The sequence below is a fragment of the Takifugu rubripes genome, chromosome 14 (assembly GCF_901000725.2).
Source record: "Takifugu rubripes chromosome 14, fTakRub1.2, whole genome shotgun sequence".
In the NCBI taxonomy this organism is placed as follows: domain Eukaryota; kingdom Metazoa; phylum Chordata; class Actinopteri; order Tetraodontiformes; family Tetraodontidae; genus Takifugu; species Takifugu rubripes.
The window spans coordinates 7,171,888-7,238,194 of record NC_042298.1 but is presented as its reverse complement, the minus strand read 5'-3'; the positions used below and the strand labels follow the sequence as shown (position 1 = coordinate 7,238,194).

The following is a 66,307-nucleotide window of genomic DNA, read 5'->3' as shown; positions in this document are numbered from 1 at the left end:
ATTATTGTCATTATCTCTGCCTGCCAGGAGGAGTCAGGTTGTTTGAGGATGGCTTTTAGCTGCCTTTACTGTTCACACATTACTGTTCTTTTTCTAATTGGCTGAATCTTCACAGCAGACCCCTCAGACACCTCAACAGGCCCTGATCGACTCAATCTGTCCTCCCGTCCCCCGTGCAAGAAAAGTGATTACACAGTGCACATCTAAGTGGTTCATTTGAGCTCCACCAGCGTTGATTGCCTCACTCCCACAGTAAAGCCATGAGCGACATTAAAACAGGCTGTAAAATGAGATTCTAGCACTAATGCTTAAAGCTGTCCTTGATGTTTGCTGCGCAGCAGCAGACTTAATATTTCCTCGTCCGTGGCCAAGCCTTATTGAAGAGCAATGGTCCAGGGAGTTTCTGAATGGACATATCTAGAATAATCTTGGGTTTGATATTAAATGTCATTAATTTATGATATAGAGAGAAAGACAGAAGAGAAAAAAATCAAACCTCACACCGAATCTTGTAGAATTATTGGTTTATTTCTTACAGTATATATTGTCATTTTGTGTGGTTTATTGATTAGAAGTCACACTTATTGTGAAGAAACATCATCTGCTGACTATAGCCTGGAACCTGTTGCCATCGACGATAGGAAATCCTTACCTGCTACATGGTTGCATGGTCTAGTAGATACAGTACAGGCTCAGAGAGCAGCAGTGGATCTAAAACAGGCCCTGCGGCAGCTCTGACTCAGGTGGCTGAGTAGCTTAGTGGGTTTTGGCTCAGCTACCGACGTAGATCCAAACTGGAAAGCCTGTTGTTAGCATAGCAGAGTCTCTGTAGCAAGAACAGGCTTCAAACCATGGGTCTGGGGCAGGATGCAAGGAGAAGGGCGAGAAGAGATCGTGCTATCTCACAGGCTTAAATAACACAGAAGGAGCACATCAGAGAAGTAACTTGGTATACTTGTTTGGAAATATAGAGTCATTAAATCATATATAAATGGACAGAAATGTTTAACGCGCAGTTGTGTAGATTGCGCACGTTGATACATCAGAATAGATTGGACAACGTCCATCTGGCTGCTGGAGGCTGCTGGTCCTCTCATTCCAGGACATTGAAGGAAGTCCTCCTGACTGCTACTGTGATGTGTTGTAGAACCTAAAAAAACAGCCCATAAGTTATCACTGACGGTAAACAAGTGGATTTAAGTTGTATAAATGTATGTAATAATCTTTTACTGACAAAATCCTATCTGTTGGTCCAGGGCCAGGAATTTCCTACCACCCTCCTCAGCTGCCAAACACAAAGACTCTATTAGTTAACACTTTGTAGTGCAATGAAACATATGTGTGCCAGTTTTACAGGGTTTGGCCAGCAGTCCTCGGGATCCAGGCTGACCAGTAAAAGTCTCAGAGTGCACAGTGGAAAGTCAATGTAGTTGGCCCATGTGTGCAATCAGACAGGCGAAGTGGAAGAGATACATCCAGAGTCTCAGCTCAGCAGCCACACAATAATGTCACAGAGTGGAGAAATGAATCCATGGAAAAGACACATAATCCTCATTACAAAGGATTTTGGCATCTCATTTTATAAGACATGTGACTGGCGAACAATTATGAATTCTCTAATCCCATCAAGCATTCAGCAGCTGGAGGATTAACTTTTACAGGAACAACAGAGTCGCCTGATCGAAACATGACGCGTTCACCTCTCAGGCGCTGCAGCTTCCACTAATTTCCCATGAACTGTCTCTATTACCTCATATATCAGGCCATCAGGTTTATGCTCATATAAATCAGTGTGGGACAAACATTGAATGAATGTGATCAGTACAACATGTGGTTTGTGGACTTCAACCTGGCTCCTGGAATCTGCAGTGAAAGACATACGTGACTTTGCAATATGCACAAGTGTATCGGCTCCCAGAGTCATTAAGCATGTGGTTCACTCAATGACCCCGTGCAGGGCTCCTCCAGCAGCCTGCTAGGGTCGCTGATTCCGTCCCAAGGATGTCTTATTCAAGTGGAAGTCAAGCTTCAAACACAGAAAGAAATAAAGAGCCCTTGGGCCCCATTTGCCACAAACCACGACAGATTTTACAGTACTGAGCGCGTACGTACACATGCATTTCAACAATTGTTTCCCACATTGTTCAATCCTGTGTACAGTTGTTTTGTTTTTCTGTTTTCCAGGTCTTGATTTCTATGGTGACAGTGGGTTTCCAAGGAATCAGGGAGGCCTGGGGATTAGAAGGCGTGAAGGCGGATGGATGGCTTTCTCATGAATAGGTAGGAAACTCCTGGAGCTGGGTGGATGGGATCAGCAGATGTGTGACATGAGCTCAAACTCTAATTGGAGGCTTTTCTATCTCCAGGAGGTGCAGACAACCAGCAAACTTTCACAGGGATCCATTCGTTTCACCTGAACCCAGTAAGATCTGCACACAGGTTGATTACCAAAGGCTGGAAATACACACAAGACTTGCAGCTGTACACTGACAGAATCCCAGCAAAGCTCCAGAACGGCACTGGAAGCATGCACACAACCACACCACACACACCCACACACACACACACACACACACACACACACACACACACACGCACGCGCGCACGCATGCACGCACGCACGCACGCAAAAACCTCAAGTCAAAACATATCAAAACATTCACCACACACACACACGGGCAGCAAAAAAGAAAAGTCACTGTTTACACTTCAATTTGACTTGTTTGGATGATGCGTTAGGTATTGATGGGCTCTCAGGAATGTTCACTCCAGCTCCAGTAAAGCTAACAGAGAGAGGCGGCTGTTTTCAACAGGCAGTTTGGTAAAAGGTTGTGCCAGCGTACGTGTTTGTGTTTCTGAGCCTTGGTGTGTTGGAGAGGCCGGGACATTCAGTAGCTGCTGTGCTCCATATTTGCCTAACCGCCATAACCGCAGGCCAGCCACAGCTTAGCCTCTAAAGCCAATTAAAATGTTATGAAGTGCAGTTCCCTTTATTTATTTATTTATCGCCCCTGGCGGGGATCCGCCAGACAGTTTCTGCGAGTACACATGACTGGCTGTGAGCATCAGGCGTCTTCCTGCTCCTGCTACATGTGGGAAACTGTGAGCAAGGGCTCCCACTGGGGCTTGGCGGGGCAGGCCAAACCCAGAAATTTCTGAATAAGCTTTCTGACAGACTGACAGCAGAGGAGAGACGGGGAGAGTCCTGGCTGCCACAGAGCAGAACTAAGACACAGGTCTCAGGAAAGGCCCCACTGTTGCGCTGGGACCAACCTACGCTCTGCATACCAAACCTATTGCACAGTGACGTGTGTTGCATTGACCACGTAACCCTGCACTGTCAATCTGTGTGTGTGTGTGTGTGTGTGGGGGGGGGACAGGAGAGGATCACCTCCCTAATAAAAACATCCTGCAGGTCCAGCTGAACACACACCGACAGCGCTGAGCTTTACATACTAGGCTCCATGGCAAACACCTCAGGAGCACACACTTCTTCAGAGTTCACACACCCTGGTCTGCCCCTCCATTCCCCCCAAACCTCCCCAAGGGACCCACAACCATGCTTTTCCCAGGCTCTGCTCCTATTGTGCCTCACAGGTGTTAAAGTAGGGAAACAGCGGCGAGGCTTCGGAAAGAAAATCGCCGTGCCACTTGCAGGCGTGAAAGAACATGCTGGATATTACCTGTTTCATCTCATCAAAATGCTTCGCACCACTGTTCAACACCAACTGCCCACATCTGTCAAGGCATCACCTGAAGTAATACTGATGTGATCCACCTGGCCTCTCAGCAGCACGAGGGTGTGTGTGTGTGTGTGTGTTTCCATATTGTGTGTGTGTGTGTGTGTGTGTGTGTGTGCGCGCATGCATTAGAGGTTGCAGCAGAAAATGGGTACATGTTCAGTAGTGATGAATGAAAATGCAATAAAATAATCCTCAACATTTCCATCCCTGCATCCACAGCTGCCTACACATAATTATACTTCTATCTTTGCGAGGACATAATGTATTCCCCAGCCCCGTACCCTAACCATCACAACTAAGTGCCTGACCTGCACCCAACCCAATTCTAACCTCAACCTCAAAACCATGTCTTAACCCTCAAACAGTCCTTTGAAGTTGTAGGGATCAGCCAAAATGTCCTCACTTCCCAAAAATATCCTTAGATTGCTAGTAGAATGAGGATTTTGGTACTCGATATGTAACAAGTACAATACAAGATCACACACACACACTAACACACACACTTTCAGCCCTTCAGGGCACTTCCACATTCAAACTGAAGAATGTTTTTCCTCGCACAACCATCATTGCAGGGGAAATTGTTTGCGCTCAAATTTATGTGCATCCCTGCGTGTGTGCAGGCATGAGAGACAGCTTGTAGAATGCCTGTGAGTAGGAAGGCAATATTTCATGTCTTAGCAGGTTGAAGACACAAAGTAAACAGAGAGTACACACCGTGGGGATATGGCAACCTCTCCCAGCCTCGGCTCAGGAACAAACGCAAGCTTTGCTTTCCATCAGCTAATCTAGATTTTGGTACTGGTAAAATCTAATTTTCAGTTATTAGCATTCACCTTGAAATGGAAGATGTACAGCACGGAAACAAGACATCTGCAAATAATATTATGGCACAACGGAAAAAGAAAAAGTTTTCCCCCCACGTGTATCGGCTAAAAGGAGATGGAGGTTGTTTAATGTTTTTTCAATCACACATTTTTCCCACTCTGGCACTAGAGGTCGCAGTTTGCCCTGAAGAACAAGTTGTCAACACTAACCCAGGATCCAGGATGAGGTGATGAGAAGGATACTATGAGAGGAATGAAGGAATGCAGATTACACATTCACAATGACAAGCAAGGAGCCTGATCTAGTCTGCTGATGAAAGCGTAATCACGAACGCTTCCCCGCTCTCCAAAAGCACTTGCCAAAATGGAAAGTTAGAGGGACAGAATGAGAGACCGATTCCACAGATCTGAGATCCAACCTTGAAGGAACACACGCACAACAGCTTTCACTTAACTGTGGAGGCCTCAGAGGTTTGCAGTGTTGTATTTACTGTCTTCTCAGGTTGGGAATCTCCAACCTCAAGAGTAGTTTTTTCTCCTGTGTGAACTTTGTCCTACCCATGAAGAGTTATGGTATGGCAAAAAACAACTCTTTTGGTTTTCCCTCATGAGGGCAGGGGCCGTAACTCACGGAGCTCCCCGTGCAGACCATCTCGTATCAATCTGCCAACTTGAAAAGAGATTTTTCCTCAGCTTGAAAAAAACAAACAGTGGCATTCCTTCCAACTGATTCTACTGTATGTGCATATTTGCTTTCACTGCCTCTTCTCTTTTTCCCCCACTTCCAATCAATTCCTGATGGAATTACTATATTATTCCATGGAAACTGCCTATGCGGGCAGGTGTTGCAGCGTCTTGCCGCTGATTGCCAGACGGAGCAGGGCTGGGGTGCAGCTGACTGTTAGTGCTAATGTGAAGTGACAGGGCCTCTGAAGCCAAGGAAACAACAGAGGACCGTTCTACTTTCCAGAGCTTCCCGAGAAGCTATCAGGTTAATCGCAGGTTAAAGACAAATCAAATTTTTTTTAAAAAAGATTCTTTGTTAACTTTTTTACTGGATAGTTTCCATATCCAAATGACGCGTTCAAGTGCTGAAAGAAATGTTACAGTTAAGAAAAACAAGGCTCCCAACAAATCCTGAACATCCGACCTAATCCGGCTCCCGGAGACCATAAGTAGCGACGTTGATTCGACATGCGCTGCAGCGCGGCAGGTGTTGCTAAGGGAGAGAGACACTCCATAAATCCACAGAAGAACATGTTCGCAGGCAAGCAAAATGTCATCAATCCCATTGTCTGCCGTGTTTTCGACCTTAAACAGAATCCGGCGGCAGCGAGGCCCACATCTGTTTCTTGTGACGTCGATGGACAAAAATCGTGAAATCACTCCTTTGATACAGAGGCGGAGAGGTATGGAAGGAGAGGCAAGGTGGTTCCAATTAGTGAGCTATAGATAACCTCTCTTTTATTTCAGTCTTGGCCCCAAAGAACAAAAATAAAGTTCACACCATCGGCTAATACGGACTTTAAAAAAAGGAAAGTGATATTTCTATTCACTCCTGGACTCAGCTGCTGTTTTTAGATTCATCTCATCATGCTAAAGGGATGAAGAGTAACCCCAGGGAGGCCCAAAGTCCTTGGTCTGAGCCTCCGACGGAGAAAAGCTGAACCGCTGCCATGACAGCCTGGACACGGAACAGAGAGCGGGCCACATCTGTTAGACTCATGACTGGACCGCTCCACATCGGGTCCACCAGGCTAAACTCTCAATTCAGAGCCACCTTATTTCACACGTCTCAGAGTCCGTGTCACACAAGCTTGCGCTCGATATTTCCACGATCTTTTGGACTTCTCGCTACTCTGCCAGAGAGCAGAGATGACGGCACCGCTGCGTCGAACGTTTGGGTCAGAATTTTTAATAATCTGAGGTGGAGCACTTCTGAGTGCAATCCTAGGAGCCAGGTGCATCCGCAGAGCGGTGCCAGATTCACTGATTGAGACACAGAGAGAGGAGGCAGACAATAGACAGGCTTTGTGAGGACAATGAAAAATCCATGTGTCCGTGTGGGCATTTCCAGAGCCCGGGGTCGCACAAGTAAGGTTTCATAATTCTAAACAAGGATTTTTTAGCATTGCTGCTCTCCAACCTCACTGGAAAAAAGACTTTTTCCTGGGCTTCGGGAATGTGTTTATAGTCGGCCGTCCACCTGACAAAGCCATTGACAGCTCTATGAACTAGTGTCAGCAGTTGCTTCAAAGGTGAGGCCCGTGTCTCTGGGAGAAGGGTCCTCCGTGTGTGTTCCCCCTCCAACACCCCCCCTGCTTCATTTAAGAGACGGAAACGTACTTCTTACCAAAGACCACAGCTGAAATTTCTCTGTTCCCCACAACATCTTGAAGTCACCACCATCAGATCCTCTCTTTGTTGCAAATTGTCTATTAATTAAATCCTTTCCCAGAGCCGTGACTCAGCTGGGAATCTGCAGCTGGAAGTGGCCACAGCAGGCCTGTGGAGCTGTGGCTTCCTTTACGTACTGAAGTAGAGTTTAGTTGATGAGAATTTATTGCAGACAGTTATTGCAAAGACACAAAGTGTTTAAAAATGTCGGTAGTTTTCCACTTAGACGAGGTTCTGGCTTGCAGAACTGTAACACCAAGAAGGAAAAGTGTCATAGCCACACATTCAACACATAACAGGTTTGAAGGAAATCAAGACATCTGCACTGATGAGAAAAATGACAAAACCGTACAAGATTGGAGTAAAAGACAAACTAACACGAATTGCGTCAATGTAAAATCACAACGTGAGGATGTTGAATCCCTCCAAACAAACCATTTAATCACAAACTACATGTGTATTTATACTTCAGCAAATCCAAATCAATACAACCCCCCTGCAAGGTGGATTGCATCATTGTATTTACCTCATTGTTATTTTTAGTGGGTTCAATCTTTCTTAGTCTGGATGTGTTACATTTACACTCAACTATCAAACTGTCATTATTATGTGTTGATGTAACCTGCTAAACTCTGGAATCCTGCATCAACTCGATCTGCACAGATAAATAATCTTGTTTTATTTGCATGAAGGCATATTTATTTGATCTGCCTCCACCAATACTGACATCTCAGCCTTTTATATCCTAACCTCACATGACTACATGGGTAGTCATGTGAACAAACATCCAAACATGTGAACAAAACATTGTTGGCAACTGTATCAGCATCCCTCAGGAGTGATTAATTATCATATTGTCTAATTTCCACTCTTGCAATCTATAACTATGTCTATAGCAGATGTAATAAAATGTGCTTTGTCGCTGGTGTCACCAGTAGGTCACATAGTTTGACGCGAGATTAGGCCTCTGGTCTCAAGCAGTCCAGTCCATCAGACTGACTGACAGTCTGATGGACTGTATCTTCAAATCCACTGGGAAATCAAAGCCTGCCTCTTGATTCCATGAATCCGGTTGGTGCATAAACAATGGCCACCTCACTACAAGAGCTCCCCCAAAAGCCGCGGCGCCTCATCGAGTTACCTTAGCTATTCATATCTTCCCCTGGAAAATTTGTGGAGAACGAATCCCATCTTTCCCCAGTACGTGTATGACCCGACCATTAGTCTGCAGTCTTTCTGCAACTGAGTCATCTCAGCCCTGCTTTGTTTACGGTAATGAAGTTCCCGTGTGTTACGCAGGGCGGAAGGGGGGGGGGGGTACATTTCTGACAAATATCGGGTCAAATGTGCCTTTAAGGCATTAATCAAAATGTCGGCAACGAGTGCAAGAGGGTTTCATCTATCATTTCTGACATGTCTTCGGCTTTATGCGGCGCTGCAGGAAAGCCGATTCCTCTGCTGTAGGAGGTTCTCGGGGTTCCTTCATTTAAGCAGATTGTTACATCCCGGTGTCCCGCAGGGCTGATGTTTCCTCCCACTCAGAAAATCTATCACCTGACTACAGCCTAGCAGCACGCTAGCGTCTCATTCAGGTTTGCAGAGACTCATATCTGCTGTAGAGTGCTTCGCACTATCGTGAGGGCGGAGACCTGATACCAAAGCATGTGCGATCAGCACAGCCAGCTCCAAAATGAACTCAGCATTTAGCATCAGGCAAACACATATAGACTGGATACAGAACGGCATTCGTGTTTGTTTGGTTGCAAGTCTACGGATTGATAAAGTTTTTCTACAAGAGTCAAACAACAGGTGTCTTTGTGCATGTAAGGCTGCAGCAGGCTGAGAGCGGCCGGCGCTTAGAGTTTCACTCTTTGAAACCGATATGGGTGAGCTGCTTTTCTCAGGCCTAACCCCAAATCTGCTGTTGATGGACAGACCACCCAACTCTCAGCTCTTATAGGCGCACAGTGGGGCCGCTCACAGCGAGGGCTGCCTCTGTCAGTCCCTTTTGGGGAGGAAATGTATCAGCCGAGTGTTTGTCAAATACTCTGTCAGAGTCTCCCTCACAATCAGAGGCCATGTTCCTGAAACAACGCCACGACACTAATGGATACCACTGGAGTGCACGCAGAGCTTTGCAAGCCCAATGCCTTTCCTCTGTTTTCACATAGCTTTGTAGTGACAGCAAAAAAAAAGTGATGAAATCGTGCACACGAAGCTATGTTGTAGGGAAGATTGAGCAGAATGCATAAATCAAATAAAGAGCGTTTGATGCTCATTTGTCATCTTGTCTGTGTGATTTTATTGTGGGTCTTTATAGGTTTCATCTGCACTCCGATCGCATTAAAAACTGGCCCCGGGATGATGCAGTATCGAAGCCCAGGAGGCTAGAATCATAGCTGAAAGGCTGTGACTTACCCGTGCTGGGATGCGTTGCTAAAAATGGACTCAGACCAAGAATGAAGTTTCACACCCATCGTGTTCTAGAAGAATCCATTCCCTTCTGATCAGTCATAAGACTGAGTCACCCTGTTTTCTGCTCCATCTTAAATTATAGCTTAGACAGTCATACTGGGGTAAATATCCACGTACTGGGCTATAGCACTGAGATGGAAATTGAGAGATGGTGTCCCTCCTCCTCATTTTTTCCCCTCAATAACGAGAGGCCAACCTTGAGAAAAGACAAATGTTGCGTCAAACCCCGGGCCAAGTGAAGCCGCTCTACCTTTGGTCTTGGCACATCACCCTCACCATCTCCTTGGACACGGCCCATGCGCGCTTCTCACTGTACTCTGGCAAAGGAACTGTTGCCCAGCTTCTCAAACGGGAGACAAGTTGTGTTTGACTGGTGATGGGGGGCAACCATGCATACTCCCAAATACTAAACATATGTTTCCCCCCCCCACCCCCCCTCGCTGGATGAGATCTGAGATACTGATCATTACTTTCATGGCTTTTGGGAGTGGGCGCTTGTGAGGGGAACCCCCTCCCCAATTAAACCGGGGGGCCCACGTGTCTCTCCAATCAATAAAACGAGAACCGGCTCGAATGGCTCGGCCGGCAAATCACCGTGGCCCTCGTGAGAAGTAAACACGCTCTTTGGCTTCCATCTAATGTCGTTCCTGTCAGGTTACAAACATTTCACGAGGAATTTCTCGCTCCAATCCATCCTTTCGCCCCTGATATACATCAGTCCGCTGCCACATAAATCACAGGCCATATTAAAAACCAGGCTGTGAAAAAATTAAGCAAGTGATTAATTTTTCTGCGGACATTTCTGCCTAAACGCTTACCGGTACTTCACCCTGCGCTTTGTTCATTACTCAAACACATCTGGCTGACAGGTGCCCCATCTGCTAAGCATTGAGTAATTTCATTCCAGCAAAGAGGAGCAAAGGAGTGGTGAATAAGGTACTCTATCTTCTATCTGCGATGACATCAGGGCTCGGGGGGGGCTTGTTAGGGACGGAGGGCTGCAGCGGCCCTGCTTAGGTTCTACCCGCAGTAATCCAGTCCGCCGCTGTCATACCCTTTAGAGCACTGATTACTCCTTTTCCAAGGGCCTAATCTCTGTAAACAATCTCTATTTTCATTATCTTTTAAACTGATTAGCCCTATGAATATAACTTTCCGGCACCGGACTTAAAAAAGAACAAAAAAAAAAGCCCTCCGCCATATTGATGCCAGCTGTAGCCGGATGACCTTACGAGGGAAGCAAACACACACAAACATAGATAGAGGTGTGGTCTACACGGCAATGTGTACGAATTAGCTTGAAAAACAGCGAGATCTCTCAAGGGCAAACCTGTTTGTGGTTTCACGCGACTCGCAGCTGACTGTTAAACTCCAAGCGCAGGCATAAACACACCATCCGCCGTTGTTTTTTGAACTAGACTGATCGTTTAGAAAGAGAAAAATGAAAACTTGGGACTTTCTATCTTGATGTCCTTCGTGCCGTTGGATGTTTAAGGCTTTCCACTGCGCTCTTTTTTCCCCCTCCCTGTTTTTTGGGGAGAGAGTGATGTAACAATTGCCAGCACATGTCTCCATCTGTTGACGAACAATTCCAACATGCCCGGAGCAACATCTTGGCCCCTGCTCTCCTCCGCCAGGATGTGCTGAAGTGTGCACCTGCCTCAGCCTCCAGCTCTAGCTCTGACAGCGGGGGAGAAAGTCCCAGACCGACAGCTCCCCAACATCAAAGCTTGAGAGGATGAAGCACGGAGGGTTTCTGCGCTTTCAATGGACCTGCTGCCCACGGTAGTTAGACCGGCAGTTTCCCGTGTGCCAAAAGTCACTCTGAGCCAATTAAAATGTGCGTTTGTTTGATATCAGCAAGCACGGAAAAGACCCAATTTCTATTACCGGTAATCCTATTTGATAAACTTTAAACATTCACATGCACGCAGCCACACTTTCACCCCAAACAGTAAATCACTCTAGACAGAAAATGATGCTCGCTAATATATCAGATCTGAGCGTTTGCTTGAGTCAACATCAGAGGCAAAACACCAGAAACTACGTCAGGAGGCGAAGCAGCCTTGATTGCAGAAAAGAGGAAAGATCTCATCCAATCACGCCAGGAGAGTCGGCGAGTTGGACTTGGCTCTGCCTTCGCAGGAATGTTTAAGAATGGAGGGAATGGCCGTCCAGCGTCACCCCACCCTGAACTCCACAGTTTAATTAACTAATGGGCCTCCATTTTTCACAGCGTGACATTGCATGATTCTGAGGCAATCTGAGACTCTGGCCGGTCTCTGAGAAGCGAAAACAACAGTACCCTCTTCTGACAGGCCAGAAAGCTTTGGGTTTGATGTCATTTCCCTTCGCACAAAAGTCGCTGGTGTAATTATCGTCTTATGATAATGATGCCGCTGACCTGCCGGCTAATGGAGATCAGGTTATTTCCAAAGCTGGAAGAAAAGTGGTGTTGGGTTTTTTTTTTGTATGTTTTTTGCATCAGTTTACAGCTACAGTTTACAAAGGATTGCAAAATGTTAGAAGAGCATTATTTGGAATCAGTTACATGAAAAACACTAATCATTAGCGGCCAACAGCATATAAACACCCCATCCCAAGTCAGGATGGGATCCATTTTTGTTGTTGCTCTTCAAATTCAACAGGTTTTGGACTCTTGAATCAAGTTCCAGAAAGTGATGATTAAATGTGGCTTCGAGGCACATTTGAACATCTGAGAAAATCTGGTTACGATCATGATAAACAGTGTTATAATTTCAGCCATTGCTGGCTTTGTAAAACTATTATTCATCATCTTTGCAGGCCTATTTTAAGCTAACTTGTGGACATCAAAGATCTTTGTTGCCGCAGCTACAGCACACGTCTATTAATGCAGGAACTTTTCTTTTTGTTGATTTATTTTTTTATATGACTGCTTTACTAGGGTAATGGATTAGCTCAACAAAAAGAAACAAACAACTTCTAAAAATGACTTTGCTTTGGGTATGCATGCATCAAAACCTAAAATAGAAGAGCCAGTGTGTTTTACACCGCATCCCATGATTAGTGAGAAAGTAAATATAAACTCTGATTCCAGTAAAGGCTATGATTACAAAAGTTTCTCCCCCACATCTGCCTGGACTGGAAGGGACCATAAGTCGGCGTAGCAGGTACAGAACTTTCAGGGTTATTTTTAGCATCTCTGTGAAAGCAAAGGGCCAAATATCAGGAGTAAAGTTTCCGGAGCGATGTTGCGGCACACGGGACGCCTGGCCTTTTTCATCTCCGTGTAACCGAGCCAACATCAGCATGTCGCCGTCTCCCCCAGCTTAGCAAATTAGTGCGTTTGATTGATCAAAGTTGATATGAGGGCGGCTATTTGATTTCAAACGGAGACAAGGGAGAGGAGTAAAGACAAAAAGAAGAAAGGGAGAGACGGAGCAGCTGGATTGCCATGTAAATAGCTGTGCAGATAGGTAGACTTGGGCTCTGTGCCAAAGGCTCTACAAAGGGCTCCTAACATCTGTTTGAGGGTAGATTCCTGCTCTGTGTTGTTGTAAGAATAATAGTCCCGCTCCTAGGGCCGCTCCGCTCATCAGACTGGATCATGATCACGCATATACCCTCTCTAACGTCGGGGCTGCAGAGGTCCCGAACTCACGTCGAAGCTGTTATTGTTGTCATTAGCCTGCCCAGCGGCTCAATCATCGGCATGGGACGGACAGGTGGAGCGCCGCTCAGTCGGCTGAGGCCTCACCCCTACTGGAGCAGGAGACAAACATGACACAGCAGCTAATTAGACTCATTAGCACCCAGAAGGTGCCTGCTGTTTGATGAATAGGTGGCTGCGTTTCAAGTTTAGACTACAAAATCAAGCACTTAGCGGCACAGTTTACATTTAATTCAGCCATCTGGTGAAAATAGCAAAAAAACACAGTTTGGGAGGATGGGATAATTGAGCACGAAACCAAAATACTGGAGACAAATTCATATTGTTGCCACTGAGGTTTTCCCAGTCAAGTAGAAATATAACAAAAAATAAAAATCAGCCTGACATCTCTGTTGGTGTGTCATGACAAGGATCCATTTCCCTCTTCCGAGCACATATGCAAGTAATTTGTACAACAAATGTTGGTTTAGACTGTGTACTCTGCATACCAGTGGCTTCTCAAAACCTGGAGGCTTCCATTCATTAGCCATTGAAAGCAAAGCTAACAAATTAATTAACACTGTCTTTACATGGGACAGCCAAGTAAAAGCAGGCCCTGAAATGTTACACCATTACTTAAATTCGCATGCATCTGTCCGTGCCCCCCTCCCCAACCACTACCAGCACCCACCCGCCCCGCACAGACTCCCAACCCTGCCCCGGCACTCGCAGCGCCCTTGAACAAGGCCGAAAAGACCACCTGCGTGAAAGAGGAGCCCCTCTCTGTTATGTCTCTGCTCGGGAATGAAATAACACGGAATCCAGCTCTGCAAATAACTCACAGTGAAGATCATTTTCCACATGCTGCTCGACAAAAGGTAAAATAAGAACAGATGATGTCCTCCCTCTCTCTCTCTCCCTCTCTCTCTCTCTCTCTGGGAGATCGTAGCTGTGCTCCGAAGCTGCGTTCAGCAGTCGCTCCAGGTCTGATCCCTGCGGCGGCCTTGTTAACCAGGTAGTGGGAGATACGAGGTCTCAATCCTAAAAGCCGCTGACATCGAGAGAGCCGCATTTTTTATGCCCCCGCTTGGCCGAGGTTAAGAGGGGTCCGAGGAACATGATCCCAGATCTGATGATTATATGTGAGCCATCAGGAGCAGCGGGAGGCCTTTTTTCTAAACTGGGCATCCATCACAGGAGAGGGAGGTGGCAACTGGCTCCACTATGTATGGGGGATTGGGGGGGGGGGCTGTTTTTAAGATTGTGACATTCTTGACTGTTTATTTTTGTTTGTTTGTTTGCATTTTGTTGTCAGCAATAATTAGTCTGCTCAAAAATAAACAAATAAATATGACCAGATAAAGAGGATGATGGGAACAGTCAGCTCACCCTATTTGTTTATTTGATGAGGTAGAAGAAAATGGAGTTTCACAGGCGGATTATGTGCCAGACAACTTCCTGCCTGGATTTGAAACTTCCTGTTACCGTACGAATCAAGAAGGTGAAGCACGAACTTGAGGCTCCATAATGCCACAAAATGGGAAAGGCAGTGAACCGAGCAGGGTGGAACTCATGAGTAACTGGCTAAAAGAGACAAAATATCAATGTCAGGCTTGTAGTACATGATTAGCATGAGAAAAAAAACACTTTACAGTGTAGGTGACAGGGTATCTGTGTAATTAAATTAACACTTTATGTGACAGATAATGGCGGTCTGTAACCCCAAACCCACTTCTGAAATGTCTGCTGAGTTGGACCGTTTCAAGCCTCCAAACTCTTTCTCTGACTTCACAAATGAATGAAACAGTGGGAGCATGCTGACGTTATTCCTCAGGGAGGACCTTTGCTCTGCCTCCCACGAGGACACACATGAAGTTTGTCTAATCCAAATAAACAGGTGAGGCTCCTATTAGCTCCCAAACTCTGCTACAAGTGTATCTTCATTTCCAATTTTGGACCCTCCTCTCGCAACTCTTGGGAGAGTGACTTCAAAGTGGCAGCCGTGCGCTTGAGGTCATTATCTCCATTTCTATATCCTCTGCAGGTTCTCAGCATATGGGAGCATTTAAGCTGTGGACCGTGTGTGTGTGTGTGTGCAGACATAAATCTGCCATGTCAGCTATAAAATATGGCTGATCAGCCACAGATGTAGCAGCTACTAAAATATAAAATCAAAATTGACCATTCTAGTTGATGAATACACCCAAGATTGATTTGAGTTCCGTGCACGGGGCCGAGGACTGTGAGTAGAAGTCAGAAGATGGGTGCTGGGCCCTCCTTTCTTCCTTTCTGTCTTTCTTCCATCACTCTCCTCCCAGCCTTTTAGCTGAGACAAATCCTCCTTTCATCCTCTCCTGGACCAAGGGCCCTGGTGTCTCTGCTCACAAAGCCTGACCATCCCTGACTTCTCCTCAACCTCTTGCCCAATTCATCAAGCGGAGGCCCATGGCATTCATCACCACCACCACCTTTCATGCACCATACCAGCTGAAAGCTACTGTCCCTCCCCTGACTTCAATGCCACCGTGACACACCCGTAAGATTTATAGTAGCATAATTAGTGACAATAAAAAAAAAACCTGCCTGCCTTGAAGGGTCAGCCGTACTGTATCGGACTCGGAGGAGCGCTGAGCGTCCATCACGTCCACCTCTAGAGAGATCAAGCCCCCACCGCAGATGTTGAAACGTTTAAGATGAATTGGCCAAAAAACAAGAGAGTCAGAAATTCATCAAGGTCTGACACTGACATCGCAACAAAAACACACACTTTGGGTCATTTTATCATACTATTTGTCACCATTCATGGAAGCGAGGTCCCGGTCATAAATTACACCTCTCTACAGGGGGGCCGCTGCCGCTGCCTCTACTGCTGCTGGAGATGAGGAGCTCCCACAATACAGAGGTTTGTTGTTGGGGGGTTTTTTTAGGATAAAAGGCCAAATCTGTTGATTTACTCATGGCCTGATTCACGCCTGACCCACCTTAACAGCACAAATAATTAAACTCTTCTTCACTTTGTTTTCATTGTGAATCTCAAGGAAATTTCCAAAAAGTGCACCAAGTACCCTCAAATTTACACTGTTACCCTTTTTTTTCCTCCGAGTTGCATAATTGCTGCCCAAGTCGGGTCAGAGCTGCTTTCCTTCCTTGCGGGTGCTGGTGGTGGCAGAGCTGCTGCCTTGCTGGAGCACATTTCAAACGTTGTGCAGAGGGGCGAGGAAGCACCTGCTTCCAACGGGGAGGTGGAGAAAATGCTCTCGTGAAAACGTCCAGCTGCAGCGGCTGGCACTTGTGTGGGATATTGGATTGCTTGGAGATTATGCGCCGTTTATTTTTGTAATCTCATGTCTGAATCGCTTGATGCTCTGTGGTTTCTCTCCCTCTCTCGGTCTCTCGCTCTCTTCCAGGGGAGCGTGACCAAAAGAACCAAAGTAAATTATGGATTGCTTTTGCGGTGCGGTGGTTGTCACAGTTTATGTTGACTTTTTGCATTTGTGTCAGTTCTTATTTGTTGTATGAGCCGTGACGATCGTCTGTAGCGCACATGCGTCGCGTTCCAAATGCTCTGAGGGGTTCCTGCCCCTGGACAGGCGATGTGGTCTGATCGCGCAGCGCCGGAGCGCAAAAAGAGGAAGGCAGGAGCTCTGCGGAGGCGCTGGCACACTCGGATTTGCAATTATTTGGGGACAGTGACAGAAAGACAAAGCCGGAGCGCGGCATCATCAGTGGCAAAAGTTGGAGTGAGAGGACGCGGTCAGCAAAGGAAACTGAAGCGCGTGAGAACAGATGCCAGCCAGGCGTGGCCTGTCTGAATATCCAATGTGAGAATGCGTGGGGAGTATGTATATAATAGTCTTTCCATCTGATAACCAAAGAATATCAAACTGATGATTACAGCGCAAGACGATCGATAAACTGAACGGACGCCTCTGATTCGGAGGAGCACCGCGCACCGGTGCTTTGCGGGCGCACGGACCGGACTTGTTTAAAGTTTTCTGGACTTGCCCCCTCATTGATTCGCCGCCGATTTTTAAATGCCTTCGCTTAATTTGACAGCTGTACACACGATGGCAGAGGTCGGGAGTTTCCTGGGGACGGCCGACTTGGATTTACAAAGTTTCCCTGCGCTCGGTACTGTGCCCGTGCCAGAGGCTCCGGTGGGCTTGAATGAGCGGCTGGGGCAGATTGAAGGGAGGCTGCAGCGGGGGACACCGACGGATTTCGGACACCTTAAGGGAATCCTGAGGCGGCGGCAGCTCTACTGCAGGATCGGCTTCCAGCTGGAGATATTCCCCAATGGGACAGTGCATGGGACAAGGCAGGACCACAGCCGATTTGGTGAGACTCGGTTTATGTGTGCCAGTGGTTTAAAATCGGCCAAGTCAAAGCCGCTCACTTTTCATTTGTTTTTTACAGTTATCGCGCATGTGGTGATGACGAGATGCACTCTTCAAAAACAGAAAATGCAAATATTAACAGATCACAGATCTGTTAGAGGTCATGTGATTCATCAGCAATTTGCTTCTTTTCCTCTGTTGAAAACAAGGTGAACTTAATTAAGAGGTTACAGCCGACCGAACGTCCCCAGCGGCTAAACTCGTGCGTCACTGTCACCTGGCGCACGAGGGGTGGGGGGGAGAAAATCACCGCACACACCTTTTTCCGGCAATCCCCGCGCGCGCGTGGGGGGCAGGTGTCTCACCTCAGCCTTGAAAGAGCTGCGCGTGCGTCCGGTGGACACGGCAACGACGAGCCCGGGACTCGCACGCGCAAGCGCGCGGCCACAACGCAAGTGGAGCGAGGCGCGGCTCGCGGCAGAACGATAAACATATGAGGTCAGGGACGAGAAACGCACGTCTCGCGCCTCGTGTCCTCAGAGTCGTCCCGCAGGTGCACGAGGTCACCAAAAGACGTAGAGACAATGTGGACAAACTTTCTTTCTTTCTTTCTTTCTTTCTTTCTTTCTTTCTTTCTTTCTTTCTTTCTTTCGTTCTTTCTTTCTTTCTTTCTTTCCTCCAGTTTACAGGGATGGGTGGTCCGGGCGTTCGCTTCTGGCTCCACTTAGTATTTAAAATGCGAAGTCTTTGTCGAAGCTACAGGGAGGACATGGCTTTGATTAGAGGGATATTAAACACACTCTTCAAGCCACAAAAAATTAGAGGGATGTTCTCTGTCATCCTCTGGCATCGGATGAGGTCGCGGAGATGGGGACCAGGTGTCTGTAAAGCTGGACCCTGCCTGGCAGCAGCAGCCAGCTGGATCCTCTCTGACTAACCTCTGCACAAGCACAGCTTTTAATTTGACCGGTTGTTTCCCAGCCTTTGAAGTGCATGTTCACAGCACTGCATCTTCCTGTGAGTCAGCAGCCCACTCCACAGAGCACCCACAGCTTCATAAAAGTAGATGAGAGATGGGAACTTCCAACGGCAGGATAAACACTTTTATAGATGCCGCAAACCTGCCATCAAATTAGTCTTGTTTTTCATTTGTGGCATAGCCTAAAGAGCTGGGAATGTGCCTTTGTCTGGGGCGTCCGATGGAAATAAAGTGTTGACTAACTTAAAGGGCACGTGGCCGCAACCAGTGTCACAACTGTGCACATTTGTCCCTGTTTGTGGGCTTTCCTAAATGATTCCCTCTGCATCTCCTCTTGTGTGTGTTGTTTGATCTCAGGCATCCTGGAGTTCATCAGTCTGGCGGTGGGTCTGGTCAGCATCAGAGGGGTGGACGCTGGCCTCTACCTCGGTATGAATGAGAAAGGAGAGCTCTATGGGTCGGTAAGTCCAAAGAGAAACGGAAGAAAAACCCACTTTCATTCACATCTTTCAGCCTCGCATCACATCATGCAGCCTGGGGTCTCATTCACATGTCAGGCATTTGATACACATGGCTGCATTTGCAGAATACAGTTTTTTTTTTCCTTTTAACAGCCGTACATTTTTGCAGAATTCACAGGAGCACCGAGTGCTCAGGAAGGAGGAGACTCGGTTGGTTATCAAGGTTCCCATAGGTGACAGATGGGAAAGCTGCAGCGAGACAAAACAAATAGGAATTTCTCTCACACGCTCGGCACACACGCGCACTTTCCTCTCCAGTAGAGTCAGTAATCAAAAGAAATGGAGATGGACTTGTGACCAAAAACAACACTGGTAGCAGTGGAGGAAGAAAAAGGACATTTTTTCCATGCAAAATGTTTCGAGGAAGAGCAGATTACACAGCTTTAGAGAGCAAACCAGGCGCTTCATTTGGTTTTGATACATGCAGAAATATTTACATTTTTCCCCAAAGTGGAGACAGGAGTGTTTGGGGTCAGGCCCGGTGTTGGAGGTGAACTTGGTCTGGATGAGGTCTCTGTGCTCAAATATGCTGCAAACATTTTATTTCCTATAAAAGCTGCAGTGGAACTTTCTTTCTTTTTTCTCTCTCCAAACTCGGAGTTTGACTTTGTGAGATTGTAATCTAGACAGAGACAGAGCGAGGGGAGAGATCGCTGAGGAAAATGAAGGGGAACTATGTGAGGGGTTACCTGTATCAGGTGTCCCAGAGCATTACCTGAGGGCCTCTCAGGGCTCAGCCCCCCCCAACCACCCCTGGATATGAAGGTTACGAACAGAGGCTACATTTAAGCGCAGCCATTATGTGGAGATATTGTTACTGCGCGTTATCACAGTCTGGCATCCCGGAGCGTCGACCCTGAGATGGGATGGGGGGGTAATTGCACACCTGACTGAGTCACCTGACTGACAGAGGGAGTGATGCAGACGTGTCTGTCTGAGGGCGAGAGGCTGTGAAGTGGAGGGGGGGTAGGGTCACAGGTAGAATCCTGCTTCCGTCCCGTGACCACCAGACCGTGACTGGCTTTTGATCCGATGAGCACTCCGTGTGTGTGTGTGTGTGTGTGTGTGTGTGTGTGTGTGTGTGTGTGTGTGTGTGTTCTTATAGTGGCTAGTGAGAACAAAAACAAGTTTATCAAAACAAAACGAGCACATTTTTAAAAATCTGAACCTCTTCGGAATGTAGTACTGATGGTAGGTGGGACAAGAGACTGGGGATCTGAATGATAGAGAGATGAGTGTGTGTGTGTGTGTGTGTGTGTGTGTGTGTGTGTGTGTGTGTGTGCCGAGCCCAGGCCCAGGCCCAGGCCCAGTCATGTGCTCCCAGGGCTGTGTTTACAGGCAACAGCTTCACTACACACCCACAGCCAAGTCGAGCCCAACAGCCGATCAACAAAATTGCTGCTGGGATAAAAAGAAGGATCCTGACAAAAAACGCTCGCTAAAACCGTGACCGTAACCGCCAGCGGTGGCGAGGAAGCGATCAGGTGCGTGGAGGAGGGAGAGCTCGGGGTCAGAAAGGGTTGCACATGGCATCCCGCCTCCAGCTGGCCCGAGGATGGAGCCCCGTGCAGAGCGGCTGCGTGACTGGGCGGTCCTGGCAGCAGAGCTCCGCTGACCCTGGCGTCTCTCATTGTTCTCATGCTCCCGCTTGGCGCCGCTTGTTCTCACCTGCTGAACTTCCAGCCATCGCTCACGCTGTGCCGTCAATGGCTCCTGAAGCTGGGCCAGCGAGCAGATAGGGGAAGGCGGCGTGACCGCTGTCCTGCATCACAGGGAGGTGAACGATTCTCCGGGCACAATGAGAGGTGAACAGGTCTGAGGAGGGCGTGTGGGGGCGCGGGGTGGAAAGCCGCTGATAATGACTTCCCTTCTTCTGTGGTAATGAGCACCTGCCTGAATGAGTTTCTCCTGGTTGAGTTCAGCCTCTGCGAACAGTCCAGGACAGTTAATGAAACACCTAAACTAGTGCGGCCGGAATCTGCAGCCTCATGCAAAGTGACCTCATCTATCTGGGTCCCAGCTGACTTTGGTGCCTTCGAATATTTTGTCCCTTTCCTTCTAGTGATCAGTGTCCACGTGACTAATGTGTTGCTTTCTGTCCTGCAGAAGAAGCTGACGGGAGAATGTGTGTTCAGGGAGCAGTTTGAGGAGAACTGGTACAACACCTACGCATCCACTCTGTACAAGCACGCGGACACGGGACGCCTCTACTACGTGGCCTTGAACAAGGACGGCTCGCCCAGGGAAGGAGGAAGGACTAAAAAACACCAGAAGCTCACCCACTTCTTACCACGCCCAGTGGAGATCGAGAAGATCCCTCAGGCATACAGGGACACGTTCCTGTACAGCTGACCAGCGCTTCCATTTGGAGAACTGGCAACAGTTGGAGCAAAGCGGTGTTGTGGATTTAACCTGGTACAGGACTGTTCCCTCCAAACTCCCTCTGAGGTTGTGGGGCTGGCATCTCGGCCCAGTGTGGGGCGAGCGTCAGCTCTGATACAGACACCGCGCACGTTCCTCAACAGGTCTCACAGAGGAGCGCGAGTGACCTTTTCGGAACCACTAAGGATACGGATCATTGAGACTGCCCAGCTGTGAGGTCATCCAATTGACCCCCCCCCCCCCCCTTCGCAAATCACCAGGGGACAGATCACGGAAGGACCTGCATGGCGTGAATTTTCATCCCTTAGCATTAGCACTAAACTGGTGTGGGCCAATTAGGACGCCAAAAAGATACTTTACAGAAATTTGAATATGAGAGAAAGTGAGGCCGACTGCCACACTAGGGACACATTCCTCGTAGAACGACGGGAGTTTGCCACAGTCGGGTATCCGAGCAGGAAAGGAGTTGCGGCGATTCGTAATCTGGAGACGCTACAATGGAGGAGTGAATGTGTGAGGTGAGCGCTTGCATCCCAGCGGCGGGTTCACGGCCTCCACTGACCAGCTGGTTCATCATGTTTGCACCACAGCGCATCAACGCCACGCCAGCGGTGGCGTTTGGGGACAAAAGCACTTCTCGTATTGTGGTTGTAACCAATAAATGATGGTTTTTGGTGACTTGTGATGTTCAGAGTGTGAGGAACATTATTAAAAATGCAAGCAGCTGAGGTGTACATATGGGTGGTCCTATTTATGAGATGTACAATATATTTATTTTCTACATATAAGATATAAATATAAATCTATATATTTATTTATTGTGAAGACTTTATTTTGTAATGAACTTGAAGTTATCTGGGCTGTAGATTCTACTGAAATTACAAAAAAGCAACAAAAAAAATGCAATGACTGACAATAAAATTGTCCTGCTATTGAAAAAAATAATTCATTGTGACCGTTTTTTTTTGTCATCTAGCAGCACCCAGATGCTGCGACCTGGAGTCTGAAAGCATATGAGCAGGGTCAGAGGCAGCAGGCCTGGGTTTTACGACACGGAGAAACATAAGCCGGGTTCTACGGGACAAAAAATGCCAGAGTCTGACAGGTCGAGTTTCTTGTGCCCATTCAAGTGTGAACCGTCTGCTAGCATGCACTCTGGGTCAGACAACACCACAAGGGTTTCCGCTATTGGGCTGGCTGAACTTAGAACCAAGACCTGGTCCAGCAGGGACTGATGCGGGCTTTATGTACGTCACAGCTGTCCTGGTCCTTCCTATGCAGTGATGCTCGGCCCGGCTTTATTTACGCGAGTGGGTCCGCAGCATTGGCCCAGCTTGCAATAACACAGCAACTGTTGCACAAACATCACCGATTCCGGAGAACGTCAGTTTCGCAACTTTCTAGCTGCAGCGTCGAGGTTTTGCCCAACTGTCCACAAGGCAGCATGGAAAAGGGAAGAGGTAATGAGATACAACTTCTTCCCAGAGAGCTCTGATACAACCCTGTGCCAGTTTGCCCCCCCCGTAAAGCCTCCAGCATGTGCACAGACGCTCTCCGTCTCCACCAGGTCTCAGCCAGCTTACATCCACCGTACATAATCAGATTCCTCATGCAACTGAATCCCGGCTTCTAATTGGCTTTACACATCCGCGTGGATTTCGAGCGGTGATTGGTCGTTGGTCGCGGGGCCTCACGGCCTCGGTCACGGTGCGGCCCGACCACAGGTCCGCTCAACGGACAGAAACAGCTGCCTGCCGCGCTCAGGAGCGGCGGGGATGTGCAGCGAACCTGGAGCGGCGGTAATCCGGGGCCAAGAGGGGATGGGATCAACATTTCAACATCTGCAATAGTTGTAATGTTTCTCCACTGGCAGATATCTGTGAGCTGCGAGAGCAAGCTTCCCTGGGGGAAGGGAATGGAAAAGTCAAAGACATGCAGGGGAAAACCCTGGCAGACTGAGAAAAGAAAACAATACCAGGAGAAGGAAACTAGATGAAAGCCTGAAAGGAGCAGGGAGCGGGACTCGAAGAGGCTCGGCATCGTGAGGGGACACCAGAGATATTCGACCAGCTTGGTTTCCGAAATGTAAAAAAATAAATAAAAAAAAGAGCGCAGAGCTCCACCAGTTGTATGTGCTCATGAGCATTTTCAAATATGAGCCGTTTTTACTATTTAAAGATAAGATAGGGGTTTTATTTTGATAGTTAGGGTAACAGGACCACTGTGGCCCAGTCCAGATGTCCATTACATACTATTCCCAGAACATCTACGAGGACGCCTTCTTCTCCACACTGATGGGTTTCTCAATGAGCTCTCACCCATTCGACAGGCAGAGAACCTGCAGTCTTCATCCCGGGGTTTGGAGCACGAGTCCAAAGGGTTTCTGTTTTTATCAAAACAAGACGGCATTAACTGGGATCCCATCCTGAGATCCTGCAGACTCTCGTCAGGAAGCAACATCACTTAAATCCATCAGATGACACAACAGCACAAAGATTTAGAGGGAAAACTGGACAACAGAGACAAGCTGGAGAGTTATTCCTTTCGTGTTCCCCAGATACCATCATGTAAAAGTCATTCACTGATCACTCCTCAATTTAACAATTTTCTTTAACCGTCTGCCTGGTCAAAATATCAGTATAATAGTGGATATGTAATAACATATGTAATAACCATTATAGCCAGCAGTCTTGGTTCTGGATTAATTATTATTCTGCAGTTTCTTTTATGATCAACATTAATTTCGCTTTATTCATGAGGATAGTGGATGTGGACATCCCAAGAAATCAAAAACAGACAATTTCACGCTTTTGGTCACTTTAATAAATGTTATATTAAATACTTATCAAGATAATAGCAGGTGAAATGCATGGCAAATGTCAATTGCTAAAATAAGAACATCCTTAAAAGAGAGCAAAAACATTTTTTCTAAATTCATGGAATTACATCTTGTGCAAACACAGGAGCCAAATTAGGAGACAACAAGCATCTTTTCATGAGGAATCCAAACATTCCTTATGATCAACAGCAACACCAGGTGAAGTATTTAAAAGCGAACATGTGCCAAAGTAGAGTACAGGTAGTCTGGAGGGGGGCTGCCTGCTGAAACTACAGTATCCAGGAGATAATCTCACAAAGCACAGCAGCAGATCAGCCCTAACCCACATTTTCGGTCTAATTTCTGAGGCTGGCTGTGCTTTGGGAGAGCCAGTCACTCGTAGGGTCAACGCGAGAGGACCATAAACGGTGGACAGGACACACAGGCTATGCTAGACGACACATGACGATGAGAATGAGGTCTTGAAAAAAGAAAAAAGAAAAAAAAAAAGGTCTTAGGAACCGGCAGGCAGCTCTGAATAACACAAGCATTCCAATATGTTCAGCGACTATTGTAAACACACTAAAAGCGTAATAGAAAAGACCCTTAACAAATGTCAGAACTTTACAGAACCTATTTTTTCAGTAAATTAAGGTAAGGCCATAACTTTTCTAAAAGACATTTTGTTTACTCAATTGTATTACCCCCTAAAAAAGCAGGACTCTGCTTTGATAGATGTAGTATCTACTGGGGAGAATAATCAGGATGAGGCCACCAATGAAACTGGTCCCACTCACTTATTGTAGGTATTTCAAACAGTATAAAAAACTGAATTTAAATAATGGGAGAAACCCTCTTTTAAGGGGGGAGGGAATAATGCTTCAAAGCATCAGGGGTTTGTTTTTTTTAGTCTTTAAATACATGAAAAAAAACCAGAATAGAACTTGAATAACATTAAGGCGGTATATACACTTTTTTTTCTCTGTTGAAATTCCTAATGGATTTCTTTTACACAGACATTTACACATTATGTCCAACCTCCTCTCGCTGAAGTAACGAGAGAAAACGGAGATTTTAACCCAGTGGAGGCCTGAGAGGACAGCAGTCTCCTACAAACGCTTCTGACCGGTTCAGAAATTCACCTCAGCTCTGAGCAGTGCACGTAGCACATTACAGAGAACCGAGTCTCGCTCGGCCGGGGCCGCTAGGGGCCAGCTAGCTTATCGGGGCTTGTAGAAGAGTCTCCCAGTCTTAAAGGCCCTTAGAGGGCCCTGGGTTCTTCCCCATGCCTTGATGGGGGCCGTGGAGTCCGTGGAGCTGCTGGTAAAGCCCCAGCAGGTCTAACTGACTCAGACCGCCGGCTCCAATTAAACCATTCTGCAGGGCCAGCTGGTTCAAGTAGACGGCCTGGTTGGCCAGGGCCATCTGCTGCTCCTGCACCTTCCTGTTGTTGATCAGCTTCTGGACAACTGTCATCAGCTGTGAGAAACCAAACAGAGAGGCAATGAAATACCAATCAAACTTAAAGATGGACAAGAGTACTTATTCCTGGGTTGCTGAGGTGGTTTTACCCCCTGCTGCCGGCTGAGAACGTCCCTGTACACGTTCTCTCTGCGCTTGATCTCCATCTCCACTGTTGCGTGACGACCCAGAGCGAAGGACTGGACCTGACTCTCCGTCAGGGACGGGTTTTCCTTCCACTGTGGTGCGAGAGGACAGCTCAGGCACGGGGCCCTTCGCCACGGTCAAAACAAAACTTGCTGAACTCACCACTTTGGCGATCACATCCTCCAGGGATTCTCGTGGCAGAGCCTTCAGCGCGTTTGTGGCCTCGATGACTTTCTGGCGTCCCTGGTTTATAAGGCTCTGAAAGTTTCAAAGCAAAGAAGGGAAATGATGTGGTAAGTGGCTTGCCTTGACAACAAAGTAGGTAAAACTCTGATCTGCCAAGTTTGCTATGAATAATCTGATTTCTAGGAACGGAATCTCACCCTCTCTTAATCCACAAACCTTTGACAAAGACAATGTCTGAATATTGACCTTTCACAGCCATGACCCCCGGGCTCCGAGGGTGTTAGCTCGGCTTGAGAAACTCGGACCGCCTTCTGGTCCCTCACTCAGATGGACCAGCACGTATTAATAGCTGCTGCCCCAGACAGGGGGTATTATGAACTGTTGGGTGGAAGAGTGGGGCAGAGCGGGCATGACGACCAGGAGACTGGTGTCACAATTAGCAGTGAGGTCCCAGGAATGTGGGGCGCCGGGCCGTGGGGGGAGAGAGGGTGGGACGAGTGCATGTGGAGCTCATTACTTACCTCCAGCTGCTGGTTGGTCATGGAGACCAAAGCGTCCACGTTGTAGGAGAAGAAGTTAGGGGAGCCCATGTCCATCGGGTTATATGAAGTCTGGTAGTTGTTCCTCATTAACAAGCCCTGAGAAATGAAGACAGAAGTAGAGGAGTGACACGTCTGATAAAAGAGGGGGACAAGTCCTCCATCACAGGGCGAGAGCTGATCTCCTGCTGGCAGTCTTTGCCACAACGCTTTAAAGTCAAAAACATGCTGCTTCTTTAATGCCATGATGGGTAACAAGTGGCTTCAAATGGTTTCCTCTTAACTATGTGTGAGCGTGAGAGAAAGACAGATGGAGAAAAGTGACCTGAAACAATCCTGTCCCTGTAAAGTAGGATGCCGATGCTTGTGTGTAATTGAGCCTCTGTTGCAGATGGTTTTCCTGTGCTCTGTAATCTGGCCATCCGGTATGTAGGGGTGGGTGGGTGCATGTGTGTGCATGTGTGTGTGTGTGTGTGGATGTGGGTGTCAGGGGCCTGTGAGGGTCTCTGGACCTGGTCAGAGACAGGTGTGCAGGCTTAAACAGTACAAAACCTCAAAACAACCACAAACCTACAGCACAGAAGGCTCCAGGAGGGAACCATTGCAGGCCCACATGTACCCAAAGATGTTTAAGATGCAACTAAAACACTTAATGCCTCATTTTTATTTTTTTTAAAAACAACATAAAACCCTGCATATTATCTCCACAGTGAATTTTAGTTTACGTGGTGACAAAAATGATCTTAAATTTGATTCCCTTTACGCTGTGTTTTGAACTACCATCAGGATTATAGAGGCTTATTATCCTCCCAGTATTGATGTGTGCTGATCTGAAGCATCTCAAAAGAAGCCTGGCTCCTGACACATGAATGTGCAGCTTGGACTTCTGTATCTTCAGATGTTTCGCAGACTTTGAGCCTCGTCAGACAGGGAGACGCAGAATCTATATTTGACCTAATTTCCAACAGTCAGCATCTGAATTCTTAATCAATTACCAGACTCAGGGCGGAGCTGAAGTCATCCCAGTGAAACCGAAGACTGGGTTCACTTTGGGTGCTCAATTGTTCTCAGTTTCTCCATTTCCTGGACTGCAAACCTGATATTCATACAAAGCCAACTGCTAACCTTTACCGAGAGAAGTGATGACATTAGCAAAGACCAAGTCCAGTTTTTCTTCCACAGAGTTCAAGAGAAGACACTGAGGCCCGGAGATACCTGAACCTTACAGGAATCGGCCATATTTTTTAGTATTTACAGCCACAATCCAGAGCTGCTTAACTTCCATATCTAGTGGCTAAACCATCATTCTCATAGTAATCCTGCTTAATAAATCCCTTCAATATGACCTGCAAATGAGTCAACGCCCACACAGAATCTAAACTGAAGGTTGATGTGACATTCATGGCCATATTTGTCCAGAATAAGCAGGACTAATCATACTTTATCGAATAATATAATTGTAAATAATTGTGAATAAAAGAATAGTGTACGGGTTAAACACTGAGCACGAGCCAATCCTTGTGCAGGTCATGTTAATTAAGGCTCAGTAAAGTACATTTCTGTCTAATTACCAAGGATGGAAATTACCAAAATAAAATCAAAAGAGGAAACTAAAAATTACAAATCTGAGCTGTCCTCCATTTTTCCCCCCGTGACTGGGAACCCTCTATTCTCTTGAAAAGCAAAGGAAACCCTTCTGGCACACACAGGGAACAGAAGAGTGAAGGAAAAATAATCATTAGAGTGAATTAGAATCTAGGATTACGTGTGTGAGAGAGAGAGACAGCGTGTATCTGCCGTTTCTCTTTTTGCAGTTATAATTAAATAAAGCTAGTAGGTTTTTCTAAATTTCTCTCGACAGCCCTCCTTAAAAAGCAGCCTGTCCTCTCCTCTGGACACCATCAACCACACCGTCGTCCTCTCCCAGTTGGAGTTGTCCCATCACATCACCTGGTTCAGGTCCTACCTCTGTGACTGACACTGATTCAGCTGCACCTCTTCCATCACTACGCTGACAATGTCCAAAGCTACAATTCCACCAAATCCATCACCATCTCCACCTACTGCCTGCCTGAAATCAAAATCCTGGAAGCAAACCAACATCCTCCAGCTAAACACTGACACAGCTGCTCCATCCTCATAAAAGGCCCAAACCCCTCAGCTGAAGCCCACCATCAACACCTCCCCGACTCCCTCCTCTTGCACCAACTTCCTTAAGACTCGTCTTTGACTCCCACTTCACCTTCAACACTACATCAAACATGTCACTAAAACAGCCTTATTTCTCCTGAAGAACACTGGTTGTGCTTGATCTTCCAATCCATTCCAAATGCATCCATCACCTTGAGACCTTGAGCTACTGACATCTACTACTGCTACTGACCGCTGATGTCCACCTCCATTCCCCACCCAGAGCCAAGAACCCTGTCCTCTTACTCCTTCTCTGCTGAAGAGGACTCACCCCTGCAGAACGGTTTGGATATGTGACTGGTTTTTCTTTATTTTCATATTTATTGGTTTTTGGGTCCGTTTTTCTCTTGCTGTTTTCAGTAGTCTGAATTTTAATTCATTTTTATTGCTGTGAAAGGGAGAGTTTGTCCTAAAACCACTGTATAATATAAATGTATTATTAGTTTATTTCTTGCCTTTTTCTCTGCTTCATATTCAGCCCAAGCAGCCTTTCGGTCCTCCTCGCTCAGCGCTTCCTCCTCCTTGTGGTCCAGCAGGGAGTCGTGCTCATGGTAACATGCAATCTGGTCCTTATTGTTCTGCAGCATCTCAGCCAGAAAAGGATCCTACCACAGAGAAAGAAGCACAAGTGAACAGGAATGATCAGGATGTGTTTAAAACCACCCAACAAAGGAAGGCAAGGCAAGTGGACTGCAGAATGATCCTGATCTGTGATGACCTCTACCAGGATTAACATTAAGTGCTTCGTGTCACCAAAACTCAAATCAAACTTCAAATCAGCTATGGCCACAAACAGTGGCCATTTAATGCTTAACAAAACACTTTTCTTTACGTCACAGTTAATGCAGGTAGTGCTTTTATAAGTCGCTTTAGACACTGACTAAATGTCCTGTGTGTGAGTGTGTTTGTGAGTTTGAGAGCGAGAGACCTACAGTGTAATACTTGAATTACATCATAATATAAACCTGAGATCTGCCTGTAAAATTATAAATACACAAATGAAGTTGGTTTTGGGACTCTGGTTTCCATGGTTACATTGTTATTGAAAACAATACCTGAGTAAAATTTAGACAGCTCGGCTAAATTCTCCTCACACAAACATGGATTACATTACTTGCTCTGATGCATGTTTGCTTTTCTTTCTGCTGACATGAATCTGGAAATAATATAATACACGTTTCATCATGGACCTTCACATGGGGCCAGTTCACAGGTGGGCTCCAGTTTCAACAGTGACAATTAGTGTGAGGTTGCAAACAGAATTAATCATATAAGTCACCAGTATTAAATTAGAAAGAGAAGCAAAACAGAAGGATCAAACGGAGAAATGTATTGAAAAAACCACCAAAAAAATACCAGACCAGATGGTAACTGGATCTCAAAAATGAGAGAATTGAGCTGCCAAAAGAACCTATTTTAAGGCCCCGCGAGTGATGAGTGTCAGATTAATGGGCGGAAGCACAAACATGGCCACGCTTTTCCAGATCCATCCGCTGAACTCTGCACCCGATGGTACACTCCCCATAGGGTCCGTGTGTGTACACGCTACATTACATCTGCCAAAGCAGCTGAGTAATACATTTCTTTAAAGGGAAAAAATGGTTAAACGTTGATGAGACGGAGGAGAACGAACGAGAACGAACATGTACCAGGTCTTCAATATCAGGCAGGAGAGAAAGTCTAGAAAATGACAAAGTATTGACTAATGATCGTATACTATCAAATAAACAACTAAATAATTAAAATATTACAACTTCAATGAATAATGATGAGCAACAGTCAGCTTAAAGTAGTATAATAAGAAGAATAGATCTTTGATTTAAATTGGGGGGGGGGGGTATCACTCAATGTGTGGCCTGTGGAAAGCTGTTTTTCTGAAAAGGTTCTGATCCATTTATCCATTCTGACAACTGCAGCTTTGACCGCAGCAAGACGAAAGCTTTGGTGTTGATATATGTGACTCATGGTGTGTTTGCCATGTGGCACGATACCGACATGCGTTTTACCACTGGACTTCAGGACTATATAGTGTCTGAATTTAACACCCTCCCCACACACTAATTGTTTGGGTTTTGCACAGGCGGAACTTTTGGCTTCGAAGTCAGATATTTTCCCAAGCTGAAACATTTTCATACATATTAAACCAATGTCCTCATCCTAAACAACTCTTACAACCTCACATGTGGCTACGCACAAACAGCACAAAGGCAGAGAAGAGGTGACTGATCTGAAGACGACGCTGGACCCAGAGGAGATAAAGCAGCAGTTTCTTTAGTATCATTTAACAGCAAAAAAAAAAAAAAAAAATCAGAAAATTCCGTAAATCTATTCAAAATATGTCTGCCAGAAGCTGCTTTGGACACACAGGTGCATTAACCTTGGCAACAGAGGGGGCGAGACGGGGTCCCGACAACAGGAATGTGAGCGGCTGGGATATTTGTAATACCTAAACATAGCCAGTCCAGCTCCTCTCCCACAGCCGCACGCCAAGCGACGGGCACAAACTGCTGTGTGACGAGCGCATAAGCAAGCGTAACAAATGTTCTGCATTCCTATAGAAACAAGCCTCCGCCTAGAGGGTGCTCTCCATGGGGGTTCATAAATCAAACGCTGAAATCGGTTCTCTGAATAAATCTGCGGCGGAGACGTGAAATCGGGGCAGACGAGGACTGAGGGGCTGTTGAGTTCTTCAACAGGTGTCTGTATTGGCCCGGGTTTCTGTCAGGGTTTCCCCAGGTGCGGCGCAGGCACGCTGTGCTGCCAGGCCTAACTGACTCACCCCCCCAGGACCCGAGCCAAGTGAAGAGGTGTGTAAACTCCAACCTTCTTGTCTTGGTCCAAAAACCCATCCCCAGACCCCCCCGCTCCCTCTCGCTGTGGTATAGGCGGACGTTCCACGCAAGCCATCGGTATCTCCACACGGTCTCAACAGAAGACAAAGCAGTGACGCATCGCTCTGGTTTGTCTTCACTTGTCACAAACGTCTCTTGTTATCGCTGTTCTCTTCACCTGTCGCCCAACAAGCTCTGGCACGTTTCATGAATGCTGGCAACAAAAAAAAGCCTTCCCCGAGATTATAGAAAAACTCCTTCCAAAGTCAGGGTTATATTGTCAAAATAGACTAAATAACTCCAAGTTATCTGCTAAACAAGACATATAGACAATGCAAAGGGGACTGTTCCTGGAAGGTCAGACTGACTTCCTTTAAGTTATGTACAAATATATTACGGTTTTCCTGTTTTAGCCTGTTGCTATCTGCTGTATGTTGTGACTTGAGCATTGCTGTACACCCTGCAAAAGCCTTAAAGCCTACTGAGATACAACGTACTACACTTTCAGAGTTTGATATAGATGCGTAAAAATATATACATCCATGAAGTCAGATGGCATATTTAAAAGATGTGAGACGAAGAGAGGAAGAAGGTGACGGCGTCTCGGAAGAGTGGGCGGGGAGTCTGGTGTCTGAAAGTCCAAGGAACTTCTTTGTCATTAGGGGGGGGCTCCTCTGTCCTTTGTCTCCAATTACCTTCACCGAAGACAACTTTAAGAGAGGGGTCCATGTAATAACCCATGTACATTAGGTCAGACAGGAGTTAAAGCAACTTTAGTGAGCTGGCTTTGAACATTGAGAGACAAAAACAGTCAGTCAGTCCAACAAATGGTTACACTGATGGTGGGGGAACATCAGAAAGGGGACAATAGAGGAGTGCAGAAACCCATGGTAAATAAGCTAGTAGATGATAGAAAATCAGGACAGATGGAGCTGAAACTAGAACTAGATGTGATGAAGAAATTCCATTATGAACGAGACATAAATCCCGTTACTTAAGAGCCTTAAAATGCTTCCAATTGTAAGACACAAAGGGAGGCAACAAGTAACATTTGAAAACTTCACAGTAGCCAATTATTTACTGACTAGATGTCAAAGTGTTACTCAAAAGACACTTGAGAAAGGCTTAAAAAGTAAGCTGGACTGAGTCAAGATGTATCCATGAATTAAAAATGTAGTGACGGTTGAGTTTTACAAAATCTACCGACAATTGTGCGACCACGTGTGATACAACAATATGATCTTTGATGCACTAGCAGCACATAGAAACTCAAGGAAAGATGATGTCAAATTACCACCCATTTCTAAACTATGCTGATCTTTTTTTTTTAACCACACCTTTTAATCTAATTGTGCACGTCATCTCTAGCTGAACAACCTAAATCTAAACAGAGCTTCTTTTGCTGAGGCTCAAATCACTTTCTCCTCTGCAGAGTGCTGTTGGCTGAACGTGATGGAGGGCGTCTGACTCATCTTCACATCATTCCAGATGGCAAATTCCTTCCGTAATACTCCAAGTACCGCTGCCACATCACCGTTAATCTCATGGCCAAAACAGGTCTGCCAGTTATGGAGCCTGTCAGCTTCTCTATCTTTAAAGCCATGTCACAGAAATGTCACTGGGCTCATAAAGGCCGCACGCATCTGACAGGCAGGGGCTCAGTGAACACATCTGTCCTCAGAACTTTAACTGCAATCTGCTCTTCTTCATAGAGCTAGAGTGGGTTAGACAAAGGTGAGGGAGGAGAACAAAGGTATGAGCGCCAGACTTTATGGATTCATGTAGGCCTCACACCTGTAATACCTTAAAGACATTTTTTAACTGCACAAATGGAAAACAGATCTTGCAGTAAGGTGCACTGAACGCCTCTTGATTCTCAGCTGTCTGGAAAAAAAGCAAATAACCTAAATACACGTTTTTTTCCCATCATTTTGTTTACAGATTTCCGTGGACTTTAACTAAAACAGAGGTGAAACCACTTGAGACGATCTGAATAAACCTGGAGACCGCAAAAAGGGAAGGGGTGGAAAGACAGGAGTAACACCAAAGAAACGAATGAGAAAAAGGCTGTCGGTTTATAGCTGGACGGCAGTGGTGTTGCAATGAGAGGAGTATTTAGTAAATAGTTGTAAACAGACAAATCTGTGCAGCTGTGCGGGGCTGGATGGTGCATGTAAGGGCGGTGTGTTCTTATTAAACCCCATGGGGTCTGAGCAGTGACACAGCACCTGCATTCAGGAAAGAAGAGGCGAGTGCAGGATTATGAAAGGAAGCTAGAAGAAACTGAAAGATCCCAGAACCACCAAACAGGATATAAGCTGGAACAGAGGGTTAAACATACAAGTCATGCAACTTTGGACAACCTTTGTCAAGTTTTTATGACAGTTTTTTGTTGTTTTTTTTTTTTTTTAGAATCTTCCATGTTTGTTTTGCACATGGCCTTTGGAAAACTATAAAGTTGCAGTCAGTGGTTTGACTGGGACGTTCAATAGGATCCATCCATCAATTAGTGACGGATGATAAAGAGTCAAAATGTCATACAGCACTAAAAGAAGCACTGTGCTGGTTTTACAAGGTGCACACTGGTCTTTGTAAGAATTAGGAGGGAAAATATTTCAAATCAGAAATGTTACATCTATAAAACACAGGCACACGAGCAATAAAGAAATATGTTGGTACGATGATTTTAGGTTTATACGCAATATGTGAAGACAGAGAGCGATTATATATTACAAAGATGCAGTTTTTACCTTGGGGAGCACGGGCGTAGCTGCTTTTCTCTTCTTCTCAGAGGGATCATCCACCATGTCTGGCTCAAAAGTGTAGAGCTCTGCTAGCTCATTTGTTGTGAAATGTCGCTCGATCTGCTGCTGGTCCACCACACGGAAGGACAAAGACTGTTTTGTTACTTGTCGATCGTAAATCTTCTCCTCCATTGTGCCCTGAAAGACAGATCAATTAATGCAAGGATGCATTTTAACAATGTATCAAGCAGCAGGCTCAGAAAGGAGCCATGTGTGAGACGACAGCGGTTTTTAGTCTCACCTGGGCGAGGAACCTGTACACAAACACAGTCTTGTGCTGTCCGAACCGGTAGACCCTGAAGATACTCTGAACATCATAGGAGGGGTTCCACGAGGCGTCGAAGATGATCACCCGGTTAGCAGCAACCAGGTTGATCCCCAGAGAGCCGGCCCGTGTTGAAATGAGAAACAAACGACCTCTGGGCAAGTGCAAGATGGCAGACACAAGTCAGATGGGATACACACAATGGAAGCTCTTGCATTAAATGGACCGCTACCTGACGTTGCTGGTGTCATTGAATTCTTCTGCCCACTTCTTCCTTGTGGTAGCGCTGGTGGAACCATCCAGGCGATAGTAGTCAATGTTCCTGAACCACTTGCCATCACCTTCACAAGCACGTCACAGTTAGAGAGTCCGCTCCGACTGTTTAATACTCCGATTTAATCTAAATAAACTTTTAAAGGCAGGCATGGTCCTGCAACAGGATCCTGGGATTAATAGACGGGGCTTGGTTTCAGCCGACAGCAGATCGATGTTTGTGTTGATAAGAAGCCAGCCATGTTGAACCTTCACAATGGCGACCTCTCTACCGCCAGCCTTCATAACCAGCACTGCAGTGTGTTTTCAATTATAGCGCTGTGATCTTTTCATTACAAATTACAAACCCTTGAGCAAACTTTTTTGTGGAATAAAAAGTCAAGGTCTAATCATTTTTAAAATCAAAGTAAAAACAGCTGCTGAAACTTAATTAGGAACATGACCTTACAGCACTGGTGCGCATTTGAGTCTGCGTGTGTTTGGGACTAATTAGCACTTCAGAGTGAACAAGAACACAAAGAACTTTGTTTGTCTTACATGTGTGAAACCTGCATTTCCATATGAAATAACCTCACTATTATCAGACTGTTAACATTTTTATAAGATGTAGAAGAATTACTTTTAAAGACTTGAGAATAAATACCACAAAAATGAACCCTGTGCAAGAAAAGTGGGCTCTTTGAGATCCATAAGAGAGCAGTTAGCTTCTAAGACAAAACATCGCTTATAACAGATAGTTCTGTGACAGATTACTGGGTAAAGTTTAACACATCATGAGCCAGAGTCCAGGCACAGTCGCATTGAACAAATGTAATTTAAGGCAGGTTTATTTGGCGCGCTTTGCGTGGAAATCAACAGGGCCATAAATGGGGAAAAAAGATAAAGGCAAAAGGCATAAAATGCCATTACCTTTATAGGGAGATATTTTGTCTTCATCTTTAGCTCTGCAGGACAGTTCCAGGAAATCCTCAATCAGGTCCAGAGAGATGAGAGATTGACTGAACACCAGCCTGGGGACAGGAGATAAACTGCCTCTTTAAATGCTTTGTCACTGTGATGTTTCCATTCGGGTAAAGCTGCAAATCACAGCGCTGTGGGCACACGGAGGACGGACACACTTACACTTTGTCCTCTACTTCCTCTGCCATGCGCAAGACTTCAAAGAGAATCATTATCTTTCCAGAGTGCTCCAGGATCTCGGCATCAGCCTCAGTGACAAACTCCTTGTGCCAGTCAGCGGAGGGACTGCCTGGTGCAGAGCCAGTGGGTGGAGCTTGAGGAGCTTGATATCAAAGGAACAGAAAATATGCTCTTATATTAGACTGCAAAAATCTAAAGTATTTTTATTACTGTGTGTTCTTTACTACCAATTACAACTTTGCTGTAGATACAAACCCTTTCCAAAGCAATGACCTTTCAGACTGTTTCATCCATTCTGTTTTTTATTACCTAAAGAGCAACGTTCTCCTGGTTTGGATTTTTCTACACACTGCAATATCCAAGCATTAGCACACCCATGCCAATATTCCAAACCAAAATAAGTGCGTGTATCTGGGTCTTCGAGACAGATTTTTTTTAGTTGCCATCATTGGTCAGGTGATTGGGAATAGTGTATTATCAGAGTGAGGTCGAGTCCGATTAATCAGGAGTCTGCAATGGTTTATGTCATCTTTAGCCTTGCAATGAAATGGCACAAAAAAGTGTTTGGTGCCAAAGTTTTCAATGGAAAACAGAAAAAGGGAGTTGCGATGAAGCAATTCTGAATGAAGCCCGTCCTTGAAAGTTATAATAAAAAAATCCAAACTTTCATATGGAAAAACCGCAATGGACTTAAAAGCACAGTTCAGCTGGAACAACGGGGCTCATGGAAATTTTCAAGTGTTTAGGAGAAACATGTTCTGCAGTAAACACAGCACGTAACATCAAAGCAACTTTGGCCTTTTAATGACTGATGGTCTGAAGTGCCCACATACAGCACAAACCCTGTACTTACCTTCCTCTACGGATGCTCGTCTGTTGCGACCCTCCCCATTTCTGCCCCGAGAGCTGGTGTTCCATTCCTTGATAACCTCCACATCATCACTATCAGAGTCATCAGATCCCTTTTTCTTTCCTTTTTCTCGTTTCTTTTTTCTGGGAGGGAAAGGGGAGTAGACAGGTTCACCGAGAGAAATGGGAACAAAGAGGTTTTTGAATCTTGAATCAAATGCGCAGTACAAGGTATAAAAAGGTGAAATAATTTACTTTTTTATCTTCTCATCTTCAGATGTCAGACTCATAGAGGATTCCTCCGTTTCTGATGCGATGAACTCATCCATGCTATCTTCGTCAAAGAAACCCTGCAAGAAAATGACCTTGTGAGTTTTGACCAGCTATTAAAAGTCCTGTGTTGGTTAACAGCAAATTAAACACCACTAAGTAGAAATGAAGAGGGGGGGAAAAGTCTCTGAAACCGATCTTTTTATCCTCAGCTCTCCTGCACAACAATATATACATCAACTGCGGTATATGCTGCTGCTGGTGAATTGTGGGTAGCACTGACATGGGTTGCTACCCGAGGTACATGGCCTGTCAACACTGCCAATTAGCCTGATGGATTCCCAGTTTTTGAACCAGCACTTGGCACAGTTTGGGCTCAGCTTCCTCCAGCCTACCCTGTTTTCTTTACTGATGTAGTCCAGCTGAAGGCACCATGGATGAGTCCATATTCTGCTTAGCATCTGGAAATCCTGGAAGAGTTTGGTCCCTGCACGGCCCCGGCCCCCCTCCAAAGCGTTCCCCACACCTGCAGATGAGCGAGAGTTTGATGATGAAGATAGATGTGTTTGCAACATGCAGTTGACGTGGCGCCCTGGTACATATAGTGTGGAAAGTTCAAATATACGGTGAAAAAAAAAAAAAAAAAGCACTTTCTACAGAAAGTGAAAGAAATGAGGTTAAAAATGAGACCAGACAAGGGTTTTCTGTTTAAATCATTAAGATTTGTGGGGGCGGGGGGTCAAAGCAATCTCCAAATAATTTTAGAATTCATTTCACATTAAATCATACCTGATTCAATGAGTAAAGAAGAAATACGTAGCTGTGGCTGGGTAAATGTTATAGCTGCTCAGTAATGGCTGCATCCACCCTGGGAGGTCACATGTTAAAATGCTATGTGACCACAGGCACCCACACTTTGATTCTACTCCACTGTGGAGGTCCAGAGATACAGTCAGAATGTCCCGTGGATAACCCAGCCTAATGAGCCACCTCCTGCTGTTGTCCTCATCTTACACACCAGCTTTCCTTTCCTTGCTTTAAACCTTGCTTAAAACACTGCTTTGGATTCTCTCTAACTTACCCTGTGGTGCCCCACGTTTGCCATTTTTACTCCCCCCACCCCTCAGTTTCCTCCATCCCAGCTCTCTAATCTAAAAGCATGGAAGAATGGTTTTGAACTAGGCCTGCAGTTCTCTGCAAACTCTCTCCCCCACATGCACACATGGATAGAGACGCTCTGTTTAACCACCTAACAATCAAGGATGGAAAAGTGAGAACAGCTTCCTACTTATAATCATCTGTTGGATTACATATTATATCTCTGTCATTGATTACGCAGACTTAATGGCTCCTAACTCAAGTTTGAAGCGCGAGAGATGAACTCAACACAACACTTAAAAAAACCCAAGAAGCTTGATCTGTGCATAACTCACCTGTGAAATGCTCCAGGTAGTATCTGTAGAGTTTACACTGTAACGGGGTTACTCTGATAGACAACACGTACTCGTGTTTGGGAGGCAAGAATTTGGTGAGCGCGGTGTAATCTTTTCTCTGTTGGGAAGAACAATATTGTTTTAAGGAAACAATATGGGGAGGTCACAGAGAACAACAACAACAGCGAAGAATCTCTGCCGACATTTAAACATTACCTGTATGCAGCCGGCCAGCATCTCGTAAAGAATGTGCGCCCTCTTTTTCATGAGACGCACATCTTGTGCTGTCGAGTCGGCACACTGGCCGTTCTGGATGGGGTTAATGAAGCGGTTCCGGAACTCTTTCAGTGACCCCAGCAGGTTCTCCTTGATGAAGTTGACCATGCAGTGGTCTGACAATAGGGACAATGATAAACAGTTTTAGGCACAATAGGAGCGCACAATATGGTGCTAAAGTAGAAATTCATACATTCAACAAGATTGTTTTGCAAAGGTGTTCCAGTCAGGACAATTCTCCTCCTCGTCTTGATGGAATTCATGGCTTTGGACACTGCCGATACTTCATTTTTCAGAATGTGGCCTTCATCACAAATCACCAAGTCAGGACCTGATGGAAGAGGAAAAAGGCTCTTTGGAGTTGGACTAGATTAAAATGTATTGATTTTTTCCTGTTGAAAATCATTTTAATAGATCAAGATGACATTTTAAGGACTGTAATTTTCCAAAATAACTAATTATTGTGTTTTTGTCCAATTATCCAAGCAGTCCATCTGTGTTTTTAGTAAGAAAATAAGCAATGTGATGCTCCTTTTGTGAAAACAGCGACCACGAAAGGAGCACAGCCTCCTGCATCTTTTTAGGGCAGTTAATATTACACACACACTTTTGACACATAAGCTATGTAGTGTTGTATAACGCTATAAATTGTAAAAAGATTTTTTTTTTAGAAATTAAACAATACTGTCTGTCCTTCTCGATCCAAATAATATAAGAAAAAATTCTGTCAGGATTAATAACATTTCTTCCATTCTATTCAAACCTGCCACCAACAAATGATGAAAGAACTGTTGCTGTTAAACGGTACTGCACCTGGATCCACCAGCGTCTTCTGAAAGGTCTCTTTGAGCTTCTTGCTTTTGATGTTCCTGCCTTGAGTCAGATTTCGGTACATCTCGTAACCCATGATCATGACGCCACCAGACTCATGCCACTGTTGAAGGGCAAATGACCTTTCCTGCGGCCTCTTCACTGTGGCCAGCTCGGTCACCTGCTCATACAGTTTAAGATTAATACAGAGAATTCAAGAATGTACAACACAAACACACACAGATTTTAGTGGCTCCTACCTCTAAACTCTCTTCATCTTTCATTCCTTCTTGCCACTTCTCAAACTCATTCAGCCAATTAAGGACAGTGTTGAGGGGGCAAACTACCAGGGCTGTGGAGAACTTCAGCTTCTCACAAAGCAGCAAAGTATGAAGAAATGTCACCACCTAAAGGACAGAAATGGAACTACAGTCACATCAGACCCCCGCACACAGCAAGTCAAAGTTGAATCTGGTTCACGTCACCTAAAAATAAGATTTATAAAGTTTTTATTGCCAGTTTGCTCAATGGCTGTAAAAAAAATAAAATAAAGCATTTACATTGATGCTAGTGATTACTGTAGCAGATGAAATTAGCCTCAAAGAGAAAACACTGGACTTTTTTTTTTTTTTTTTTTTTTTTAATCATTTTAATTCTCCACTGAGCAGCTTAAATTATTTTGCTCTTCCAGGGTTAGAATTGTGTTTGTGCTCCTTGCGTTTCTTCATACTTGCAGAGTTTTTCCCAGCCCCATGCAGTGGGCAAGGATGCAGCCCGAGCCTGCAGACTTCTTGATCTTCCGCACCGATTCACAACAGCAGTCCCACATGAACTGCACACCTGGAAAAAGACAAATAAGCAACCACCTTGGATACCAGCTCCTTTAACACAGCCCCACAGCACAGCTAAGTGTATTCATCCTTACCATCCACCTGGTGAGGTTTGAGTTTAGTGACAAGGTTCAAGTGCACCTGCACCACTGGCTCCTTGGTTTCTTCATCTTCATCCAGAACCAGTTTGGTGGTGATGGGGCACGTCACCTGTGATGACTCGTTCACCACGATTACCTGAAATGGTGAGAGGAGCCGGAAATTTAACAGTGCCTTTAACTGTGGTGGAGAACATAATACAATAAACTACAGGAAAAGAATGGTAGAGCACAGACCTCTGCCAACAGCTCATTGACCCTATTCAAAAAAGTCCTGAATCCAGCTGGTAATTCAGAACATCACCGAAATTGAATCATCTGTTCCTTGTCTCATTATCAATATTTTTTGTAAATGTCAATAAAATCCATTCATAACTTTGAGTTATTTTGCTGAGAGAGCTAAAACACTGACAGAAATGTAACCATCTAGGCAGAGATAAAACCTGCCTAAGTTAATCAGCACCAGAACTACAGTACAGGATACGCCTACGTGTACAAGGCTACACAACATAGTAAGTTACTATGTGATCAAAGCTCCTTGGCACTGAACTTTTGAAGAACAAGGGTCAACGTCCCACGGAATCCTATCACCAAACTTTACGCAGCTCTTCCTTGGCCCATGATCAACATTTCCTGAAACTTTCATTACAATCAGATCAGAACTTTTTGCACATGCCAGCTGTCACAGGACCTCCTTGGCAGAGGTAAAAACTTCCCATTTTGTTCTTACTAGATATGGAAATCAGTTCTTTTTCACATTCTTCATCACTTTATTTAAACCTTTTAACCATAATCCAGTTCATGTGAACCTGTGAAACAAGCAGATCCTGACCGGCGCAGCTGCAAAGAGTCTCTGAACAAATGCAAAACCAGCCAGCTAAAAGCTTGAACTCAAACACCCTTTTACCTCTCGGAGTTTCTTCCTGAGTTCCTCCCTCTCGGCTATGCGCTTCCTCCTGTCCTCTTCCTCCTTCAGAGCATCCCTGGTCTCTGTTCGCAACTTGTCGTCCTTCAGGATTTTGCGGATTTTTTTGCGGCCTTTGCGGTCGTCTCCGTCCTGCTGGTCGTCATCTTCCTCGCCGCTCTGTGGAAATTAAACAGCAGGTTCAGCTCTCTGATCTTCAGCCCTCAGGAAAAAAAAAAAACTTTCTATGATTAATTCTGCCCTCAATAATCCTCAGAAAATGCTTCGGGGCTGGGTTCAAACAACATTCTGTTTGTCATGCGTGACCCCAAACGTGCACTATGTGGACTCCAACGCCTACGAGAAAAGCAAACTTTTCGGAGCATTTCAGGCTGCTGCCAATGTTCAACATTTCAAACACCTTCTCGTTGCTGGAAGAGGATTCCTGAACTTTAATCCTGCGTCGCTTCTTCTTTTGCTTGTAACTCCTCTGCTTCTCCTCATCCTTTTTGGCGGCAGCTCTGCAGACAGAAAGACGGACGTGGTTAAAGCAGGCTGGTGGTTAATCCAGAGATTACCAGACTGTTTTTGGGGGGGGGGGGGGGGGGGGGGGTTCTTTCCCACCTCGTCTTCCGATGTTTCCCAGTGTTCTCCGATTCACTCAGCTCCTCGCTTATTCCGGACTCTTCGCTGGAATCGGATTTCTCATACTCGGACTCTTCTGATTTGTCACTACCCTCTGATTGAAAAAAAAAAAAAAAGATCAGCATTTTGGTGATCTCAGAATAATTCCAACTAAAACTTTAGATGCATCACTTCAATCAAATAAACCGACCTTTCTGTTTTGACTTTTTCGCCCCCTTTTTCTTCTCTTTAGCTGAAGATTTCTCTTCTCCAGACTCGCCCTCGCTCAGCGAGAGCTTATGACGGAGCAGTTTGTGGCGTCTGCCATGTTTCTTCACTTCCACATCAGAGCCTGAAGATTCCGATTGTTCCCCTTCTAAAATAGAAGCAAACCAGCTTCAGGTAACAAACAGAAGGAGGGCAACCAATGAGATGTCAGTTTATTAATAGTACCCTGCTGCTCTGCTTCTTCTTCGTTGTCGTCGCTGTCATCATCCTCATCATCATCATCTTCTTTTTTTACTTTATTGGAGGATTTGAGGTCTTCGTTCTCTGCTTCGTCATCAGAAGAGCTCTCAGCTCCAGAAGAATAATTTGATTTTATTTGGGCCAGAAGCATTTTCTTTGCAATCCTTCAGAAAAAAAAGAAAAGGAACTGATGCAGATCTGTGTCATAACATTTACAATTTCTGTAAAATGTATTAATAAAGAGCATCATGGCCCTAAATAGACATAAATGTATTAAAATTTTTAGAGTGAACAAACAGCAGGTGAGAGTTCAAATCGGAGCTTATGTTTAAGGTTTGAATGTGGCTGATGATTGACTCCGTTTCTAAAGTTCCTTTAATTCCATCTTCTCTTCTACACACCTGTTTTCAGGATCTTCATCGCCCTCGTCTTCACAAACCTTAGAGATGTCCTCTTTATCATCAGCTTCATCAGCTTCACAAAAACAAACACATTCTTGTGTGAATAACAAAACCCATATTTAACAATACACAATTAGCAATGCTACGCTAACACATGTAGGAGCCACCAACATGATCGTTCCTGAATTTACCTGAAGACTGGTGGAATGTTCCATCACCTCCCAACAGATTTTCCTCCACAATAGGTTTGATCTTCTGCACGTCGCTGTCCTCTCCAGAATCGCCTCCGTCCTGCAGCTCCTCCTCGTCCTCGCTGGAGGACGTCTGCAGCTTCGAGGCTGCTTTGGAGCTTTTTCGTCTGTGCTTCTTTTCATAAGACCTTTTCTGATCCGACGCTCTTCTTTCTGGTGAGTTCTTATCTTCCTCTTTTGATGCATCTTTTTTCTTGGTGCCCTCAGACCTCTTCTTCGCTGCGCTCGCTCTGCTCTTCGGCTTCTTCTCCAGGTCGGAGTCCGAGGGCTCCGAATCCTTCTGTTTCTTCTTCTTGGACACTTTTTTAACTTTTTGCTCCGGGTCTGAACCCGAGCTTTCAGACTTCCGTTTGCGTTTGGACGCTTTGTCTGCATCCTGTGTGGAAGTGTTGTTTGATTTGAACAAACACTTCTTAGCCTGGGTGCTCTCCTGCTCCTCGTCTGTGCTGTGACCGGCTGCAGCTTTCTCCTGAAGCGCTTGAGGAATTTCATCTGAATCAGATTCTGCCGTTTTCATCTGTGAGCCATCTTCCTTTTCTGCACTTCCAGATTTCTTGGAGGGCTTGGCCTTCCCCTTCTTTTTTTCATCGACCTCTGACTCGGAGGATTCCTCACTGGCCATATGTTCAGCCTGCTTCCTTAAGGGAGTCGTTTTTACTCGACTGGAGCGGCGGCAGGCTGGAGGACTGGCCCCCACCTTCTCCTCAGATTCTTCTTTCTTAACTTTAGTTTCCTCATCTTTCTCCCTGTTTTTGCTTCTGGATGACCTGGATCCACAAGTGGTCACGACTGGCACTGGGGTCAGTTTGACTATGAGGTTCTTGACCTTGGGCGGAGGGCGCTGACTTTCTAAAGAATTCGACTCAAAGTTGTCAGCGTTTTTCTCAGAGTCCGAGAAAGAATTGGCGTCGTTCTGCAGGAGCATGGTGGAGTCTGCGAGACTCTCCACCATCTGAAAGAGCTCTTCAGGAACCGAAGGGGGGACAGACATGATGTCATGATCCAGGGACATTTCACCAGCTGGCAAAAGTTCATCGTCACACGGTTCAGTTTTAACTGGGTTCTGCATCACTTCAGTTTCTGACTGACAGTCTTTCGTGTCGGTGCCATCTGCCACCTTTTCGTCATTCAAGTCTTGCTCGGCCTCCTCATCCTGCTGCTTTTCCTCCTCCTCCTCCTCGTTCTGCTGCTCTTCCTTCTCCTCATCCAGATGCTCCAAAGGTTCTCCGCCGGGCTCCTCACACTGCTCCCCCTCCATCTCCTCTGCGGCATCAGCGCTGTCGGCTGTCTCCCCATCCACCTCCATGCTCTCAGCTTTAACTTTTCCCACGTCATCATTGATCTGCGTTATAGCGTCTTGGCCTTCATTACCGTTCTGCACCTCCGTGTTTCTGAACTCACACATCAAAGCCTCCTCCAAACTACAGTGGGCCTTTTTCAAATCGGCGAGCACGGCCTTGAAGGCCTTCAAATGCCGATACCTGATGGACCTATCGTCCTGCTTGACGGTTGCCTGCTGGATGAACTGGATGAATGTATTGTTCAGACCGGTTGTCGTTTCAACAAGTTTCTTCACTTTCTTCAAGAGTTCTTTGGGTACGTGCAGCCTTTTATAGGAGAAGGTCATGGTCCCTGAACCTTCAGCCTCTTCTTTTCCATTCACGACAGCTTTGTGCTCCTTGGCCGGTTTGCTCTTGAGCTTTTTGTTTTCGCTGTCCTCTTTCTCCAGCATTTGTCGCAGTACTCTGCTGCACTTGGAGATCAGGTCTTGCAGAGGCTCTGACCGGCAGACATAGCAGTGCCACTTTGAATTTTCGTCTGTGATGACTGACAACTCTTTCCTGCCCAGGTTGCGGAGGATGCACTTCTTGCAGAAGGCATTGTTGCAGTAGTCGCAGCAGATGAGCTTGCCACCTTCAGCACACCACCTACAGATGAAAGGTTAAAGCCATGTTGGGGAAGCAGAAGCCTATAGATCGCAGGTTTGTTGCTATGAAAGCGGCACTGACAGAGCAGTGGGTGTAAATCGTACCTGCATTGCTCATCCATCCCATCAGAATCTCTGTTGATGTCATCGCTTGTGTAATACTTGTAGCATGACTGGGAGAAGACAGGGGTGTGAGGAACAACTGCGGAGCATCGTCACTCAACTCGATCAGAGAGGAAATCGGAACTTTCCTACCTTGCAAATGAGCACTTTGAGAACAGGATGCTCGTACACAGAGTTTCTCTGGAACTGGTTCACTTGCCTTCCGCAGGCGGTGCAGCTCACCTTCTGCAGGGTATCATCTGCTACACACGCAAAACAAAGGGAGGACGAACACGTTCAGGATTTAGGGACGTGCGCCTCCATGGGAACATTAACTTTTGGTTTAAAAAAGTAAGAAAGGGACCAAAATGATCACCTGTATGTTTCTTTTTGAAATCCACTCTGAGCTTCATGGCACCTTTATTATCATTCCCTGCTGGCCTCATTACTAAAGTGCCTAAAGCAGATTAAACACATTTAAGTTTTAAAACCATCCAGGCAAATGTGGCATATTTAAATAACTCCTACCTTTGGATCCACTGCCCGCGTTGCCATCTGAGGGATTGTCAGAGGTGGCGCCATCGTTTTCGCTCTGGGCTGACTCGTCAGACTCATCTAGTCCAGTGTGTTTCACTACAGTTGCACACTTCCTATAATCAGAGGGCAAATAATTGTCCGATGATATTCCACGAGAGAACGATTGAAAGGATGCAGCGTGGAAGGCGACGGTTCCTCACCTCTTGTTGCGAGAACACGAGGGCTTCATAAATTCACTGGAGCTGCCAGGCTGAGGAGTGCACAGGGGAGACGTGGTTACGATGGCACAAACGTTGACAATAGAAGTAGAAACTTCAGGCTCACCTCTTCAGCTCTTTGTGCCTTTTGGTCCATGTTTAATTCAGTGAATGGCAGACTCATTTCACCTGCAAAAATAGTTGAAGATGTGACACTTTTTAGACATGAGTGAGCGCTGCTGAACAAACAGGCAAGAATTTCAACACTCAACCCCAAAACTGGGACTCTAGCCTGGTTGTCAGCCTATATTTTGGCCAACCGGGGTCAATCATAGATAAACACATGCTGAAACGGCCTCCAAAGCAGAACAACCTTGCAGTGTCACACATATGGTGCAACTGTGATCAAATGACTCTTTGTTTGCCACTTAACATTTGCCTCTGTGAAACATTTGATAATTTCCAGCATCAACAATAGTGTCGAGCGTCCACCTGTGTGCATGTTAATGAAATACAAAACGTGCACTCCCTTCCCACCCTTATTAAAGCTTGGTATAAATACTCCACTTTTACAGCCACAATAAAAAAGATGGTTTGTCAGCAACTCCACCTGCTCACGCGAACACATGGCTGCGTGTTATTTGTGTCATGACCATGGAGGCTGTGCACGATGGCTGAATGTTTATGGGATGTGCTGATTCATTGTGTGATTATATTGTGTGTTGCTTGTTTGTTTTGATCATGTGTGCCGTCTCTGCATTATTGTGCAGATGTTTCACTGTTGTTTTATCTCCCCTCTTAGGTGCCTTAAGTCTCTCTTTTAAATAATGTGCTATAATTGGTTATTCAAGGTGCCTGTTGCCATCAGGGCCCTTTTTAACTGTTATTGATACAGTAGATTAATCGGGACAGTGGTGATAAACCAATAAAACTAAACTAAAAAGTGAGAACAAGGCTGCTAATTCTGAAATCCTCTGCTTAAAACCGAGCAGCAGCAGAAATGGAGCATTATTGGACCGTATTGCTGTGCAGGACAAAACTTACTGTCTTCAAATTTTAGACCCGCCACAGGAAACATTATTGGGCTCAAAGTCAGACGTTACACTTGTAACTCGTAGCTCAAGCATCTGATTACTGCACATCGATGACAAATATTGCACAACAGCAATGTGTGATCGGTTCACTTTCACGAGTTAATGGCACAACACGAATCACCGCTGTTTATTCGGCCGTTTTGCGTCATCATTACGTGCTGATTGGATCGCTGCGATCCAAACTGAGCGATCCCTGCGTCCTGTCAGCAGCCACCGGGCCTACAAAGGTTCGAAAAGCCCCTGTTGCTTCCCAAACGGAGCCCGATCCTCTGCGCGTCCGCCAGCCCTTCGCTGTTTGGACCAGACAGGAACTTGGTTCTCCAGCCGATCGGGGATCCCACATTTCGACGTGCTATCATTAGCAAATATTGCAAACGTTGAGGAAAATAAAAAGCTGACTTGACAACGCCGCATTTCGCACGCACGGTGCCGTGCACAGAACGCACCGAGATGTGCATCCGCGGGCCTTCCTCCTTGGCCGTGCCATGGCAGGAGCCAGCGCGCGCTAACTGCAGTTGGGCAACATCCAAAGTGCCAATGCAACGCTCGGCTAGCAAATGGCTCCGATACAACCGCAGTCGTGACAGTTTTCACAAATGAACCCACCTGCCCGTGCAAACTGCTCTCTGACAATAGTTCAGGGAGGCGTAGGTCTCCGTGCAAATCTGCGTTTGTGCGAAATTAAACATTGCCGGTTGCGCGGCTAATGGCTACGACCACTCCGGCTAGCGCAGTTGGCTAGCTAGCAATCTGGCATTAGGCTGGAATGGGCAGGCTCGCCGTTAGCTAAGGTAGCACAGTCATCAATGCAATATCGGATTGTCCAAACAAACAGGGCTAGAGGTGCTCCTACCGGCTTTTCACCGTCGACATTTCTCGAATGACAAAGACAGCTTCTGTTGGAGGCACAGGTGGACCAGTTCAGCCCAATATGCAGATGTGCGGCGGTACGGAATCGAGAATGGCCACGGAATATTGAAACAACTCCAGTCAGGGTAGACAAAGCAAGGGGACCATCTTGCCGGATGGCTGTAGACGCAGTAAAATGGCGCATATAGCCTAAATCCTGGGAGCTTTCCTATTGGCTGCCTGCTTTCTTGGTGCGAGTGATCCATACTCACCGGTGATTATTGGCCCTCTTCGCTCCTGGCATCAAATGTGTGTTTTCTTCTGAACGAATGTGTCGCCACCTGGGGAAAAACACTTCTCGCTAAACGCATCGAAATCACAAAACCCTCCAAAACCTCACATTTTCCTCTGACATGCGGCTTTTGCAGACTTTTAACTGAAGACAAAGTGTTGTTTCTGAGGCCGACCGCCGGATGTGTTCCGAACAAACTGTCTACGCATCTATGCAGCTTTACTTTCGCTGGTCACGGCTGCTGTGACGCGAGTTCGCCACTAGGTGTCGCCGGTTCTCCACCTCGTCGGAGGCGGCTGCCTGGCTTTCTTTGTCTCGCACCTCCATCGCCTGGCCCGCACTCAGAATTATTCAAATAATAGTTTGGTTATTCTTATTCTCGTAAATAAATCGGCGGTGGCAGCTCAGTCTGTAGTGGACTGGGCTGAGAAGCGGAGGGGGTCTTCTGGTTGCATGGGAAGGTGCCAGGACAGAGCAATGCTGAGGTACCCTTGAGCAAGGATAAGGATAAGGAAAAAATACTTTATTGATCCCACATCGGGGTAATTGCACGTTACAGCGGTAGCCCATGGTGTACAATACAGAAAGTACTAAAAAGAAAAAAAGAAAAGACTCTTCTATTATGTACATTGCTGTGTACATTATATACAGAAATGAAAAGTTATGTACAGGAGTGTCGGACAGTGTGAAGAAAATTTAAGGTGCTGGTACTGAACCCCCATATGCTGCAAGGAACTGGCACCAGCACCCTCCCCGTGACCACGACAGGGATAAATTGGTCAAGTTAAAGAAGACGGATGGACGGACGGACAGACATGCAGATCTTCCACTCTTCCCCAGGCCTCTAACCCAGACCTGTCTCTCACACACGTACACACACACTCGGGCCACCAGACATGGATTCAGTCTTGTGTTGCTGATACTGATGCCACTCAGTCTGCACCACACTATTGTTTACATTCTGCACTTGTGGTTACATTAGAAACCGTTTGTTGTCCCTCCTAAAACACTTTATAGTTTGTTTGTTGCTGCATTTCCTTTCTTAACAGTGTTGAGCAAAAGGCAAATTTGACTATGTATGTCAGCGCAATTATCATGACAATAAAGCACAATTTAGATTTAAAAAAATCTATTTTCCTAAAATTCTAAGACAATATTTAAATTTTAAAAGAACCTAGCAAATTAGCTTACTATTTAACTATAACCAAATAAATAAAAATCTGTTCCCAAACTGTAGCTCTGTGGTCTTGAATTAGCAAATAAAGGAAAATTGTATTGGATTAAAATTCAATATTTACCTTGTTATCAGTTTTAATAATTAATAAATAATGTTTGTAATAATAATGTAATAATAATGTTTGCTTGGTACTACTCTAAGAGAAAACCATGTTGGCTGTCGGGATCCAGAAATAAATTCATTTTTCTACACTTTTCACAAAATGATCGATTATCGGACCTCGTCTGAACACAACGACACTTAAACAACCTACAGGTTAGAACTTAAGGACGATATTTAATGATATTTTAGGACCCTGTGATGAGCTGGCGCCCCATCCAGGGGTGTTCTCTGCCTTCGCCCCTACGTGCATCTTCACCATGACACTTGGCAGGGTTAAGCTTGACTAGAGGATGAGGCTTCGCTTCAAACATCAGCACATATCATGGAACAGTCTCTTTTGAAATCATTTGGACAATGAGACAGTTTTTCTTATCGTTACTCCACAGCGATTATACTTTTGATACCGATGACATGTATTATTTTTAGCACGAGCTCATCCTGTTGCTTCTCTCAGTGGTCACGTCCTCAGTAACAGCGGTGAGGCCGCTGATCCATTTTGCACATCACTGTCGCCCGCACAGCGTCTCTTTACTTCACCAGAATTGGTTATTTCATCACTTTGATAGTTTATCTTCGATTTATCAGCCCAGGAAATCTGTTTTCAGAACTTTGAAGGTGATTTATGAGCGCATGAGTTTAAGATTCTTAAACAGGAAGGCTCCTGCCACTGACACATTTAGCGTCTTAAAGGCATCTCTTGATCTAAAAGTGGTTTGGTTTTTTCCCCCCACTTCTAATGCCGTGAAGATTGTTTTCTTCAGCACTGAAAGGACTCTGAGCTCATCCACTCAACTATTTCTGCCACATGTTGCTAATGTCCTCATTGCCTTCTACTGCAATTCTGAACCACCAGACCAATAAATGCACATGCAATCAGCAGCAAAATGCAGTCAGCTTCTTCCCTGCCCTGATCAGAGCATAGTTCTATGATGCAATATCAAGAACCCCCCGAAGTAAAGATTAATCATCACATTTTTTTGCTTTGAAGCTGCCCTGATGTTGTCACCTGTGTCACCTAAGTTTATTTTCCTTCTGGTCATATTGTTTCCAGTCCGCGGTGGGTACGATGAAAGCCAAACGCAAAAGTTCTCCCACTTACTTGCATGACCAACACGTACGTGTGTTACAATTTCAAAGTACCTGGGAAAAACCCAAGTAGTAATAATGGAAGGAGGGGGAGGGGGGGGGGTGTGATCCTTCATTGACTGTATCTGTATGGTTTCAGGCACCATGTAGGGGTCAAATATAGGTGTCACACTAGATACAATCAGTAAAAGTATTAAGGTTAAGAGCTTTGTGTTTTTCACCAGAAGGTCAGCCTGTGGATGCTTTGAGTAACCTCTGCCCATCAACTTAAATTCCTCTTTTAATAACCGCGGTTCTGCACCAAATGGAACATCTGATAATTCATCAGATCGACACGTCCTTATTTGGTGCACTCTTCCTCTGACGTGTACGGGGTAAAGTGTTGCTGCCATAATAAAAATGAGGCGGTATTAGGTGCTGCACACTCAAGCCGTCCACTCAGACTGCCGACTACCTGCCACAGTTTCCTCACAGTCATGAAGAGCTTCATCATTCAAAGTCTGGCACTGATCGGGGCCATGGTTGTCATTGTGGACGTGGCCTCCATACCGCCACCGAAAACAAACGTGCTGCTCAAGTCAATCTTTGCTGATGCAAATAATATGTTAAATACGGTAAGGGGCAAAAAGAAAAACTGTGCTCAGCATGTGTGTTTGGAAATATACTGACGTTCTCATCTTTTCAGTTTTCACAAAAGAACCTGACTTCTAGGGTTAAGAGGCCATGGAAGGGAGACGCAAGCAGATGTTGGGTAAGTTTTCAGTCTTTTCATGCTGCATCCTGGACACTGGTGCAGGACGTCCGACAGGATCCTCCAGATCCAATTCAACTGACTGAACCTTTATTCTCACAGATGTACTTCTTCTGCCTGGCTGAGAAGTCCCTGAATTTGACCGATTTCAACCAGTCCAAACTCACCAAACACCTGCATCAGTACAACAAGGTAACCAGGGCATAAATGTGTCTAATTCACCCTGCACAGCTTTAATGAGAACTAACGAGAATGCGCTTGCATTTGAATGCAGCCATGTTTGTGTGCCTGAAATTAACAGTGAATGTTTTTGTTTCAGCTGACAAACATCACCAACTGCCACCTGAACATGAACAACACAATTTCTCTGAAATCTCTCCTAACAAACATCACTGCATGCACAAAGATTGAGTTGTAACATGGATACTTGAATTATATTTATTTTTATTTATTCCAAATAAATTATTTTTTCTAAAATCTAGCCTTTGTATTGTCAAAATGCTTGTTTATGTGAATCGGAGGTTCCAGTCTGTGTTTATATATTCATATCAAAAAAGAACATCTCAAATCTGCGATAAAGGAGAAAATGTTTAATGAGGAAAACATACAGCACACATTACAATAACAATGAAAACCCGTCATAAAATTAAATAATCTCCATTGCTTTAAAACACAAGTAGAGTACATTTCTACTGATTACAGTGTTTTGACGTGTTAAAGTGAGGTCAATAACATACAGTACAGGTGCTGGTTTACATGCAAGCTCAGCTCAGCAGCATCAGAGTCCAGTCTCTGGTCGCTCTCGCCACATTAGACCACATTAAAGGCAACACACGTATGATTAAAGAGATGCTATCATGAATGTAAAATGGCTACAAGTAACCAGAGGTATTGAGATGAAGATAAGAAAGAAAGTGTGTCCGAAGCCCATGCAGATATAGTGGAACTCTGATAAAATACATTAGTGTTCATTTTCATTCCCTAAACATTTGTAAAGTGAAAGCATTTAAAGAAGCCACAGTAATGCAAATAAATACAAATAAAAACACTTGACTCCTCACAGACGGGAATTCTTTATCCTGCAAAGGTGCATCGAAGGCATTTACAACACATGAGCTGTTCAGCGTATTTAGATTATTGTTTACTGAATAATTTCTTCAGAATTCACTAAAGACATAGGACACAAAAGTTGAGCAGTTGTCTTCACTGCAGAAGGGATTCGATCACAGCATCAGGTTTTGCAGACCTTTTCCTGTGTGAAATTGAAGAAAACGGTTATCAGTGCAGCGTTCCGCATTCTTATTTCTCAGAAAGATGTTTATCGGGATAAAAAACCCACAGCGGTACAAATTAATGACATGATTTTTAATAAATACTTTCAACAGCGGAGGCAAACCGCCACATCCAAAACCTTATTTAATCAGATCTTGTGTCGTTTCCATATACACAAGAGGTACAAACGTGAACAGTGTTACCATCAAAGTAACTAAATGCATATGCTATTGATCAAAATCTGCGACCTCTTTAAAAACTGAAATAATTTCATTTTTACACTGTTCGATATTATGAAGGTTCGATGTAGTGCTTAAAAATGTGAAAAAATAAATAAAAAAAATAAAGTAATGGGAGCGAGACAAAAACAATAACTAAACTGAAATAGGCCGTCCATCTGCTGGTTTAAGACCATAGTGTGTAAAAGACTAATTCTGGTAGGTACTGAGACTGTCATCACCTCCTGATGGCCACAGCAAATAAAACCTTCCTGTGTTTGAATGCAAGCGGACTGCTGACCTGCATAAGCCACGCCTCTTGCACCACGCCATCGCTGACGAGGTCGGACACAGTAACACAACCATTTTTAAATCCTTAAAAGATGCTGAGGGAAATGGAACACTAAAGTCAACTGCGCAGGCAAAAAACATTTCACCAGCAAGGATCTGCTTGGCTGTCTGTCCAGGGCTGCTCTTGGCGTCATCGGACCTGAAGAGCAGGGCGTCACACGGCCGCTGGCCGTGAGCAGGTGTTGCAGCGACGTCGCTCATGATTGAGGGTGGTCAAGACTGGGTTGGTCAGGACAACGCCTGACGCAGACCTCTTCCAGGGGAATAACATCACTTTTAGACCAACCTGCGTGTTCCCCTGACTTAAATGCCGCTGAGAACCTTTGGAGATGGACACCAAGGGAGGTTTACAAAACCTTCTAGAGTGGATAAACCTGATGACGAAGCCATCTTCATCACTTTTGGAGCGATGTTCTGAAACGTTTAATCAGCTGTTGGGCAGCCTATTTCAATTTAATGGAATTTTGAAAGAAACTGGTCGCTTCATTCTTTTTAACCTCCTGCTCCCATTTCTTCTTTTTGCAGTTCAAAGCTCGAACCAACTGACGATCCGACAGTGTAAAATGCAAATTCTATCAATTTTCCAATTAGTCTTAATATTTTGATTTTGAGTGTATCAATCATGCGCATAAATCAATTAATTGTTTAACATGTTTGTTGACTTTCTCTCTGAGATTTAACAGATCAACAGAAAAAAGGTGTAAAAAAGGCATCAGATGTGAAGGTTAAACAGCAACAGTTGTTAAACAGCCCCTGTATAAGACAGCCGCTTGTGGTCTGTCTGGAAGTGAGATTACCGTCTTCCTGTCTTGGGACGGCCACTCTTGCTGCTTTTTGATGTTCTGGGTCTCTCTTGCTTCATCAGTGACTGGCGCATGCTCTCCTCTGTGTAGGCCAGATACAAACTAGATAAATCCACCTCAAAAGGCTGCAAGAAACAGGACACGAGAGTTTGTGCAAACACCGTACGACAGAAACACCATGGTAACAAAGACTGCTGCGGACAACGCCAGTCTACTCACGTCCTTTTCCTTTTTGTCTGGAACAGGCGTCTGCTTTCTCATGTTGTTGCCAGTGTACGCTACACATTTCTAACACAACACAGAAAAGTCCAGTCACTGCACAGCTCAGGTTCCTGTACATGACAGCAAACCCAGTGAGCATAATCTGAGCTCACCAGCTGCCATTCTCCAATGTCTTCGTTCCAATGCACGTAGTTCTCTATCATCTCCTACACAGCAAACACACAACCATCAGCACTCATTTTTTGGGTTAGTAGGAGTGTTGCTAGCAAATCTGCGCGCCCTCATACACACCTGATATTCCTGGGGAATGAAGCTGTCTATGATGAGCATCTGCAGTCGCAGCTCCCGGCTCAGCTGGCGGATGTTCTCCAGAAGGTCCTCGATCTCTCTGTGGTTCTCTTGCTGCAGATCGGCCATCTAACACGCAGGCATAAACTATCAAACTCTTTCCCTGAAAACAATTCAGCCATGGCCTGAAAAGTGTTTCAGGTTCTACTCACTTCTGACTTGGCAGCCATCAGCATGGTCCACACTTTTTTCAGTTTCTTGGTTTTTCCTTGAGCTTCCTCCTGCAGACTGGTGTATTTCTCTTCTATGTCCAGGCGTTCTTGCTGATTCAGGGAAAGGTCATTGGATTACTTGACAGGTGCCCTTTACATTCATACTAGTCTGATTAATATCCTGGGCTCAGTAAGTCTGTGTGTTTATCCTAAACAATTTGAGGCTATTTCTACCATAAATGACAGGATTTGTTAGTCCTACCTGCACTGATAGTGATGAACTGTACTTGAATGTGTTCTAGATTACACTCATGACCGTAGAACATATTATGAAGCACCTCTTTCTCTGCCAGTTCCTTGTGCAGCTGCTCTGCTCTCTGACGACGTTCTTCCAGTTCCTTGTTGGACTCCTGCAAAAGCTTCTCTTGTTCTTCGGCCTTGGCCAGGAGGTCCACACCACCCACAATCACCTTCTTCTCCAACGCTGATAGTTTCTCCAGCAGAAGTTGATGCTCCTGCCTAACAGAAGCACAGATCACAACTCTAAACTCTCACAAAGATTAAATGTCTTTAACCTCTTTGATTTATTGTACATCGTCATTCTTGATAGTTGAGCAATCTCAAATCAAGTCCACCACAAACGTCAGCAATATTCATCTATCGCCAATTTGAATTGAATTACTTTCTTTCTTGGGGGTCCAAACCATTTGCTGTTTTTTTGTCTTCCTGTCTTCAGCGAGGAACCAAAACATTGCATTTATTTTGGTTTTGGGTCAATATAAAAATTAAAGCACCCATGCAAATAGATTGTGAACATGTTATCAAAGTCATCTCTCCTCCATCTGGGGCAGTTTAAAAGTAAAGTAAATATAAACATAAGTACAAGTTAAGTCACCATAATGGGCCTGTACCACCTCTGTGAATTCCAGGCTACAGCATGAATACTATGGGCTGCAGCACTGTTCTCAAAACGTTTGAACTGTGGAATCTTGTGTTTGCTTTCTTGAACTCACTGTGCTTTAAGAAGGTCATTCTCCCTCCTCTCCAGCTCTGCTTTTGCCCTGTTCTTCTCCTCTTCCTCCATGTCCAGCTTGGCCTCCAAGGCCTTTCTTTCCTCGTCTATCTTGGCCTGCATCTCCATCATCTTGTCTGCAGGGATTTTCCTCCCTTAAAGGAGAAGATTAAAACAGGTTCTGTTCATCGGTAAAAATGCTTTAGTTGGCGTTTCATTTTATATATATCCGTTTATTAAGCATGAATTAGATAATAATTGAGGGGAAATAGAACAGGAAAAGAAAATTCAAGAGAGGGTTGCAGGCAGATCATTATGGTCCCTTTCTTTTTAAAATTTTAAAGAACGTGGCGTTGGCATTTCATCGGCTTTGACCCATGATTTAACCATTTGGTGGTTTATTTGATCCATTGTTGTGCATTTTGGGGGGGTAGCATTTCACATTAATTGCTTAACTTTGAATATAAAGTTTATTTATTTTCACCTGTTCAACAATGGAAAAACCTTGAGAGACTTTAATGACTAAAATAATTATTTCCATGATGATGATTTGGACGCCCTCATGTATACAAATTACAGTGTAGGGTTTCAGTCTGACCAACATTATATCATCTCATCCTATTTGTAAGTTTTTACTATGATCTCATACGACACAGGAAATGGGTGAACAGCAATTTTCAAAGGAAATCCTACAAATAATCAAAGCTGATATGTCAAGTCCTGAAACCTCCCCATCCAACACCTTATTATGCAGTTTTTATTAAATGCTGAGTATTAAAATGGTCACAGCCTCAGTAGATTTAAAACTATTGCACAACCCTTAATGTTGCAGAGCTTTCGGATCCACATGTACTCTGTACTTTTACCTCTCCTCCTGTGGCCCTCTCCTGCCTCTGTCCCTTCGTCTTCACTTTCATCAAACTCATCTGAAAAAAACCGACAATAATCACACAAAACACAAGCGTAACTTTTTAAATACTACATGCAAGACAGACTCCTACTCCAGTCATTACCTTCCATCAATTTCTTTTTAAGCTCCTCAATCTCCTTCTGAAACTTGCGTAATAAGGCATCCTTGGGGTCCTCGTTGATCCTGGCTTTGTTCTTGATGTTTTTAGCCCTGTTAGCGTAGCGTAGTGTGCTGATGGTCTCATCATAGTTATAGTCTGCAGGGCCTATATTTGCACACTGTTGAGGAAATGTGCATCAGATCTAGATTAACATTTTGAATCTGCATATTTTCCTCTCTGACAGGGCACAGTTATGCTCGCTAAACTTTTACCATCATGGTCTTTGAGTTCCCTCCCAGTGAATCTTGCAGCAGACGGGTGAGTTTAGAGTTCCTGTAAGGCACGTGCGTGCTCTTGCCATCCACCAAGGCAGAGATGACGTTTCCCAGCGTGGACAGTGAAAGATTGATCTTTGTAGCTTCTTTCAAACGCTGACCTGTGGCTCCAGTCTTGCCCTGTCTCTCTGAGCCCTGAACACAAACAGCTAATGTCAGATGTGGCCGATGTCGCAGCACCTGCGTCGCCTCATTTCCTCGGAAATACTTGATTTTCCCGGATACATACAGCAAGATCAACCAGGTGAAGCTTTCCCATGCGCATAACCTGGTTTCCATCCACGCCCTTCTCGCTGCATTCGATGGTGATGGTGAAGATTGCGTGGGAACGGGAGCTGTGTTCATTCATGTTGGTGGCACCAACAGAACCTGATTAAAAAAATGGCTTAACGTATAATAGACAGAAGGGTTACAAAGTAAAGTTGCTGGTTAGATTGCTCACGGTTTTTGTTGCCTAGAGACATAAACCTGTCCATGTCATCGGCGTTGTATACAACATAACCGGGGAGGTCTTTGATATAAACACCAACATCTGGTCTTTCTTTCACCTGTGACGATGACGCAGAACTTGATCACACAAAATAATATTTGCAGATGTCCAACATTAAAAAATATGTAGAATGTAATCAAAATTTCATGGTAATGTTGGTTACCTCTAGTCTCTGATTCTGATCCTTGCCCAACAAATTCCGCACCTCCTCATTATAAATCTCCAAATATGAAACAGTTACCAGAAACCTGTAGAATTTACATATAGAACAGTAACAGAAGGTTGTAAGATCGTACAAATTAATAGTTCAGGTACAGAGGAAGATAAAGTGTGTTATCAACCACTTTACTTCTGAATAAGAGATTACTGACCTTTTGTCACCTTCTGCTTTGGCAATGTGCCCAAAGATATGAGCAAAAGAGTTGGGGATTATCCCTCTAAGTTCTGGCACGGCTCTCACACCCTCCATGGTGAAGGTTTTACCGGTGCCAGTTTGTCCATATGCAAAAATGGTGCCTGAAATGGTAAATAATGTGCAAAATAACTTCAGCTTTACCTGTGGAAACAACAACTCAGTACTAGAGGAGAGTGATATCAGTAACTTCACCATTATATCCCTCCAACACTGATTCGATGATGGGGCGGGCGGTGAGGTTGTAGACGTCCAGTTGTTTGCTGTCTGGTCCAAACACAGTATCAAACGTAAATGTCTTGGGAGGCTCCTGAGGATTTTCCAGCTTGTGGACTGTTACGGTCCCACGGATCTCGTCTACATCCACCGACGATTTGAAGCCCATGATGACTTCTTTCTGGTTGAGGGGTCGGCATCTCACCACCACTTTCACGTTGTCACTCACCTCCTGTTTGTCTGGTTTATCAGACTTATTGCTCTAAAATTAAGATAATAAAGATAACAACACCCCAAATATGTCAGACCTCTTAATGTAGTAATGAATAAGAGTTGATAAATCTGCACAGAACAGTGCAAATGTAAAGCCTGTTAAATCATTAGTAAAATACGACAATACATGAGCTAATGAGGCACTTAGATACCATAATAGGTTTCTCTTTAAGAAAATATGGTCTTTCCTGTCCTGAATAATTCATATAACTCTTAATTTTTTAATAGGCAATCCTTGTGCTTGAGCTTCTATAAGCAAACTTTAACTGGAGCAGCCTGATGCTGATCACGGATGAAACTGGTCAAGCATGGCAGCAGCAAAGAGTACGTGGTGACCTTAACAGCCACAAATCGACTGTTTACCACTTCATTTATTATATAAATGGCAAATAAGCATGTGGTTACCACAATGTCAGATAAGCATTGAAATAGAAAGCCGGGAAATGTGCCTGCTTCAGTTGCCATGGTAACTGAGATTGACTGACGTTGATCTTTACTCGGAAACCGGCCTTCTCGAAAATTAGTCAGCCGGAGAGAATCAAAGGAAACAGATCACTTGTGGTTCGCCTATCAAGCGCATCTGCAGAAAAAATGGTCGCCAGGAGCAGCTGGCTTCCAGATTTACTCTCCGTTCCGGTTTTCCGTGATGACCTGTGACTTATCAAAACTATCAAATCCAAATGAAGAGAGTGGGCACAGAATCACCGTATGATTCTTCACCATAAAGTGACGAGCTAAACAATTAGCATCACATCAGTGACTGAGGACTGAAGGACGGGAGGACCAGGAGATGGAAGAGAAGACCTGCAACACTGAACAAATGTGTGGTGGTCACTTACCGGCATGATGAATAGTCGGGGAGATTACTTTGTGTGTTATTGCTGATAAATCTGTGCAAAGGTTTGCAGAAGGGCTTAATGTATCCGCTAAAAACAATAACACCATATCCACAGCTTGTCTCATCCGATGGATTTTCTTATTCTTTACCTCAGCTAGCGGTGTATTCTGACAGATTCGCCGTACTACCGCCACCATGTGGCCAGGAGGACGAATCTTCAATAAAATAAAATACACTTAAGTGGTTCTATAAAATTCCATTAAAGAATGCTGACCAAGAAAATCAGACTAATTGCTCGGGCACGAGATCTGGAGTGGAAACTGTAATTAAAATCTCTAGAATTAAGGTATAATGTTATTTTTTAAAAATAGAATTGAATCTCAATGGATTCTTAAAAAGCAAGAAAGCATTTATTTTATGACAGGATCCATTTTAGGCTCCATTTAAATTATCGTGTTACTTTGCTCTGAGGTTATTATAGAAAATAGTTTGGTATTTTTCTGAGCATTTTGAATAGAGAAAACGGGTTAAATGTTTTTGGTGACATTGGCAACATGACGCAAGGATGTTTTGCAAATGTACGTTAACTGAGGTAAAAAGAGAGAGTTTCTGGAATATAAAGTAATTTAAGGGGGCAGGACAAATTCTGATTTATTTACACAGTTCACGGTTAAAATGCATTTAAAAACCACAGTAAACAACAGTAATTCAAATAAATAGAAATTACTTCTCAGACAGGAAGTCTTAATCCTGTAAAAGGTTCATCTTAAACATTCAGAAATATGAGCTATACAGTGTGTTGACATAATTTAAAGAATTGTGAACAACAAAGTTGTCATAATGCCCTAAAGACTTGTCTTCTACAGGCAGCATAAAAGTTGAGCACTTGTCTTCATTGCAGAAGGGATTCAATCACAGCTTCTGGTTTTGCAGATCTTTTCCTGTGTGAAATGTAAAGAAGAGTATTAAGACCAGCCGTGACAAAAAGCAATAAGTTGAAATATAATGGCAACGAAAAGAGTCGACCTCTTGAGACATTAACAACCTCTGCATCTTGCTGCTTCTACAAAATGCTGTGCAGGCCATTAGATAACTGGTGAAACTATACTTTGGTCCCAGGTTTAATAATGAAGAAAAGTTTCTCTTTCAACTCAGAGGTATTCAGAGTTAGTATTAGGACTCTGAAGAGACTGTGCAGAAAACACAACAAAAATGCAAAAAAAGGAACATTTCAATGACTTTTTTCAACTTTTAGGCCATTTTGGGCTACATGTGGAAAAAAGTCAGTGAATCTTTTTTGCATTCTCACAAATAAAGTACTAGTTTCACAACTCAAATAGTGGTTGTTAGACAAAGTGTCACCCAAAATGATTTCACATAAATAAGAGGTTAAAAAATGGAAAATCCGAGGAGAAACGGTTGCTCTGCAGGGTGGATATATTGTCCCTTATATTCATCCTTCCTCTGCTTGTTTCTGTCTCATGGGTGGCCTGAATATTCTCCCCCTCAATTCTTTGGACTTTGATGCAAAGTTGATAACTTGTAACTCTTTCCGTTTTATTTTTTTTCTCATTTTCTGTTGCCAATTGCTATTTGGTTGTTTGTGGTTTTACCCGCTTCCTTCCCCTGTTAAGGTTCGGCAAAGCTTCTACAAACAACAATTCGATAATATTCATTGTGATAAAAAAATCTGTTTAACAGACTCATCTTCACAAAGCAAATTCTGTCTGACACAAAAGGTATTCAGATGCCAGTGCTGCTTGCTTTACTGCTGACAGCTATTAAAAAATAAGAAATACAGCCCCTGTAGAGGCCAACGCCCCCCCCCAATACAGGTCCAGACGGGTGCCGGCTGCAGGAGCTGAGAGACATTCAGGTAGTCAGAAGAAAGTCATAGTCGTACTAATGCGCAGCAGAAAGGGGAACATCAAGCCGCTTGTGGTCTGTCTGGAAGTGAGATTACCGTCTTCCTGTCTTGGGACGACCACTCTTGCTGCTTTTTGATGTTCTGGGTCTCTCTTGCTTCATCAGTGACTGGCGCATGCTCTCCTCTGTGTAGGCCAGATACAAACTAGATAAATCCACCTCAAAAGGCTGCAAGAAACAGGACACGAGAGTTTGTGCAAACACCGTACGACAGAAACACCATGGTAACAAAGACTGCTGCGGACAACGCCAGTCTACTCACGTCCTTTTCCTTTTTGTCTGGAACAGGCGTCTGTTTCCTCATGTTGTTGCCAGTGTACGCTACACATTTCTAACACAACACAGAAAAGTCCAGTCACTGCACAGCTCAGGTTCCTGTACATGACAGCAAACCCAGTGAGCATAATCTGAGCTCACCAGCTGCCATTCTCCAATGTCTTCGTTCCAATGCACGTAGTTCTCTATCATCTCCTACACAGCAAACACACAACCATCAGCACTCATTTTTTGGGTTAGTAGGAGTGTTGCTAGCAAATCTGCGCGCCCTCATACACACCTGATATTCCTGGGGAATGAAGCTGTCTATGATGAGCATCTGCAGTCGCAGCTCCCGGCTCAGCTGGCGGATGTTCTCCAGAAGGTCCTCGATCTCTCTGTGGTTCTCTTGCTGGAGATCGGCCATCTAACACGCAGGCATAAACTATCAAACTCTTTCCCTGAAAACAATTCAGCCATGGCCTGAAAAGTGTTTCAGGTTCTACTCACTTCTGACTTGGCAGCCATCAGCATGGTCCACACTTTTTTCAGTTTCTTGGTTTTTCCTTGAGCTTCCTCCTGCAGACTGGTGTATTTCTCTTCTATGTCCAGGCGTTCTTGCTGATTCAGGGACAGGTCATTGGATTACTTGACAGGTGCCCTTTACATTCATACTAGTCTGATTAATATCCTGGGCTCAGTAAGTCTGTGTGTTTATCCTAAACAATTTGAGGCTATTTCTACCATAAATGACAGGATTTGTTAGTCCTACCTGCACCGATAGTGATGAACTGTACTTGAATGTGTTCTAGATTACGCTCATGACCGTAGAACATATTATGAAGCACCTCTTTCTCTGCCAGTTCCTTGTGCAGCTGCTCTGCTCTCTGACGACGTTCTTCCAGTTCCTTGTTGGACTCCTGCAAAAGCTTCTCTTGTTCTTCGGCCTTGGCCAGGAGGTCCACACCACCCACAATCACCTTCTTCTCCAACGCTGATAGTTTCTCCAGCAGAAGTTGATGCTCCTGCCTAACAGAAGCACAGATCACAACTCTAAACTCTCACAAACTCTACTAAACAACTTTATTGAAACCATTTATATTATTCACTCTACATAAATCACTCGCAAAATGATCAGTTTAATACCTGGTTACTGAAATAGGGTTAAACAGTACAAAAGAATCAGGGTGTTTCACGGAAGGTTACTGACACATTTGCACCCCGAATTAAGTGTGTTGTGCTTTCTTGAACTCACTGTGCTTTAAGAATGTCATTCTCCCTCCTCTCCAGCTCTGCTTTTGCCCTGTTCTTCTCCTCTTCCTCCATGTCCAGCTTGGCCTCCAAAGTCTTTCTTTCCTCGTCTATCTTGGCCTGCATCTCCATCATCTTGTCTGCAGGGATTTTCCTCCCTTAAAGCACAAAAGGATGCAAAATGTCATCAATTTACAGGCCAATTTTAGATTAATATCGGGGTCAAATGTATACACTCGAAAAAGGTGGCAATTCATTGGTCTTTACATTATGCACTGCATGAGTTAATAAGTCTGCTGTCTATATTTTATTTTAGACCACACAGAAAAGCCCCTGACTAAGTGTTATTGATATCACCTTAAGCCCCCTCACCTAGAGCTAGTCATGTGAAAAAATTAGGAACCCTCCTCCAAACAATGAGTAATTTAATCTCACATTAACATTAAAATCATTACTGGTCATCCACGTAACAAAAACACAGATTTAGAGAAAATAATTTTTTTGACTGCATTGACCAAAGGCAGCTGTGACACTCACCAGAAGGATGTATACTGTTGTAAAAAGGTTTAGGATGACAGAAATAGCAGAGTTCACACTACAGCACTACACTATGTGTTGTGCGATATTTTTACCTTTTCTCATGTGGCCCTCTCCTGCCTCTGTTCCCTCGTCTCCACTTTCATTAAACTCATCTGAAAAAAATCACACAAATATATTTAGATATAAAAAATTCTGAAAACCCCCGACAATAATCACATGAAACACAAGCATAACTTTTTAAATACTACATGCAAGACAGACTCCTACTCCAGTCATTACCTTCCATCAATTTCTTTTTAAGATCCTCAATCTCCTTCTGAAACTTGCGTAATAAGGCATCCTTGGGGTCCTCGTTGATCCTGGCTTTGTTCTTGATGTTTTTAGCCCTGTTAGCGTAGCGTAGTGTGCTGATGGTCTCATCATAGTTATAGTCTGCAGGGCCTATATTTGCACACTGTTGAGGAAATGTGCATCAGATCTAGATTAACATTTTGAATCTGCATATTTTCCTCTCTGACAGGGCACAGTTATGCTCGCTAAACTTTTACCATCATGGTCTTTGAGTTCCCTCCCAGTGAATCTTGCAGCAGACGGGTGAGTTTAGAGTTCCTGTAAGGCACGTGCGTGCTCTTGCCATCCACCAAGGCAGAGATGACGTTTCCCAGCGTGGACAGTGAAAGATTGATCTTTGTAGCTTCTTTCAAACGCTGACCTGTGGCTCCAGTCTTGCCCTGTCTCTCTGAGCCCTGAACACAAACAGCTAATGTCAGATGTGGCCGTTGTCGCAGCACCTGCGTCGCCTCATTTCCTCGGAAATACTTGATTTTCCCGGATACATACAGCAAGATCAACCAGGTGAAGCTTTCCCATGCGCATAACCTGGTTGCCATCCACGCCCTTCTCGCTGCATTCGATGGTGATGGTGAAGATTGCGTGGGAACGGGAGCTGTGTTCATTCATGTTGGTGGCACCAACAGAACCTGATTTAAAAAAATGGCTTAACGTATAATAGACAGAAGGGTTACAAAGTAAAGTTGCTGGTTAGATTGCTCACGGTTTTTGTTGCCTAGAGACATAAACCTGTCCATGTCATCGGCGTTGTATACAACATAACCGGGGAGGTCTTTGATATAAACACCAACATCTGGTCTTTCTTTCACCTGTGACGATGACGCAGAACTTGATCACACAAAATAATATTTGCAGATGTCCAACATTAAAAAATATGTAGAATGTAATCAAAATTTCATGGTAATGTTGGTTACCTCTAGTCTCTGATTCTGATCCTTGCCCAACAAATTCCGCACCTCCTCATTATAAATCTCCAAATATGAAACAGTTACCAGAAACCTGTAGAATTTACATATAGAACAGTAACAGAAGGTTGTAAGATCGTACAAATTAATAGTTCAGGTACAGAGGAAGATAAAGTGTGTTATCAACCACTTTACTTCTATAAGAATAAGAGATTACTGACCTTTTGTCACCTTCTGCTTTGGCAATGTGCCCAAAGATATGAGCAAAAGAGTTGGGGATTATCCCTCTAAGTTCTGGCACGGCTCTCACACCCTCCATGGTGAAGGTTTTACCGGTGCCAGTTTGTCCATATGCAAAAATGGTGCCTGAAATGGTAAATAACGTGCAAAATAACTTCAGCTTTACCTGTGGAAACAACAACTCAGTACTAGAGGAGAGTGATATCAGTAACTTCACCATTATATCCCTCCAACACTGATTCGATGATGGGGCGGGCGGTGAGGTTGTAGACGTCCAGTTGTTTGCTGTCTGGTCCAAACACAGTATCAAACGTAAATGTCTTGGGAGGCTCCTGAGGATTTTCCAGCTTGTGGACTGTTACGGTCCCACGGATCTCGTCTACATCCACCGACGATTTGAAGCCCATGATGACTTCTTTCTGGTTGAGGGGTCGGCATCTCACCACCACTTTCACGTTGTCACTCACCTCCTGTTTGTCTGGTTTATCAGACTTATTGCTCTAAAATGAAAATATAAAAGATATGAATGCCTAAAAATGTAAGACTGGAGTGGATAGTGAGCTAATAATGTCGCAATTTCAATTAACAAGCACGTAACAGTACGGCTATAAAGCAGTAGTTAGTCTATTCACAGCACACCTATGATGCTGAAAGATTTAACAAACCGAATGAAGGTTAAGGTCTTTATAATTCAACATAATTCTAAATTATGAATTTGCCACTTGGAATACAATTCTGTGTGTGTGTGTGTGTATAAGGTAATAACAAACATGTTATAACGTCATCTACTTGACAGATAATAGCTAATTGGGAGAATTTGTCCTTTGTTTATGTTGCCATTCGAAAACATTCTATGCTGCATAGTTTCTTGGACATTAGGAGCAACATATAACTGTCATTGTCCGAGAATAACACGGCAATAAACAAGCTAAGAATGCTACCCGGTTAGCATCACATCGTTGAGTGTAGACTAAGGACGGGACGAGAAGGACTCCTGTGCATGTCAAATAAAAATCTGGAGACTTACCGGCATAATGAGAGCAAGGCAAAACAATCAAAATTTAAGGGTAAAATATGTTCAGGGCTGGGCTTGACTGTTGTTCGGACTGTCGGGGTTAAAAACCGAAGGTTCTCTCCATCTTCACCGGGTCTGGCGTCTGTGGCCGGCTGTGGTAGTGCGCATGCGCAGTAGTGACCGATCGACGTCTATAATCTATTTCTTGTTTATTTCTGTATCCTTATTCAGTATGAAAGGAGATAATCCCTCAGCCTTTCTGTATGTTTATGCTTCGGACAAAGTTGTTGGAGCTTGTCAGTGTAATTACTGCAGATATGTATTTATTTTTTACAGTGAAATTATTGTATTATGCATTAAAATGAAAGACTGCAATCAAGACTTTTGTGTACGGTGCACTTTCCTCATGTCTTGGGATGTCCATATTTGTGTCGCTCTACAGGCATCTCAGTTGGAGATCATTGTACATCCCAACCATGACATTGAGCTTGCCCATTTTTCTGTTGTAACACCTCTGATCCTTTAATTCCAGCAACCATAA

At 44.7% G+C, this 66,307-nt stretch overlaps 5 protein-coding genes and 1 long non-coding RNA gene across 9 annotated transcripts; 3 read left to right on the top strand and 3 right to left on the bottom strand.

Moving 5' to 3' along the window:
• Window positions 1-16,296: 16,296 nt before the first annotated feature.
• fgf16 (fibroblast growth factor 16) lies at window positions 16,297-22,234 on the top strand. Of its 2 annotated transcripts, XM_029847375.1 has the most exons (4): window positions 16,297-16,891; window positions 17,127-17,408; window positions 18,744-18,847; window positions 21,014-22,234. In XM_029847375.1, exons 2-4 carry the CDS (start codon window positions 17,138-17,140, stop codon window positions 21,257-21,259), a joined length of 621 nt encoding a protein of 206 aa, XP_029703235.1. In that variant the 5' UTR covers window positions 16,297-16,891; window positions 17,127-17,137; the 3' UTR covers window positions 21,260-22,234. The 2 variants fall into 2 exon arrangements, with proteins under 2 accessions (XP_029703235.1, XP_003970458.2); XM_003970409.3 differs by having other exon boundaries at window positions 16,298-17,408.
• A 729-nt stretch (window positions 22,235-22,963) lies between these two features.
• LOC115252383 (uncharacterized) lies at window positions 22,964-23,432 on the top strand. The gene is made up of 2 exons (XR_003890824.1): window positions 22,964-23,088; window positions 23,163-23,432. It is a non-coding gene; the product is annotated as an uncharacterized lncRNA (long non-coding RNA).
• Window positions 23,433-24,089: 657 nt separating this feature from the next.
• On the bottom strand, window positions 24,090-48,394 carry atrx (ATRX chromatin remodeler). 3 transcript variants are annotated; one of them, XM_029847350.1, is made up of 34 exons: window positions 47,868-48,077; window positions 46,048-46,109; window positions 45,924-45,973; window positions 45,715-45,836; window positions 45,563-45,643; window positions 45,340-45,449; window positions 45,190-45,257; window positions 43,098-45,085; window positions 42,907-42,979; window positions 42,491-42,669; window positions 42,249-42,413; window positions 42,038-42,152; window positions 41,835-41,934; window positions 41,417-41,593; window positions 40,507-40,648; window positions 40,312-40,421; window positions 39,842-39,988; window positions 39,585-39,762; window positions 38,965-39,102; window positions 38,712-38,887; window positions 38,496-38,613; window positions 37,458-37,588; window positions 37,048-37,142; window positions 36,797-36,936; window positions 35,926-36,085; window positions 35,713-35,813; window positions 34,763-34,871; window positions 34,507-34,684; window positions 34,212-34,403; window positions 29,086-29,235; window positions 26,423-26,539; window positions 25,878-25,973; window positions 25,679-25,807; window positions 24,090-25,586 (listed from the first exon to the last, which is right to left on the bottom strand). In XM_029847350.1, exons 2-34 carry the CDS (start codon window positions 46,102-46,104, stop codon window positions 25,359-25,361), a joined length of 6,120 nt encoding a protein of 2,039 aa, XP_029703210.1. In that variant the 5' UTR covers window positions 46,105-46,109; window positions 47,868-48,077; the 3' UTR covers window positions 24,090-25,358. The 3 variants fall into 3 exon arrangements, with proteins under 3 accessions (XP_029703210.1, XP_029703209.1, XP_029703212.1); XM_029847349.1 differs by lacking the exon at window positions 47,868-48,077 and adding an exon at window positions 48,136-48,394 and having other exon boundaries at window positions 25,359-25,586; XM_029847352.1 differs by having other exon boundaries at window positions 25,359-25,586; window positions 45,340-45,446.
• A 2,629-nt stretch (window positions 48,395-51,023) lies between these two features.
• LOC101070453 (uncharacterized) lies at window positions 51,024-51,782 on the top strand. Its single transcript, XM_003970439.3, has 4 exons — window positions 51,024-51,194; window positions 51,266-51,331; window positions 51,434-51,523; window positions 51,651-51,782. The coding sequence occupies exons 1-4, from the start codon at window positions 51,057-51,059 to the stop codon at window positions 51,747-51,749; spliced, it is 393 nt and encodes a 130-aa protein (XP_003970488.1). The 5' UTR covers window positions 51,024-51,056; the 3' UTR covers window positions 51,750-51,782.
• A 119-nt stretch (window positions 51,783-51,901) lies between these two features.
• LOC101070222 (kinesin-like protein KIF3A) lies at window positions 51,902-59,442 on the bottom strand. The gene is made up of 17 exons (XM_029847356.1): window positions 59,285-59,442; window positions 58,152-58,434; window positions 57,916-58,060; window positions 57,708-57,792; window positions 57,497-57,602; window positions 57,284-57,423; window positions 56,992-57,189; window positions 56,723-56,897; window positions 56,576-56,635; window positions 55,711-55,864; window positions 55,036-55,216; window positions 54,698-54,808; window positions 54,489-54,614; window positions 54,350-54,403; window positions 54,195-54,263; window positions 53,970-54,100; window positions 51,902-52,583 (listed from the first exon to the last, which is right to left on the bottom strand). The coding sequence occupies exons 1-17, from the start codon at window positions 59,288-59,290 to the stop codon at window positions 52,535-52,537; spliced, it is 2,073 nt and encodes a 690-aa protein (XP_029703216.1). The 5' UTR covers window positions 59,291-59,442; the 3' UTR covers window positions 51,902-52,534.
• Window positions 59,443-59,908: 466 nt separating this feature from the next.
• On the bottom strand, window positions 59,909-65,926 carry LOC101079491 (kinesin-like protein KIF3A). Its single transcript, XM_029847357.1, has 17 exons — window positions 65,779-65,926; window positions 64,969-65,251; window positions 64,733-64,877; window positions 64,521-64,605; window positions 64,310-64,415; window positions 64,096-64,235; window positions 63,804-64,001; window positions 63,535-63,709; window positions 63,348-63,407; window positions 62,720-62,873; window positions 62,313-62,493; window positions 61,975-62,085; window positions 61,766-61,891; window positions 61,627-61,680; window positions 61,472-61,540; window positions 61,247-61,377; window positions 59,909-60,224 (listed from the first exon to the last, which is right to left on the bottom strand). Exons 1-17 carry the CDS (start codon window positions 65,782-65,784, stop codon window positions 60,176-60,178), a joined length of 2,073 nt encoding a protein of 690 aa, XP_029703217.1. The 5' UTR covers window positions 65,785-65,926; the 3' UTR covers window positions 59,909-60,175.
• Window positions 65,927-66,307: the final 381 nt, after the last annotated feature.

Coding starts and splice junctions, on each gene's coding strand:
- fgf16 (XM_003970409.3), top strand. CDS start 17,105: ATGCCTTCGCTTAATTTGACAGCTGTACACACGATGGCAGAGGTCGGG. Junction 17,409..18,743: donor GCAGGACCACAGCCGATTTG/GTGAGACTCGGT, acceptor GTTTGATCTCAG/GCATCCTGGAGTTCATCAGT. Junction 18,848..21,013: donor AAGGAGAGCTCTATGGGTCG/GTAAGTCCAAAG, acceptor TCTGTCCTGCAG/AAGAAGCTGACGGGAGAATG.
- atrx (XM_029847349.1), bottom strand. CDS start 46,104: ATGAGTCTGCCATTCACTGAATTAAACATGGACCAAAAGGCACAAAGA. Junction 42,414..42,490: donor AGAAGAAGCAGAGCAGCAGG/GTACTATTAATA, acceptor CTTCTATTTTAG/AAGGGGAACAATCGGAATCT. Junction 29,236..34,211: donor CTACGCCCGTGCTCCCCAAG/GTAAAAACTGCA, acceptor TCTCTGTGGTAG/GATCCTTTTCTGGCTGAGAT.
- LOC101070453 (XM_003970439.3), top strand. CDS start 51,057: ATGAAGAGCTTCATCATTCAAAGTCTGGCACTGATCGGGGCCATGGTT. Junction 51,332..51,433: donor GAGACGCAAGCAGATGTTGG/GTAAGTTTTCAG, acceptor TTATTCTCACAG/ATGTACTTCTTCTGCCTGGC. Junction 51,524..51,650: donor ACCTGCATCAGTACAACAAG/GTAACCAGGGCA, acceptor TTTTTGTTTCAG/CTGACAAACATCACCAACTG.
- LOC101070222 (XM_029847356.1), bottom strand. Junction 58,061..58,151: donor AGTGTTGGAGGGATATAATG/GTGAAGTTACTG, acceptor TTACCATTTCAG/GCACCATTTTTGCATATGGA. Junction 54,264..54,349: donor ACATTGGAGAATGGCAGCTG/GTGAGCTCAGAT, acceptor GTGTTGTGTTAG/AAATGTGTAGCGTACACTGG.
- LOC101079491 (XM_029847357.1), bottom strand. Junction 64,236..64,309: donor GTCTCTAGGCAACAAAAACC/GTGAGCAATCTA, acceptor TTTTTAAATCAG/GTTCTGTTGGTGCCACCAAC. Junction 62,494..62,719: donor AATGACATTCTTAAAGCACA/GTGAGTTCAAGA, acceptor TGCTTCTGTTAG/GCAGGAGCATCAACTTCTGC.